Here is a 72089-nt window from a genome sequence, read left to right on the forward strand (position 1 = left end):
CAACCAGAAAGACTTGAACCAGACAGCTGAACAACCCGAGTTTGCCATCCAGTAATGCCATACGACCATTACGTTTCATAGAAATACATGTTTATCGGAAAGAAAACTAAGCTCGTATCGTAAAAAAGCGTTACACCTGGAGTGGAATCAGTGATACACAGTACCAACCAACAAAAAAATTGACGTAATGAAATCGAAGCTAGGCTGTACCGCTCGGATGTTGTCTTCGGTACATAGTTAAGAGTATAGCTACAAATCATGAGGAAGTAACAGAAATCGCTTTAACCATTTAGCGGAAAGATAACGAACTGAGTATCGTAAAAAGCTCTACAAGTGAAGTGGAGACAACGATACAACAAGATATATCACGTAAGAAATTTCTATCTTGAGTCATGTCTTCTGACTAGTTTAATGCCACCTGCCACGAATTCCCCGCCTGTGCCAACATTTTCATCGCAGAACAGCACTTGGAATCTATTGATGGATGTATTCCAATCGCTGTCTTCCTCTATAGTTTTTACCCTCTACAGCTCCCTCTTGTACCATGCAAGTTATTCTCTGATGATTTAACAGATGTTCTACCATCCTGTCCCTTCTTCTTTACAATATTTTCCACATATTCCTTTCCTCGAAGATTCTCCGAAGAACCTCCTCATTCTTTACATTATCATTTCACCTATTTTTCAAAATTCATCTGTAACACTACATCTAAGATGCTTCGATTCTCTTCCGCTCTGGTTTATCACAGCCCATATTCCACTACCATGCAATGCTTTGCTCCTAAAGTACATTCTCAGCAATTTCTCCCGCAAATGTGGGCCTATGTTCGATGCTAGTAGACATCTCTTGCCCAAGAATGTCCTTTTTGCCAGTGCTAATCTGCTTTTTGTGTCTTCCTTGCTCCGTCCGTCATGGGCTATTTTGCTGCCCTGGTAGCAGAATTCCTAAATTTCATCTATTTTGTGATCATCAGTCCCGATGTTCTCTATCTTCTCATTTCTGCTACTACTCATTACATTAATCTTTCTTCGATTTAGTCTCAGTCCATATTCTGTACTCATTAGACTGTTCATTCCATTCAATAGATCCAGTAATTCTTCACTTTCACTGAGGATAGCAATGTCATCAAATCTTATCATTGATATCCTTTCGCCTTGAACTTTAATTCCACCCTTGAACCTTTCTTTCATTTCCATGATATCTTTTTCGATCTATAGATTGAACAGGAGGGGCGAAAGACTACATTTCTGTCTTATGCAGTATTCTTGGTCGTCCTATTATTCTCTCTTGGTTCTTGTGCGTGTTGTTTATTACCTGTCTCTCCCTACAGCTTACACCTATTTCCCTCAGAATTTCAAACAGCTTGCATCATTTGATATCATCGAACTTTTTTCCAAGTTGATAAATCGTATGGAAGTGACCAGACTTTTTCTTTAGTCTTACTTCCATTATTAACCGCAAAGGCAGAACCACCCCTCTAATGGCTTTACCTTTCCTAAAGCCAAACTCGTCGTCATCGAACAGATCCTCAGTTTTCTTTTGCATTGTGGATGATATTTTTCCGAAATTCAGCTGGCATATCGCCAGACTCATACATTCTACACACCAACGTTAACAGTCGTTCTGTTGCCACTTCCCTTAATAATTCTGATGAAATGTTATCTACCCCTTCTGCCTTATTCGCTCTTAAATCTTCCCAAGTTCTTTTAAATTCTGATTCTAATACTGGATCCTCTATCTCTTCCCTATCGACTCTTGTTTCTTCTTCTATCACGTCAGACAAGTCTCTCTCACAGAGACCTTTACTGTACTCCTTCGACCAACCTGCTCTCTCTCTCTCTCTCCCTCCTTCCTCTGCATTTAACAGTGGAATTTCCATTGCACTCTTCATGTTACGAACTTTTCTTTTAATTTCACCGAAGGTTGGTTTGACTTTTCTGTATACTGAATCACTCTTTCAGACAATCATTCCTTCTTTGTTTTCTTCGCATTTTTGGTGCAGCCATTTCGTCTTAGTTTCCCTGCACTTCATATTTCCTTCATTCCTAAATGACTTTTATTTCTGTATTCCTGAATTCCCTTGAACATTTTTATACTTCCTTCTTTCATCGATCAACTGCATTTTTTCTTCTGTTATGCATAGTTTCCGCGTGGTTACATTCTTAGTAACTATATTTTTCTTTACAACTTCTGTGACTGCTCTTTTCAGAGATGTAAGAAATTACAACTCTCTAGAAATTCAAATCCAAATGTAGCAAACATTACCATTACGTCACTGACCAAAGCGGCAGCCAATATAGCAGTCACCCCTGAACCTATCAGGAGTATATTACTGTAAGCGCATGAAATCGAATCGAGGCCACTGATGCCATCTACTTTGTTTACTGTATTACCTGTATATGACCTAAGGAAATGGTTACCTCGACTTGTGCAAACTACACTGGACAGCGAAAGAAACTGGTACACCTGTCTAATATCGTGTAGGACTCCGCGCGTACGCAGAGGTGCCGCAGCACGACGTGGCATGGACTCGGCTAATGTCTGAAGTAGTGCTGGAGGGAAGTGACACCATGAATCCTGCAGGGCTGTCCATAAATCCGTAAAAGTACGAGTGGTGGAGATCTCTTCTGAACAGGACGTTGCAAAGGCATCACAGATATGCTCAATAATGTTCATGTCTGCGGAGTTTGGTGGCCAGCGGGAGTGTTTAAACTTAGAAGAGTGTTCCTTGAGCCACGCTGTACCAATTCTGGACGTGTGGGGTGTCGCATTGTCGTGCTGGAACTTCCCAAGTCCGTCGGAATGCTCAATGGACGTGAATGGATGCAGGTGATCAGACGGGATGCTTATGTACGTGTCACCTGTCAGAGTCGTTTCTAAAAGTATCAGGGGTCCCATATCACTCCAACTGCACACGCCCCACACCATTAGAGAGCCTCCACCAGCTTGAACAGTCCCATGCTGACATGCACGGTCCATGAATTCATGAGGTTGGCTCCATGCCCGTTCACATCCATCCGCTCGACACAATTTGAAACGACAATCGTCAGACCAGGCAACATGTTTCCAGTCATCAACAGTCCAATGTCGGTGCTGACGGGCCCAGGCGAGGCGTAAGGCTTTGTGTCGTGCAGTCATAAACGGTACAGGGGTGGGCTTTCGGCTCCGAAAGCCCATGTCGATGATGTTTCGTTGAATGGTTCGCACGCTGACACTTGTTGATGGGCCAGCATTGAAATCTGCAGCAGTGTCTAGGATGCCTTGCAACGTGAAGAGATCTCCACTCCCTCGTACTCTTACCGATTTATGCACTGCCCTGCGGGCTTCGTGGTGTCAATTCCCTCCAACACTACTTCAGACATCAGTAGAATCCATGCCACGTCATGTGTGGCATTTCTGCTCCCCTACACTTCATTGGGCACGTGTACCACTTTCTTTGGCTCTTCAGTGTATAATGAAGTGGAGACAGGCACGAGCCATCTTCCATATGCCGACAACGCAAATTTCCGCGGTATTCAGGGATCGAGTCTGAAAAAACTATTAAACATAGAACCTTGAAACTTGGTATGCATATTTTCAGTAATAATTGCTTTAATCTAGTGAAAATTCAGGCACATCGAATTTTTAGAGACGGTTTAACATTTTTCAAACATTTGGTTTCGTTTTTTTTTTAATGTATAATTGTTTGTGGCCTACCTCAAAAGAAATACACGCACAATGCCAAATGTGTATGTGTTTGTTCATTTGTTGTCTTGGAACAACTGCTCAGAATTTCAACGTTCTCTGACAAACCATTCAGGAAATAATGGTACCTACAGAATAAAAAACGTAGTTTTGATAAAACTTGGTATAAAGTTTTATTTGTATATTATTTACAAATTTTTGTTACAGTGCATTCAATTAATATTTTCCTGCACCATATTCAGCATCATCTGAATTGTAGGATCCTCCCTTCTTTTATTCTTGGCTCTTCTTCTTTTCTGTCTTCTTTTGTGCAACTGAGAGCAGCTATGTCCGCTTTACGAATTCTTGAAAAATCGATATTACGCAACGCCAGTCTAGTGTTTGCACCTGCATTTACTCCAAGTATCTCCAGTACCTCAATTTTTCTTGATGTTCCATCATTAAACACAAAACATCGTCTAATACCCCAAATTGTAAAGTTTCATAGTGTACGAAGACAGTTTTCGGTAGGCGATTCCAAATTACAGAGTTCAAACTTTCATTCAAATTTTTTCCATATAAGCGCTTATTGAGTAGACCAGTACTAGCCAAGTCCCTAAATATAGGTTTAATTGCACTAATAACTGCTAGAGGTAAAGAGTGTTTGTGTTTATAATTTTCACCAGGACATAAAGCCCCATTATATTTGCACCAAGTTCAGGACAGTTTGGGAAAAGGCTGTGTTGTGAGTCTTCATCACTTCATACTTTATGGAAAAATCTTGCCCAAACAGCTCTTCTCATATTTTCCAAATCATTACAGTTCCTTCTTGTGGATAACACATAGTAAACTTGCAGCTTGTCTATTTCACAGTTTGTAAGACGTCCTTTTCCTCCAAGTTTCTTTCCATGTTGTAATTTATTTGCTTTAGAAGCTTTCTCAGCCTTGAGCCAAGTCTCTTCTGAACATGTCCTATGCACTCTGGTTTTGTAATCTGAATTTCATGGCCATAAGGCTTCTCTTCAGAGATTTTTGAGAAGGCTTTACTGTCACCATCACCTAGATATTTCGTGTACACGACACCTTTTGTACTGACAGAGCGCAGAAATATTTTTCGTACTCTAGCCACTTCCATACTCCCACTTGGTCCACTATAATTTTTTTCACAGATGCGTTTTTCTCCTGGGTCATTTTGACAAACAAATCAAAATTTACTCTTTACTTCTACTTCCAAAACTATTCCAGTATCAAAAGATACGACAGAAACGATGCCATGAACCATAAAAACAAACTGTTATGTGTGTGGAATTATCTTCGGTGTTCCCATTTACCGCTTTCTGAGCTGCTTCTTTCATTGACAAGTTACACTCCTCACTGACAGCTGAATCAATGACTTTATTATAAACTGAAAATCGCGTGGGAGGCTGAGGAACATCTAAAAGTGCATAGAAAACCTTTCCTGCCTGCATACCTTTACCTATTGATCTAAGTCCTTATACAAGGTATATATTATTGTCAAATAACTTAGCTGGACCTAAGGTAGACGTCATTGTTGCCGCAGTATATTTGCACTTAGCACTTTCTAAAACTAGCTGACTCACAATACCGTTGCGAATATTTCTTTTCTCACCCAAAGATATAATACCAGCACACTCCTTACATCGTGTATGTGAACTGATAAATTCACTCAGTATCTTTAAGTCAATTGTAATATTTCCACTGTTTTCTCTATTTTGAAGGTTTATGTGACAGTCAAACACAGAATCAAGTTTTACTTTCAACTTCATTCTTGAGGCACTTATGGGTTGCTTGTTTGAAGTACGTGAAAGCAGACATTCTTCTTGTTTGCTGCTTTTATTACTTGTGTATTGATATCCTCAGAATCTTGTCTTTGGTGAAAACTTCTTTATTCTCGGCATTTCCTTTGCAGAAATGAATCACAACAGCAATTCACGAGTGTAAATAAACAAAACAAAGTGATCACCGTCTGTTGTCAAATGACGATCAGTTGTCACCCTATTTACAATCTGGAAAACCATTGAAATGTAAATCAAAGATACTCACATCACAAGGGCATACCACGAGGTCATTTGCACGAAATATTACAATAACACGAAAGTGTGTGTGGCACTTGACGGACAACGTACTGTAAAATAGACGATATCTCGGAAAATTGTCGTCGGATTTGCATGGAACAAAGCTCATTTTACAAGGGAAACTACAAAGTATTTGAAATGACCCTAAAAGAAATTTCGGCTTTTTGAGTCGATTTCACACAATTAATTTACAGGGCCAATAAAATAAATTTTCATAGGCACTGTGCATGATACTGCACACAGCGGAAATGCTGTTTTCACATTGACAAGAGTTACGAAGCACTTCAGAAGTCCATGATATGTGGCGAAAATGGCGTCCCAATCATTTTTAATGGGAATTTGATTCTTTAAAGAATCGGGCATGGGTGGTTTACTGGTGTGTTTCAGGACTGCCTACAGCACAGACAATGGTGGTGCTACCTTGAAAAAAATACAGTTCTATTCAAGATGGAGTTTACCGCTGTTTACTGTTTTGATCCATACCTGATTGATAAAGATGGAGCACTACTCATTACACTCGCTTGCAGATATCCATTTGTGTATGTTGCAGAAGTACGTAATGCCGGAAATGCGAGCTAAGATACAGTATGCAGAATGTTTCGCAACAGGCATCACTGGAAACAATTTATCGTCGAGTACAGAAAATTACAGATTGTTAGGCAACAGGGAGGCGCTCATGGTTCTCGAGAAAGAACTGATAGTAGACTAGAACTTCAGGAGCTAGTGGTGGATGATATGGGAGATGATAAATAACGATCTGTGAAGTCGTACGCGAAATGTACACTTGAATGAATACAGGGTGGACAATACTAATGGAGCACCATTTCCACAACTGTGGTAAACAACAGGTGCAAGAAATTGGGCCAAACGGTTTTGATTCCAGAGCTCAGTTCTGTCAATGGATTAAGTCGTAATGGGTGCATTAAAGCTGTCTGTCACTTTAGACAGCTGCTGAGAGCTTAAGTTATTGCAGTAAGGTGTATGTTGATTATGTCAAAAATAACTAAATACACATTTCCATCTATTAGCTCCTCGACTCGAAGTATCACTTTAGTATTCCCTGGCAAATCTATACACACTCTAAGACAAAAAATGACGCACAGCGAAGGAATAATACGAATGGAACGGAAACGGGTAGAAGCGATATTCATGTATAGATAAGCAAATGATCACAATTTCAGAAAAATTGGATGATTTATTCAAGAGAAAGAGCTTCACAAATCGAGCAAGTCAATAATGCGTTGGTCCACCTCTGGCCCTTGTGGAAGCAGTCACTCGGCTTGGCACTGATTGATAGAGTTGTTGGATGTCCCCCTGAGGGACGTGATGAAGTCTATCAAAATGAAGACAAGCAACGCAGACTCTCGTCGCGCGCGGACGGGTATTATTTTTCTGAATGTAAGCCCAAGATGGCCTGCAACAAGTGAAAGGCAACAAAACGGTGCGCAGAATGTCGTCAACGTACCACTGTGCTCTAAGAATGCTGCAGATGACAACCAAAGGAATCATGGTATAAAATGAAATGGCACCCCAGACCACATTCCCGGTTGTTGGGTGGTATGACGAGTGACAGTGAAGGTGGTATCCCATAACTGTCTGAGGCGTGTTCAGACTCATCAGTGGCCTGGAATCTCATTGACTGGAGTAGAATTGCTTTCAGTTACGAGTTCCGCTTCGAATTGAGGTCCGATGGCGAGAGGAGACGTTTCTGGAGACGCCCTGGACACCGATGGGGCATCAACCTCACTGTCACTCGCCATAGGGCCTGACAACCTGGAGTGGTGCTTGTCTTCGTGCCTGCCAAACTCTACCTTGGCCAGCAAGTTCGCCGGATCCTTCCCTAACTGAGAACGTTTGGAGCATTATGGGAAGGCCCTCCATCCAGCTCGGGATTTTGACGATCTGACGCGCCAATTGGACAGAATTTGGCACGATGTCCCTCAGGAGGACATCCAACAACTCTGTCGATCAGCGTCAATTTTAGTAACTCCTTGCATAAGAGACAGAGGTACACCATCGCGTTATTGACTTGATCAATTTCTGAAGCTCTTTCTCTTGAACAAATCATACATTTTTTCTGAAGTTGTAATCATTTGTTTGGCTGTACATTTAGATCAAATGGTTCAAATGGCTCTGAGCACTATGGGACTCAACTGCTGTGGTCATTAGTCCCCTAGAACTTAGAACTACTTAAACCTAACTAACCTAAGGACATCACAAACATCCATGCCCGAGGCAGGATTCGAACCTGCGACCGTAGCAGTTGCACGGTTCCGGACTGCGCGCCTAGAACCGCGAGACCACCGCGGCCGGCATTTAGATCACGTATACCGAGTTCTGTCCCACTGGTGTAATTCCTTCGTGGTGCGCCTTAAGTGTGTATTTCGCTCTACAGTTATGCACACAGGACAGAGTCCCTTCAGAGGAGCCCGTGGTCGCTTTGGAGTGCTGCAGATGGCGCATAACAAGAACAAGATTGTCATATGACCCTCCACCACTGACGTAATTTGAGGCTGCGTCACCCCTTGTCAGGAATACCCAACAGGTGCTGTCAGGTGCTGTCAATGAAATTAAGACGTGCCAAATTGGATGATTGTTTTTGATACATCGTGTTTATGGAAACATTGTATATGTTTTTGTTGTATTCACTGTGCCAGATTTGCACCTGGCGGCCAAAATTGGAACTATTTTTTTTTTTAAATGTGTAAATCGATTCCACACTAACGCTGTAACTTATCTACCAAATGTCGCTACCATACGATAGTTACAGCCCACACCAGACATCTGAGAGTAGCTGCACTTGAATTGTAACCACCTGTTATAAGAAATTACAAATATCCGATTGGCGCGTGGTCCTCTTGTTCAACGTTGTGCTGCTGCCGCTGACGCCTCTGCCGCTCTTCCACAGGCAGGATGGCCAGCAGCAGTAGCAGCAGCAACAGGGCGGCGCCGAAGTTGCGCCGGCGCAGCGCCAGCCAGTGTGCCTCCCTGCGCGCAGCCAGCTCCCGGGGCCCCGCTATCAGCTGCAGCCTCACCAGCCTGCAGCCCGCCCTAGTGCGAGCCGTCCCCGATCCCACGGGCAAAATTAGGACGTACGAAGAGCCGGCGGACACGAGGCAGCTGAGTTCCTGGCTGGAACGCAAACACCTCGACGAGCTCAAGAAGAAGAAAGAAGAGCTCGTCAAGAAACGTGCGGAGCAGGTGAAGCGCGAGCGCGAAGAGGCGGAGCGCCAGCACCGCCTGCAAGAGGCGCAGCAGCGCAGGAAGGCGCAGGAGGCGCGGCAGCAGCTGCAGCAGGAGGCGGCCAGGCGGCGCGCCGAGCTGGAGGAGCGGGCGCAGCGCGAGCTGCAGGCAGCGGAGCGCCAGCGGCACCTGCAGGAGCTGCAGCGGCGCAGGGAGGTGCAGGCGGCGCGCGCGCGCCGGGAGGAGGCCGCCAGGGCCAGCGCGCTGCGCGACGCGCAGGCCGAGCGCGACCGGCAGGTGGCGCAGCGGCGCGCGCGCCACGAGCAGTACCTGCGGCGCAAGGCCGAGCAGGAGGCGCGCGCCCGCGAGCAGGACAGGCTGCGCGCGCAGAAGGTTCGTCCCCCGCACAGAACAACAAAGTATCAGCGGTGCGAGGCCTGTGTCGAGTCCCCGGTAAACGATCAAACATTTTGTCAAACTTAACTACGCTTTGAGACCTGAGTTTCTACATCTACATTAATACTTCGCAAGCCACCCAACGGTGTGTGGCAGAGGGCACTTTACGTGCCACTGTCATTACCTCCATTTTCTATTCCTGCCGCGTATGGTTCGCAGGAAGAACGACTGTCTGAAAGCCTCAGCGCGCGCTCGAATCTCTCTAATTTTACATTCGTGATCTTCCTCGGGAGGTATAAGTACCTCATCCAGAAACGCACCCTCTCGAAACCTGGCGAGCAAGCTACATCGCGCTGCAGAGCGCCTCTCTTGCAGAGTCTGACACTTGAGTTTGCTAAACATCTCCGTAACGCTATCACGGTTACCAAATAACCCTGTGACGAAACACGCCGCTCTTCTTTGGATCTTCTCTATCTCCTCCGTCAACCCGATCTGATATGGATCCCACACTGATGAGCAATACTCAAGTATAGGTCGAACGAGTGTTTTGTGAACCACTTCCTTTGTTGATGGGCTATATTTTCTAAGGACTCTCCCAATGAATCTCAAGCTGGTACCGGCCTTACCAACAATTAATTTTATATGATCATTCCACTTCAAATCGTTCCGCACGCATACTCCCAGATATTTTACAGAAGTAACTGCTACCAGTGTTTGTTCCGCTATCATATAATCATACAACTTTCAAACAACTTCCGGGAACTCAGCCAGGTAACACTTTCACCCTGATGAATACAGGGTGATACAAAAAGCTACGGCCAAACTTTCAGGAAACATTCCTCACACGCAAAGAAAGAAAATATGTTACGTGGACATGTGTCCAGAAGCGCTTACTTTCCATGTTAGAGCCCATTTTATTACTTCTCTTCAAATCACATTAATCATGGAATGGAAACACGCAGCAACAGAACGTACCAGCGTGACTTCAAACACTTTGCTACAGGAAATGTTCAAAATGTCCTCCGTTAGCGAGGATACATGCATCCACCCTCCGTCGCATGGAATCCCTGATGCGCTGATGCAGCCCTGGAGAATGGTGTATTGTATCACAGCCGTCCACAAAACGAACACGAAGAGTCTCTAAATTTGGTACCGGGGTTGCGTAGACAAGAGCTTTCAAATGCCCCCATAAATGAAAGTCAAGTGGGTTGAGGTCAGTAGAGCGTGGAGGCCATGGAATTGGCCTCTACCAATCCATCGGTAACCGAATCTGTTGTTGAGAAGCGTACGAACACGTTGACTGAAATGTGCTGGAGCTCCATCGTGCATGAACCACATGTTGTGTCGTACTTGTAAAGGCACATGTTCTAGCAGTACAGGTAGAGTATCCCGTATGAAATAATGATAAAGTGCTCCATTGAGCGTAGGCGGAAGAACATGGGGCCCAATCAAGACATCACCAACAATGCCTGCCGAAACGTTCACAGAACATGTCAACACAAGCACCGCTGTCAACATTACCTTCCTTCAATTGGGCCAACTGGCGGTGAATCAAGGAAGTACAGTACATACTGACGAAACTAAAATGAGCTCTAACATGGAAATTAAGTGTTTCCAGACACATGTCCACATAACATCTTTTCTTTATTTCTGTGTGAGGAATGTTTCCTGAAAGTTTGGCCGTACCTTTTTGTAACACCCTGTATACCGTTTTCGCAGCGGAGCTCCACGCGATCCTGAAGGCACTGGAGCGGATGAATCGTGTTCGGGGCAATCGATTTCATCTGCTCCGATTCTCTTAGTGCCTTACAATCATTGCAGAATCTGTACCCAACTGAGGAGATGGTCAAGCTGATATATGACCAACTGTACTGGCTCCAACGGCGGGGTATGGAGGTGTCCTTCTACTGGGTGCAGGAATATGGGGCAATGAACAGGCCGATCGAGCTGCCGAGGAGGCCTGCAGAGAGCAGAATGTGGTCCAGTGTCCTATTCCCTTGCAGTCTGTCATTTCTGCACTCCACAATAAGTGCACGGAGTTGTGGGAGGAAGAATGACTGGCGGTGACGGCCAATAAACTGCAGTTGGTGAATTCAACAAGTCGGCCGTGGTGTACCTCCTGCCGGGTGCTCGGGCGGGAAGAAGTGACCCTCGCACGTCTTCGGATTGGGCACTGGCCTCTCAGACATAGCTTTCTATTACGGCGGGAGGATTCCCCGATTTGTGATGCTTGTGGTGTGCACATCTCTGTCCTGCTCATTTTAACAGACTGCATTTTTATACTGTGATGGAAGGGCAGAAGCACAAGTTGATGGGGGTCTGCCCTGTGTTCTAGCTAACGATGAGACGTGTGTGTCTAGGGTTTTAAAGTTTTGTGATGCGTCTGGACTCTGGCCTAAACTTTTAGGCTGAAGATTTTAGTATACTGCACAGTGGCTGGCTCCTCCCCTTCTCAGCCAGCCACTACCATCTGCTATATTGCCTTAGCCCCCTCTACCACTTTCTTCCTCAGTTGTCCATGTTTTACTGCTGGTGGCATGCTTCGTCCCACGCTTCCGTGTGGGTAGGCACATCGTTTTCCAAGCTTGTTTCCTGTGTCTTACGTTCTGTTTAATCTTATTGTTCTGAGTCGTTTCTTGACACCCGTCTCAATCTGTTACTGAGTGGGCGCTGAAGACCTTGCCGCTGTGCGCCCTTAAAACCCTCTCCAGCCATCCATCCTGATATATCGGCGGGAGTACGCCCCACCATCTTCAAGGCAAACTGCAATGGACAGGCGACCTACATGAAAAATTTAAAACCTCGGTTCTCCGACTGAAGCAGGAAAGATAACACACACTGAACACCAGTACCACCAAAGATGACCAAAGTCAGAGCTACCGATAGTGGGATTACGAATTCGCAGGTGAGGTACCTTTGACTCTGTCCCTTCTTTTTGACAAGGGAGAGAGCCGGATTCCAAACAGAGTTTAAACAAAAACCTCCATCCCTGTTAACGAGGTTGCTCGCTAATTTAATCTCAACTGCCTCCTTAATAACACTGTGCCATTAGCTGGTCGTGCATGCCAATATCTCGGTGTTATTATACTGTATAACATGGGTTACCGGTATCCAAGTAATGTTCGGCAATAGCAGATCTACTTGGCTGCTGTAATCGTGTGTGCTGTTTATGCTCAGTACATCGGTCCTCCACGGTCCTGATAGTTTGACCAATATAAGCCATGCCGCAGCTACGAGGAATACGATATACACCCGCCTTACGCAGACCAAGATCATCCTTAACGGAAGTCAAAAGCACTCTAATTTTAGATGGAGGTCGGAAAACACATTTCAGATCGTATTTCCGTAAAATAAAAACGATCTTTTGGAAGTGTTTCCTACGTAAGGCAAGAAGGCAGTAGACTTAAGTGTCTACTCAGAATTATCATCAGTCACCCGATGTACAGTTGGTCGATAGCGCAACGCACTTTCAATCTGTCTGTCACTATAACCATTTTGACGAAATGTAACTTCAAGATGGGACAGCTCAACTGGCAAAGTCTCAGCGTAAGAAACGACATGTGCCCTGTGTACCAAGGTACGAAGTACCCCTTCACGCTGAGCCGGACGTTGACAACTATTAGCCTGTAAGTACAAGTCGGTGTCAGCGTTTCCTGTAGACTGCATGTCCCAAAGATCCGTCATCCTTCCTCCTAACCAACACGTCAAGAAAGGGAAGGCAACCATCCTCTTCCACCTCCATCGTAAAACGAATGTTTGGATGGATCGAGTTCACATGTTCTAGAAAGACATTCAAATTCTCCCTACAATGAGGCCAAACAACAAAGGTATCGTCAACATATCTAAATAAACAGGCGGGTTTCAAAGGTGCCGACTCCAATGCACGTTCCTCGAAGTCTTCCATAAACAAATTTGCGACCACAGGAGTCAACGGCCTACTCATCGCAACACAATCTGTCTGCTTCTAATACAGGTCATTGAATAAAATGTAAGTGGATGTCAACACATGGCGAAAGAGATTAGTTAATTCAGCACCAAACCTAGCCTCAATTAACCGCATCGTATCAGACAGAGGAACGCGAGTGAAGAGAGAGACCAAGATTTCTCTGTGAGATTTATCACAGGACGTCGAGATATAACATCAGACTCCGCACGATGAAAACGTTCAAACTACACTTGCCAAATATATGACTACGGTGTTGTTTGACGTGTTTGTCAAACATAGGTCGTGTTTGCGAGAAATTATGATTGATGGAAAGTTTGACAAGCTGGCGGACGTTGTTACTGTTGGTGTTACGCCGCATATGTTTAGTGAAAAATTGTATTATTACAGTTTATCTCACTGTATGGTGAGTTTCTGCAACTACAGAAACTGCGATCAAGAATAAAAACAAATTAGCGCTGACAATTACAAGAATGGTAGAGATAGTACATCTTTCCCAAGCCATATATTACGCAGGAAGAGGTTACCCACAAAATCAGTGACATAAAGCGGAAGAGCAATGAAATAAAAGAAAATGATGTTCTCCGGTTGTTCTATGGACGATGTGGGCTGTATTTTCCCACATTGTGGTATTTTAATGAACTGTCATTAGGGGACCTAAAAGAAAAAAAGGAACTTTCGCATACTTGCGTCTTCTTTTTCAATGTGAAAGCGAAGTAGCTCTAAACAAGTTATTAAATATTTCACTGTCCATCCTCAGAAAGTTGAGGTGATCATCAGATTTTGATTGCAATGGTTCTGTTAACAGGTTTTCATGTATATTTTTCTCTCATTTTAAACAATTTCATGGCCAAGCATATTGCTTTCTTCGTCTTGTTCTTCTTTAAAAACAGTGCCATAGTCAGTGTTAGAAATACTTTATCTGCATTTGTAGACATTCTCACGAATGCCAAAATACATTATACACGATAAGCGCTTGCATCGAAAGTAAGGTTGACAAGCTTTCTTGGTACGTGTATGGCTTGTTTGATCCATCTGCAGCAAATCCGACAGACAAGTTTGCTCTTTTATGAAGAGTTAAGGAGTTTTTGTAATTTCATTGCCCATTCAAAGAACGTTGATGTAATCATCGGGTTCTGAGAGTAATATTTCCTTTAGCAGATTTTCGTCGGTAAATCATTGTTTTTAATCTGTTTTCTGGGCCAGCCTCTTGTTGTCTTCTTCTTCTTCCGTAAAGACAATGCCAGAGTTAATGCTAGGACTGCTTAGTCTGCATTTGTAGCCATTCTCACTACTGTCAAAATACTCATGTAGACGAACAGCGTCTGCTTCAAAGTTAGGTTAAATTGACAAACTTTGTACATGTACCGACTTGTTTGACAAATCCGCGGATAGATGAGGGCACGTTTGACATAAAAGTTTGATCATTTACAGAGATCTTTACAAGACTGAGAGAGAGAACAACACCAGCGCTCCAGGTGGCGTCACAGTGAACTTTGAATACGAGAAATATTGCGCGAAAATCCTATTAATGCTTCTCGAAATACTAGTACTATATGATAATATTTTTCACCTATACTTTATGGGTATGGGTGGGTCTGGTAGTCTGACAGTTAAATGTATTTATTTGTAAAACGCAATATCGCAATTTTCACCATGAGGCTTTTATCAAGTGGAAATTATGTTCCTGATTATGAGCATATTGTGCGTATTACATTCTCTGAATTGCAGCATAAATATGTTGCTCAAACTCAGCTTAATTTTTGATTTCATTTGTAATATTGGGTGTGGTTTCATCACATGGTATTCTGTGGACATATGTCTATTTGTTACTGCTTATGAATCCGTGTGTGAACTGCCTGATATAGATGCACTGTAAGTATATTATCGCTCGTACTGTACGCTGTTTTTGTTACCATCCATTTTTCGTACTCCTGCAGTTAATGGAGACCACCGCAATTTTCATTGATTTCCGCTAAAATTTACTGCTTGTTGTACCCTTTAACAGCGAGTGAAAACGTTTGCATCACTACTGTCGCATTTTTAATACTTGCAAGGAAGAGTGTTCTAGACAGCAAGACTATAAAGCCTAGTTTACACGACGACACAAGGTTGCAGGCAACTGCGCTACCGGCCAATGCGCATGCGCGCCACGCATTTGCGCAACTCGTTGGTGAAACTAAACACTTACGGCGTGTTCCAGCTTTTGCGACACTAGATGCATGAGTTTTGACGCTTTGTGTTTTCGTTGAGTGTAGACAAACTGAAATATGAAGTGGGGAACGGAAAATAATGTTCGCTTTTGGATATCTGTGCTCTGCATATGATGCTGATTACAAAAATAAGCAACATATTGCTGCTGCTGAGGCCATCATGTGCGATCATAACATCGATGGTTTGACAATATCTGAGCTGCAGGGCATAACTTATTGAATCAGGAGCACATATACAACTGAATTAAGAAAAATACAAGCAAGTGTAAACGACAACAGATATGGAAGACTAGAAATCAGCCAATATGAAAGTGGGATGATGGACTAATAAACTTGCAGCGTTCCAAGTGGTGTAGCTCTGAACCAAGGGCGAGTTACCAGTAGTGCCTAGTATGAGATTCACCCCGTGGTTCTCTGGCTAAACTTTAAGCACCTTTTACACGATCGATTCTTGTCTCATTCAGGCAAAAAAAGTCTACATGTGGGTGTCCGCCTGCACAAAGAACTCACACTTACATTCCCCCACCACCACTTGGGTAAGTCAGCTTAGATGTGGAAACACACAATTTGGTTACAGAAGTTAAAAGGCGTTTAATTTCCTTGCACAATGTCTCTTTCCCCCACAATCGTGTACGAGCTTCAGCAACTGCTGATAGGAAGATTTGCTCTTATTCTGCTTTCGTTCGTTCGATGGCACAGCTAGAAATCGTTTGTTTGTGTACATGAAAATTAGCATCATGCCAAAACAATAGGCCTAGTCTTGATTTAAATAAATAAACACTTTCTAAAGTTACAAAATATTCTGAAACTGTGTGACAGCAATTTCATTCTAGCATTCAGCTACTCCTAATAATCATTTATTTGTAAGAGAGTAACACACCACCGTTTGAAGTAAGGAAATGGATTAAAATCATTGTACTGAGAGGATGAACTACCTGAGGTTTATGTTACTGCACAACATTCAGTTTTGTAAACGAATTTTTTATTTAAGCATAATGATAACAATTTTTCGTTTTAGTCATTGAGATATAACGATGGAAATATAACGACGATAGGGAAATTTATTTGTGGTTTTAGAGATTTAAAACTACTCTTAACCCTCATTAAAGTTGTACATAAATATGAGTGTATACATTGGAGCATCACTAAGCAATGGCTGATTTGTACAGCAGTACAAAGCTTGGTTACAAAATTAAGTACCATACCCATAAGACCAAAGTATATTGACAGTACCGGTGACCTACCAGAACCTTGACCAACTTTGAAAATAAAAGCAAAGATGAAATGTTGAGACAAAAATCTTATGTTCCGATGTACAAGCAGTGTGTGGTAGATAACATTGTAGTGACTCCAGTAGTGAGATATTTCAATGTTAGGCTACTTGTAATTTAATGCATACTGGTAATGCATCTAGCATATATGTATTACAGGTCTGCACGGAGCTAGAAATAAGATTCAACATGATTTCGAAACTGATTTTACTATATCGAAAACGGTTTCAAATGAAACATCGTCCTCGCAGATAACTCGCTTATTAGTGTATTAGATGTTCCCAAACGATTCCTACGAGATACCCGTTTCCATGTCCAACATTTGTAGGTCACTTTTTTCTTCGTCAACGTTATTATAAGCCCTTCAGCTGAAAGCTGCAAAACTCCTACACGAATAATTGTAGTTATCGTCTGCTTGAAAGTCGTACACAACTCGTTGTCTCGCGGTAGCGTTCTCGCTTCCCGAGCATGGGGTCCCGGGTGCGATTCCCGGCGGCGTCAGGGATTTTTCGCCTGCCTCGAGATGGTATTGTGTCGTCTTCATCATCATCATTCATCCCCACTACGGTCGGAGGAAGGCAATGGCGAACCACCTCCACCAGGACCTTGCCCAATACGGTGCTGCGGGTCTCCCGCATCGTCCCTTACGCTCTGTTGCGGAGTATGGGACTTCATCATCATCTTGAAAGTCGCGTAAGCAGCGATTCCAACTATGGCGTGTGGAAACGCTAATTTGCTTGTAAAACTAATGGCGGTGAGAGAGGGAGGGGGGGGGGGGATGCACGAGTAAGAAATTCACGCCAGTAGAAACCCTGCTTACAGCGCCTTTTTACACGATTGACTTTCTTGTTTCAGTTGACTATTCGAGACAGGGGAGTCTACCACAGCACCGCGGCGTTTTATTCCTGCACTGAGTTCCGACTGTCTCGAGTATTCATTTTCGTGTACACGTTGGAGCCAAAATCGTGTGTGTCGCGAAAGCTGTGTGACGAACAGTTTGCACCTGGACGGCGAAATTGAGTTTATGAAGGAAACATTTTCAAAACGTTGGGAAAAGCAATGATATCAGTGTTTATTGATGACCTAAGCAAAATTCATAGTGAGCATTCCATCAAAGTCGTGTCCTAAATTTACATTTCAAATAACTGAAGGAATAGGAAAAGTGTCGTGCAAACATTTCAAAACATATGCATTTATTTGCTCGAGAAAATATATGCTTGCAAACACACAAAACAATATCTAGAACGTAGTAAATAGCGCCTTTTTACTTTATCTTTTGTATCTATTTTCTTGCTAAGTGCTAAATAACATCGAAAATTACTTTCCTTGTCAAAGAATTCTGATTTTTCATTGTTGAAGTAGTTTTAGTTAAAAATGTTTGTCTATTTACTTTCTCATTTATGCCTGGCGTGGGCTTTTTGTCTGTAAAACGTAAATAGCTTTTTGCTCGTAGACATTTCGCCTTTACTGTACGAGAACAGGGGGAAAAATACCAGGACCTCGTGAAACCTTTTCAGTGTGTCACGAAAACAAAGAAAACAACACATAAAGGTTAACAAGACAGGAAATCACAAAATCCATTTCTATAATAGCAGCGAGTTCGACCTGAAGGGGTTAACTTCCAGTGCTAGCAGACACCTCTAAACTGCTGCACCCTAGAGTTTATAAAGTCTAGTTTACACGACCACATTGGGTTGCGCCACACGTTCCGTGGAATGAGTTGCACGCAAGTGGTTTCATATATGACTGTAGATACGGAGACACCAAAATACACTTCAGTTTCGTCGTTTTGTCGGTCCCTGATCCGTGTCTGAAATGAAAGTTTTGGCAGCTGCACGTCGCACGAGTTGTGATGGAGTTAAAGCTTGTTGCATGGAATCGCTGCATAAGAAAAAACTAACAAACGTGTTTCGATTTGTGACTGTATGAAGAAAAGACGCCAGCTCGGATGCTCAGCATCCTTGCTGAAATAATTTATAACGGAAGCTCCAAGAAGTTCTTTTAATTATCTTATAATTCCACCAGAACTATTCACGTTTGTTCTAAATAGAGTTAATTATGCAATAAGGAATAAAGGTACTGCAATGCGTGAAGTACTGTCGCCAGAACAGAAATTACATATCATATTGGGTGCAATCCAATTGAGAAAACTCGGCATGCTATGAGATACGGTTTTAGTTGGTGATGACGCTATTTCATTAACACCAATACTTATTAACATTAACAGTAATAATTATTAACATTAGCAACAATAATTCTTCGAAGCAGGCCACATTAATGCAAACTACTCTCTTGTGGATAGATCTGTACATGACAATATTTCAAAATTCTAACATATGTGAATGGGGAGCACTGCAGTGACGATTTAAATAGATGAACATTGAATAAAGAATGCAGCTTCTTGAATCTGTATAGCCTTCACTCCTGTCAGCAATATTCCTTAGCAAAGAGTTAGCCAACTCAAACGATGGGATTTTAGTCTTGTAGACGAGAGCATTGCCACAGCTAGAATTACACTTGCTTGTATTTTTCTTAATTCAGTTGTACATGTACTCCTAACTCCATAAATTTTGCCCTGCAGCTCAGATATTGTCAAACCATCTATGACAGTCTCAGCGGCAGCAATATGTTGCTTATTTTTGTAATCAGTATCACTGATATCCCACAAACATCTCTGCAAAGAATAGATATCCAAAAATCGAACATTATTCTCAGTTCCCCACTTCATATTTCAGTTTGTCTACACTCTACGAACTACATAACCTCAAACTCATGCAGCTAGTGTCGCCAAAGTTGGAACACGCCGAAAGTGGTTAGTTTCACCAACGAGTTGCGCAAACGCACGGTGAGCATGCACAGTGGCTGGTAGCACAGTTGCCTGCAAACTAGTGTCGTCGTGTAAACTAGGCTTAAGTCTGACTCTGATTTAAAATTCATTTAGAAACTCAGTGTTTGCTGTACAACGATTACTCGATAGTAGAAGCTGGCTATAGCGCTGACAGCTGATGATATGCATAAGTGGTCGATAATACAGGCTGGAACTGTTGCTAGGCAAACTGATAAACTGCGACTGTGAACTGTTGAAATGAAACTGCGTGAACTGGAGCAGCAACTGCGTGAAATGGCTGAGTGTGTGCAGTGCATCAAAGTTTATCTGTGGGGCATGGAACGATCTTGTACATGCAATCTCTTTGGCGAAACCAGAAAGTAGTTCCAGGTATCAATGTCCTCTCTGCCAGCTAAAATGACTGTTGGCACATGCAGCGGACTACACTCCTGGAAACTAAAATAAGAACACCGTGAATTCATTGTCCCAGGAAGGGGAAACTTTATTGACACATTCCTGGGGTCATATACATCACATGATCACACTGACAGAACCACAGGCACATAGACACAGGCAACAGAGCATGCACAAGTACAGTGTATATCCACCTTTCGCAGCAATGCAGGCTGCTATTCTCCCATGGAGACGATCGTAGAGATGCTGGATGTAGTCCTGTGGAATGGCTTGCCATGCCATTTCCACCTGGCGCCTCAGTTGGAGCAGCGTTCGTGCTGGACGTGCAGACCGCGTGAGACGACGCTTCATCCAGTCCCAAACATGCTCAATGGGGGACAGATCCGGAGATCTTGCTGGCCAGGGTAGTTGACTTACACCTTCTAGAGCACGTTGGGTGGCACGGGATACATGCGGACGTGCATTGTCCTGTTGGAACAGCAAGTTCCCTTGCCGGTCTAGGAATGGTAGAACGATGGGTTCGATGACGGTTTGGATGTACCGTGCACTATTCAGTGTCCCCTCGACGATCACCAGAGGTGTACGGCCAGTGTAGGAGATCGCTCCCCACACCATGATGCCGGGTGTTGGCCCTGTGTGCCTCGGTCGTATGCAGTCCTGATTGTGGCGCTCACCTGCACGGAGCCAAACACGCATATGACCATAATTGGCACCAAGGCAGAAGCGACTCTCATCGCTGAAGACGACACGTCTCCATTCGTCCCTCCATTCACGCCTGTCACGACACCACTGGAGGCGGGCTGCACGATGTTGGGGCGTGAGCGGAAGACGGCCTAACGGTGTGCGGGACCGTAGCCCAGCTTCATGGAGACGGTTGCGAATGGTCCTCGTCGATACCCCAGGAGCAACAGTGTCCCTAATTTGCTGGGCAGTGGCGGTGCGGTCCCCTACGGCACTGCGTAGGATCCTACGGTCTTGGCGTGCATCCGTGCGTCGCTGCGGTCCGGTCCCAGGTCGACGGGCACGTGCACCTTCCGCCGACCACTGGCGACAACAGCGATGTACTGTGGAGACCTCACGCCCCACGTGTTGAGCAATTCGGCGGTACGTCCACCCGGCCTCCCGCATGCCCACTATACGCCCTCGCTCAAAGTCCGTAAACTGCACATACGGTTCACGTCCACGCTGTCGTGGCATGCTACCAGTGTTAAAGACTGCGATGGAGCTCCGTATGCCACGGCAAACTGGCTGACACTGACGGCGGCGGTGCACAAATGCTGCGCAGCTAGCGCCATTCGACGGCCAACACCGCGGTTCCTGGTGTTTCCGCTGTGCCGTGCGTGTGATCATTGCTTGTACAGCCCTCTCGCAGTGTCCAGAGCAAGTATGGTGGGTTTGACACACCGGTGTCAATGTGTTCTTTTTTCCATTTCCAGGAGTGTATTTAGATATCTCGTGCTGGAAGCTATAAAAGGTTGAGTTTATGAGTGCGACCTGGTGTGGCTGCTTGGAACTTTGAGAAAACCAGGCAAGAAGATTGTCTGCTTGGTGACACCCCTCTGGTGTTTTAGCTGTGCACCATATGACTGCAGACACAGCATATTTACACTAAAAATAAAGAAATAAAAATAAATAGACACCTCATGAAAATATTATCAGAATGAGATGGAAATCAGTGGATATGATGTACATGTACAGACAAATAAATGATTAGTGCTATAACTTCCTTGCATGCTTTGTGGTTCTTTAGCGAATACAGGAGCAAGGAACATATGCCGTTCATGAACAAAGAATCCAGATATTAATTGATTCTACATCTAACATTAAATAGTAAGAATAATTCATAACTTTGTTGCTGTAGACTGCAGCATCTGCTAACATGAGATTTGAATGTAGAGGTATACAGAGTGTGTTCCATAAGCAATGCGGCCAATTTTTTTTTTGATGCAACGGTACACCACAGCGTGTTGTGGTGGTGGTGGTTAGTGTTTAACGTCCCGTCGACAACGAGGTCATTAGAGACGGAGCGCAAGCTCGGGTTAGGGAAGGATTGGGAAGTAAATCGGCCGCGCCCTTTCAAAGGAACCATCCCGGCATTTGCCTGAAACGATTTAGGGAAATCACGGAAAACCTAAATCAGGATGGCTGGAGACGGGATTGAACCGTCGTCCTCCCGAATGCGAGTCCAGTGTGCTAACCACTGCGCCACCTCGCTCGGTCCAGCGTGTTGTAACCGGCTGGGCTAAGTGGATGGAGGTGTTAGCTTCAAAACGCTCTTTGTCTCATTCGGCTGCGAACTGCCGAAGAGTCAAGACGTGCGTTTTCGTCAACCCTGTTTTGAGTTATGTAACACAGCACAATGGATCATTCTGTAGAGCAACAGTACGCTATCAAATTTTGCGTTAAACTTGGGAAGTCCGCCACCAAAACGTTTACGTTACTTCAGCATGCCTTTGGGCCTGATTGCTTGTCCAAATCACAAGCTTTCCGATGGCACAAGTCGTTCATGGAGGGCCGGGAGGAGATCACCGACGAATCTCGCAATGGACGGGCATCAACCCCACGAGTCGACGAAAATGTGATGCATTCCCGTTTCTTTGCACTCTGACAGATGGCTGAGCCTTCAATTGATAGCACAAACGTTAAGCAAGTCAAAAACAACCGTTTTCTGCATTGTGACCAAAGATTTGAACATGAGAGAGGTGTGTGCCAAACTCGACCCAAAAGTGTTGACTGATGAACACAAGCACAGGTGAGTACTTCAGTGCCGAGAAATGTTGGAAATATGTGAAAATGATCCTCATTTGAGTCGTGGATTTTTGAGTACGACCCTGAGACAAAAAGGCAGAGTTTAGAGTGGCACACCCCATCGTTGCCCCGTTCCAAGAAGGCACGCATGAGCAAGTCCAGGATCAAAACCATGCGCATTGTCTTCTTTGACATCAGAGGCATTGTTCACCACGAATTCGTACCTACCAGGACTACAGTGAACTCAGCTGCCTACTTGGAAGTGCTCGAAAGTCGGAAAAGGAAGGTCTCGCGCTGTTGAAGCGACATCAAGGACACATGGAAAGTTCACCATGACAACACGCGGAGTCACAGTGTCTTCATTGTCAATGACTTCCTGCCCAGGACCAACACCCTACTGGTTCCCCAGTTTTTTTGTTTCCTCAGTTAAAAGGAGTCTCGAAAGGAAAACATTGGGACACAATTGAAAGCATCCAGGTGCATGTTATCAGCTACAAAGGACATTCCGGAAAGGGCATTCCAGGATGTCTTCCAGGCATGGAAACATCGCCTCCAGAAGTGTAGCAACACAGGAGGGTACTATTTTGAAACTTTTTTATTATTTGTACGAATATATTCAATAAATGATTTTTTATGAATTTGGTCGCGTTACATATGGAACAGACCTTGTATAGTGTTACAGAAGATTTATAAATCTGTCACTTTTCAATAAAATATCTGTTCAGCAGATGTCAAGCCCTGGACACTATGAAAGTCTGTAAATGTTATTCAACTAGCAAACATAAATTGGGGTCAGTATATGAATTTTCGAACTTAAGTACACCCACTGCTGGAACTCTGGAGAGTGGATGCTGGCATCTCATTGGCGGTGATGTAGTTGTTCGTGGCAGTGCTCTCATGCCCTGGTGGCGCCTGTACAAAACGAGGAGGCATAACTAGTGGCACATGTAATTTGAAAGTATAGCCGATTGGACTGCGGCCGATACTACAATTACAATTCAGAAAAATTGGATGATATATTCAAGAGAAAGAGCTTCACAAATTGGGTAAGTCTGGCCCTTACGTGTGGAGTTATTCGGCTTGCCATTGATTAGCACAATTGTTGGATGCCATCCTAAATGATAGGATCGTCCAAATCGTGAGATGGTTGGAGAGCCTCAACCATAATGGTCTAGATGTTTTCGATTGGAGAGAGATCTGGTGACTTTGCTGGCCAAGGTAGGATATGCAAGCATGAAAACAAGCAGTAGAAACTTTCGCCGTGTGCAGGCCAGCATTATCTTTTTGAAATGTACACCCAGGATGGGTTGTGATGAAGGGCAACCAAATGGGGCGTAGAATATCATCGACGTATTGCTGTGCCGTAAGGTCCCTGCGGATGACAAGCAAAGGGGTCCTGCTATCAAGTGAAATGGCACCCCAGACAATTACTCATGGCTGTTAGGCCATACGCTGGGCGACGTTCAGGCTGGCATTCCACTGCTGTGCAGAGCGTCTGCAGACATATCTCCACTGGTCATCAGGACTCAGTTCGAAGAAGGACTCATCACTGAAAACAATTCCACTTCAGTCAGTGACATTCTAAATGGTTCAAATGGTTCTGAGCACTATGGGACTTAACATCTCACTCATCAGTCCCCTAGAGCTTAGAACTACTTAAACCTAACTAACCTAAGGACATCATACACATCCATGCCCGAGGCAGGATTCGAACCTGCGACTGTAGCAGTCATGTGGTGCCGGACTGAAGTTCCTAGAACCGCTTGGCAACTGCGGCCGGCAATGACATTCCAAGCAGAAGACGTGTCTGGAAATGCACGCAACTGCGTTGAGATCCCAATCAGATTGTTGCTCGCCATACGGCCCGACAATCAAGTGTGAATGTCTGGGGCACCATTTATTTTCAAACGGGGACCCCTGTGGTTGTCTGTGGCGCCCTTATAGCATAGCTGTACGTCGACGATATTCTTCACCTTGTTTCGTTGCCCTTCATGGCAAACCATACTGGGCTTACATTTCAGCAAGATAACGTCCGCTCGCACAAGGCGGGGATTTCTACTGCTTGTATTTGTGCTCGCCAAAACCTACCTTGTCCAGCAAGGTCGCCAGCTCTTTCCACAACTGAGAAGGTTTGGAGCATTATGGGCTAGGGGCCTCCAAACAACACAGGATTTTGAAGATCTAACGCGCCAATTGGACAGAATTTGGCACGATATCCCTCAGGACATCGAACAACTCTGTTAATCTATACCAAGGCGAATAAGTGCTTCGTAAGGGCCATAGGTGGACCTGTATGTTTTATTGACTTGCTCAATTTGTGAAACTCTTTCTCTTGAATAAATCATCCAATTCTTCCGAATCTGCAATCATTTGTTTCTCTGTACATATACATCACGTCTACTGATTCCTGTCCTATTCAGATAATTCCGTTGTGGATCGTGTTTTTTTTTTTTTTTAATTTTATATTTTATTTTTCAGATTGCATTTGATCGAGGAAATGTACATACTTAAGAACACTTCAAATAATATTTATATGGTAATCAGTAAGCAGCACCGTTTTATTTCATCTTTCACACCTTGATTTCTTTTAAGTGGCAAATAACATCAACAATTATTTTTATCGCTAAACAGATTTGAATTTTTCACTGCTAAAACAATTTTCGTTAAATAACGTTCATATGTTTACGTTTTTATTTATACATAATGTCGATATACCATAAAACGCAAATAGCTTTTTGCTTACAGATCAGATATTTGGTGTCTCCTGTAGGAGAACACTGTTATGAAAAAACCACCCAAAAAGGCACAATATCCTTCACTATAACATGACCGACAAGGGCGAGAATCATTGATGTCATTGACGTGGCTAGTGGCTGTTTCACACGCAAGCACGTGACACACACTCACAGTGAGCAGCCGATTTTCACCACGATTTGCTAGTGTAAAACGGGCTTAACAAAGGCCCTACACTTTCTGCATTTGTCTGTAATGTAGTGCAAATGTTGGCATGTGTCTCCGTGTCAAGTCTGATGCAGCCAATGGGAGAGCAGAATGTGGTCGTCAAGGCCAATAGAAGAACGTTTCCCCATATCAACAACATAGCATTTGCGCCAAAACCTCCTGCAAACATTAGGTGCCCTCCTGGAACTCTGTGGTGCAATGTTTGAAAATAAATATAAATCTCGTGTTCACGAATTTTTTTTTCCTTGCAAGCTAAGTAGTAGGATAGACTGGGGCAATGCCGACACCTTAAGACATTTTAAATTTTTACTGATTTTGTTACGTTTTTTATTGAGGTACCTAAAGTTTAATTGGGGATCTCTGCTTTCATTAAAAATATAGTTTTGTTAAACTAATTACGTATATAACAGCGTCTACTGGATGTCAATATTTCCCCGGCCGCCGGGGCAATTTCGACACCACTTTGGGGTAATGCCGACATTAGTGACAAATAAAAACATGAATGTATATCAATAAAATGTATATTGTACAAAGTTATATATGATACTTACAATAGTATGTCATGACTATAGATAAAGAAATATGACAAATAAGTCTGAAAAGAAAACAAATGATTTTAAGAAGTGGAGCAAAAGTCACAAACGTAGTTTTCAGGAGAGTCATAGCCGCTACAGTCTGCGTGTGCCCACTTCCCACAAAATACACACCGATACTACAGTTCAGTTTTAATGCCATATTCCTCACAGACTAAACACATTTCACTGTCTTTGGAAAATAAATCTATTCCGTCATCCATTTCGTTATCGTCACATAATGTTGACTCATCTATTTCTTCTTTAGAAGATGTTTCTTCAAAAGAAATAACTCTGCTGCACATTTTCCTCTTTTTTTGTCTTTGGATGTGGCCTTGAATTTGGTAGTCCTTGATTTTATTTTGAGTTTACCCTCGACTTGACCTGACTTCTTCAAAAGCTTAAGTTTTGGAATAATCTTTGGGTCATCAATTACCTTTTCTAATCTATGTTTAGCTTTCATATCTTTAATGACTCTTTTCTTCTGTCCTCCCTCCAATATAGTTTTCATGGGCGTAGACGTGATAATAATGGAATGTTGCTTCCTGTCAACTTTTTGTTTGATACCATCGTGAGGTTGTTGTTGCTGTTGTTGCATAGGCGATAAAGCTTCTAAGGCTTCTCTGAAGTGAGTTGTATCCTGAGAGGTTTTTGGAGAAGGTGTTGTTCCAGGATCAGACCTCAAGGAGCAAGCTACTGAATTAGCATAAGGTCCAGTCAAATTCAAGTTGGTGTTTTTTTTTTCAGGAATGCTGTGAGTTTTCAGCTCTTGCCTGATTTCTGTTTGTAGGCTCATCAGTGACTGCATTATTCCCATCGTGAACACTATCGCCATTCATTGGTTCATCAACATTTTCTGGGTCAATGATGGCTGGAGTTTGGATTCTGTTCTCAGAGATAAAATCCAAATCACTGAACTTACCTGGTTTGTGCAGGAAGATCCCTGCTGCACCAAATCCTCATATGTCCTTCTCCATGGTTGCGATGATTTTGTAAGCTTCATTAAAGATCAAAGCAATATCGTAAACTGATATCTTCTCGAAGTGATTAGCCCTTAAGAACCTGTCACACTGAATGTTGTATGCTATCTTGAGAGGACCGTAAAAAGCCAAATCTAAAGGCTGCAATTTGTGTGACATATGTGGTGGTATAGAAACCTCGTGAATATAATTAGCTCTACAAAACTCATAGCTATCTATAGAGATATGACTTCCATGGTTGTCCATAATTAATAACCCAGGGTCTTCCTTGGTTGCTTTGGCGTTCTCTTTGAAGTGCTTAAGCCAATCATTGAAAAGATCTTCATTTGACCATCAGTTATGTGAACATCTATAAATGGCCCCAGCTTGCCCTCCTTTTTCCAACTGAGGAGACATCTGCTTCCGGGGATAGATGTAAGTGTTTCTGGGATGTAAATCCCAGAAGCACTGACAGTGCAGACTAACGTAATATTCCTCCCTCATTCCCAAGTCGTTGCAGAGCCTACCTGATATTGGCCTTTGGGGGCTAAAATCTTTCCTGGGTTTTGAACTGTTGATATCCAAGTTTCATCCATATTGAATACTCTTGTTGCCCTAAATTGATGTTTTTGATATACTTCATCCAAGTCTGAAAAGAATAAATCAACTTAAGATTTATTAAAAGCCAGAATTCGGTTAAGGCTTGTTGCAGAAGGCTGCCTTATGCTTAAGGTAGGGTTCCTTTTGTGGAAACCAGCCACCCAGTCCTCACCTGCCATTTTTGTTCCTTTGCTAAAGCTGTGCTTAATATTTAAGTTTTCTGCAAGGTCTTATGCAAGTAGGCGTAAGTCTGTTAATGTGATACCATAGAATTGGTTTGACAATTGTTTTATATGGTCAGCTAGAATAGCTTCCTGTTGGGGTGTAAAATTGGCTTTTCTTCCCAACGCCGGTTTGGCTGCTGATTTTGTTTTTAAACGATCATGTAGCGTAATTCTGAGCATTCTTAATTCAACGGCGATGCTCTTTACTGATCTACCACTTTCAACTACCTCAAATGCCCTTTTGAGAGTTTGTTCATCTCGATCTCACCATCTGGAATACAATAAAAACAAACTTTTAGGCATTAACAATCCCCTATAAAATATCAGAACAGATGGGGACATACCGACACCCTGTCGATATTGCCTGGGATGTTTCCCGGAGGGACAAGATGGCGGATACCAAATCCTACAGACTACTGCACACTTTGAAATGTTACAACTACTATACCAAAATGTTCGTTAAAATATGTAATATGTAGCTGTATATGCTGTATTTTAGTGACACAAATGATTGGAGTATTACCTTAACTTGTTCAGAAGTCATTTTTTACACCGAAAACTATAAATTTTTAAGATAAAATACCACAAAACTACTGGCATGTGTAGAAGATAGAAAGACACTGAGTGCTTGTTGTGGTGTCGCCCACAAGGGCGCAGAACTACGCAGCAGCGCTCTGCTATCAAAATGCAACTAAAACCTATCGTGTCGGCATTACTCCAGGTGTCGGCATTGCCCTGGTCTACCCTACATAGACATGTCTCTAACAGCAGAGCGAAGGCCCATTTTATGCGAGCGCTTTCTGGTGAGAATCGACCACTCGTTGTGGGTGATGACATGTGATTGTGTGTACACCAGCCGCCAACACATCATGAGCAAATCAGTGACGTCAATGACTGTGTCTTGCTGCAGACTGTGCATGCACAGAAATGGCCACTGTGGCTTCCTCTGGTAATACAAAAAGTTAATTCATTTCCAGCAAACTCACTTCTGACATAGTAATTGATGTTGTCTCTCCTCAGTCTTGCAAAAAGATATTTGCTCTTCACCATACCTGGACAGAGGAAAAGCATAAATAAGATCTTTTGAATTAGAGAAGTCTAATAAACAAGGCTTTAAACTGCATACCCTATGAGCTATGAGCACTTGTTCAGCAGAAGAGATGTGTTTCACAGTATCGAAGATGAAGAAATGCTCATAGTTCTTATGGCAAGCATGCTCATGTTAACTAGACCTTTTTGCTTTGAATGATTGTTTATATCAAATCCATCAATATTTACCATTCCTCCTGGTACACTCCATATAATTTGTTGCTCCCCTTTCTATTCTTCCACATAAGCTGCCTTCTATTCTTCCGTGTAAGCTCCCTCCCTCATACATTAGTGCCATTCCTTGAGCTCTGGTTATGATCTTTAAAAATGAATATAAATATTTGGATATGTTTGTTCTTGCTGTTAGTAGTGATACACCCTCCATACTAATTTTGTACTAGGGGTGTCCCAACTGACCAGTTGTCTCACTTAGACCTTAAACCAGCCCTGCTTGGCCACCAAGGTAACTTGGCCTCATTCTTCTACTTTTTAATGCCTGGGATCACCTCAGAAGTGAAGCATATACAATGGATCTTGATATACGGCAGTTGAAGAACTAGAAGAGAAAATTGCACAGACTTGTCAAGACTCCTGAGTTGTTCAAGAGCTGTTTGAAACAATTCTACCTCAATATTGCCTCTGAATGTGAGACTGACACATGGAACACCTCCTTTAATAGGTACATGTATACAGTAAACTGTAACATGTAACATGCTGAAGCAGTATTGCATTTCTTGTTAAGTTAGGCCTCAGATGAAATTTGAGCCCAATTAGATGGGCACTTAATCGAATACTTCATATACACTTATACTAACTAGGAGAATAATATAAACTGAAGTCAGGGGTGGTGTGTGACCACAATTTTGCAATAAACTCACAAACGGGTCATTACCAGAACCCTGTTTTCTGTATCTTTTTATGCGTCAATTATCTTATATTTTCACCTATGTTAGTTTTCTCTACTATGATACATCCTGTATACAATTTTGTACTTGGGCACCTATGGCATCCCTCTCATCTTGGCACCCCAACCAGTTGAATGTGATGTTTGGGCCTTAAGTCAGTGCTGGTGGTAGCTGATAAACAGCTGTTAACTCTTTATGGTGCTCTAAAATATAAATTAATTGCAGTCTTTCCTTCACATTCTGCTTTTGTCATTTATTGAGATTTCTACTACATCCTTATGTTGAAATTTTATTAATGAAGGTAAGACACTAGGTACTGGCAGAATTGGAGCTGTGAGGACAGATTATGAGTCATGCTTGGGTAGCTCAGTTAGTAGAGAACTTGCCCGTGAGAGGCAAAGGTTCCAAGTTTGAATCTCAGTCTGGCACACAGTCTTAATCTGCCAGGAAGTTTCTTATTAATAATTTTGTCTGTAACACAAATCTTGGTTGTGGTGATAAATTGACATAAGTTAATTGTGTTATGTGGACAGTACATTCTTCAATTTCAGCTTTTGACAATTGTAGGCATTTCCTTTATTGATGTACACATCATTTTTGCATTGTTTGTGCTGACAAATTATTAATTATTCCACATCAAATGTTGAATTTAGATTATTGTGACAGATTGGTCTGTAGCTTAGCCGGAAATCTGGGTTAGGGAGGAAGGTGACAATCTGGTTTTGAGTTGGTGTAGACAAAAAAATGTGAATAGTAAATTTGGGTTATGGTGATAGAGTGATCTGTAGTATAGCCTGATGTCTGGGCTAGGTTGGAATGTTAAAATTTCATGGTGAGTTTGTGAAGGCAATGAATTTAAACATTAAATGTTGGTTGTGATAACAGATTGATCTGTAACACAGGCCAACATCTGGTTAAGTTGATATGTAACACTTTGTTTGTGAGTTGAAAAATCCAATGAATGTGAATAGTAAATGTAGGTTGTGGTGCCAGTCTGTACAGTGCAGCTCAAGGTCTAGATTAGGTTGGAAGGTGACAATTTGGTTACAAGTTGGTGAAGTGAACAACTGTGAATGTTGAATCAAGGTTGTGGCGATGATGATAGGCTGATCAGTGCAGCCTTGCAGCCTAGACTATGCTAGAAGGTGAGAATCTGGTTGGGAGCACGCAAAACAAATGTAGATGAATGAAGGTGAATTGAAGGTTTAGTGACAGACAGATCTGTGGTGTATTTGGAGGTCTTTGGTAGTGTGGAAGCTCATAGTTCCTGTTTTCATTGTTTTCTCTTTACTTGCATCCAGAATCCTGCAGTGTATACATGGATTGCAGAAATGACAAGATGAATCAAAAGCAGAAAAATGAAAACTCAGAGTTAATTTATTTATTAGGTGTTTGTGTGTATTTGCCTCTACACACAAAGTGTTTCTCTCCATAAATTCAGTTTCATTTCACTCTAGCACATTTTATGTTAAGGAAGCTATTATGTCAAACATGCAATGTTTCTCCTGTGATGTAAATGGAAACATTGTTATATCAGTGGCCATACAAATCAGTTGTTCTGTCATCATTAACTTTATAAGACATCTCCCAACAGTTGTTACCAACACACAATTCAGTGGCAGAGTAAGGATGATCACACCTAAAGTTTTACCTTGTTCTCACGCCGAGGAACCTCCCCCTGGCTACTTGTATGATCCACCCACTATCAGAGGCCAAATACGAGTATATTTTCAGAAAGTGATGCCAGATGGCTGGTGAATATTTTAAGAACATTATATTACCCCACAACAGCTACTGATAAAATTTCTTTATTCAAAAACAGCTTTAGTCCAGGGCCCATCTTCAGTTTCATAAAAACATTTACAGCAGTGTACTAGGTGATACAGATTCAATGGCATCAGATAATAAAATCCATGAATTTGTGACTGTATAAATTACACCATCCATGATAAAATGTGCCAAATGGTGCACTTACTAAGGCTATATCAACAGTCAGCATTAATGCTATGGATGGAGGCATTCACTGTAGAATGCCTCCATTCACACTGTCAATGCTGATTGTTGATACAGAATGAATGAGTGCACTGTTTAGGACATTTTATGATTGACAACCTAATTTATGTTACTACATGACAACAATGATGAATTCATAGATTTTATAATCTGATGCATTACATTTTATATCACCTAGTATTATGTTGTAAATGTTTTTATGACCTGAAGATAGTCCATGGATCAAAAGTGATTATTCAACAAAGAAATTTTTTCAACAGTTCCTCCTGGTAATCATGACATTCACCTAATAGGTGCTACAAATTGACAGTTCACAATTTATTAATTTCATCAGCTTACTTGTGCAAACTATAAACACAAAATTATAACATTAAAAAATATACAATAATTTCAGTCTGTAACATGTTTTTATTGCCTAAGTCATTATTAGAAATACTTATTGGTTTTACAGGCCAAATATTATTCCCTCTCAACATGAATATACAGATAGGCTCACAATTTAGACACAAAAATATCCATTTCTACACGAGGAAATATTATTCATTAATTTCAGACTTCACATCAGATGTGAAATTATGAGTAGAATGTACTTAGTCACACAATACCAATTAAATATAATTTTATCAAGTAAATACAACACCCACATAAAGTGGATTCCATTTTCATTTAATTATGGTAATAGTTCTTACATAAGCACCTACTGTCACAATCACGCAGACAAATACTCCTCCAATGAATAAAAACAGTGGCCAATTAATCTGCTTAAGAGCTTTTCCAGACCATTCTTATTTTTTATTTCTCATAATAATAATTCCTCATTTCTTGTGAAAGTTTCCCTAATTTACTATAAGAGTACAAAAAATTTGCCTAAATTCGAAGTAATGTAATTTGGTCTGCAGGAAGCAGAGGAGAAACAGGAGCAGGAGAAGCTCCGTAATATGCTGCTGCAGGAATATAAGAAGAAGCAAGCAGAACGTCTTGAGCAACAGAAACAAGAACAACAGTTAAAGCAAAAACTGGAAGCTGCCCGTTTGAAAATGGAGGAGGACAACCGGAAGAAACTGCAGTCAGAGCGTGAGGCCCGATACAAAGGTGAGTGGTACCTGCATGTCATTTATGTTGCACTGACATCTGAAGAGGAAGGTCATTATTTATTTGTGATTGAGAACACTAGGATGAATGACATCGTACAAATACAAATGCTGATAGTGTACCTGGAGAAGTGTTAGCTTTTTTTCATAGTTCTACATAATTAGTCAACTGTTCAAAAAATGTCAGCAACACAAAGTTGATAGAAGAAGTTTTAAAACTCTCTGGAAGGGGAAGGCCATTGTAATTGCCCAAAATACAAATCAGTTTAAGTTAGGTTAGGTTTACACAACCACAACAGATTTTATGAAGATGGTATCTATTTCCGAAAGAACAGATACCATTGACAGCCATGCAGCTTCTCTTATACGAGTCATCAGATTAGTCTGGCGTGAGTAATGAGTGAATGGGCAATTTGTAAATAGGTAGGAATGAAGTAGGTAATAAAGGATATAAATAACTGTGAATTGAAGATCTTACTTTGTTTCTATCTGTGAAACAGAAGATATAATTTACAGGTATCTTCATTTAATGTTTTCAATACAATTACATTTTTCTACAGATTTAAAACATGTAGCTGAAGGCATTATGAGAAATGATTTACCTGTTCTGGCCCACATACAACAATCCATATCATTCTTTTAGAAACTACATATTATCTCTTAGCTTATCAGATCCTGACGCCAACTTTTTACTCTTAGTTTTCCTTTCTTGTTGTTGGTGTGATGTTAAATATTGCCCTCATCTTCTTAATTTGTTGCACTAAATCAAAAATTCCTGAATTATTTGTGTGTTATCTCATTCTTTCCTCTAAATTTTCATACTTATGTAATCCACACTTTCTTCCCCATTGCAACCTCCCTGTTAACATCGCTTTCCATTTACTTAAGTTTATTCATTTTTAACCAGTTTTCTTCAACTGTTCAATGCCATCTATTGTATCTATCAGTTTCCATTGTTTGAACACAGAGCTCATATAGTTTTTTCCCAATACATTTTTTTCTATAATGATATTTGTTGCTAATGACAAAAATCAGTTTCAATTAGGTTAGGTTTACACAACCACAAAAGATTTTATGAAGATGGTATCTATTTCCGAAAGAACAGATACCATTGACGACCATGCAGCTTCTCTTACTGGACTCATCAGATTAGTCTGGCGTGAGTAATGAGTGAATGGGCAAATATCTATTAGGAACACTATGAATGTAGGTTGTGGACAGTTGGGAATGTGGGTGCCACGGGAAGCATGCAAGGGATAAGTCCCTGCAGTCACACTATCTTTGTGCCCTTGGTGGCTCAGATGGATAGAGCGTCTGCGATGTAAGCAAGAGATCCCGGGTTCGAGTCCCAATTGGCGCACACATTTTCAGCTGTCCCCATTGATGTATATCAACAACGCCTGTCGGCAGCTAAGGGTTTTGATTTAATTATCATTTCACAACAGATGTTGATGTACATGTAGAAGCAGACAGAAAAATAATTATCATGTAGGTCTTGTAGGTCATTATGATGCAGAGGTTTTCAGTATGCTTCCATCATCTTACAGGGAAAAATCTGCATTTACTACAAATTGAAAATAAAAACAGTTGCAAACCCACAGAAGAAAATTGGTTTGAAATGCACAAGTTAACTTCAAATATTTCAAAAACTAATTGACATGGACCTCAGAATAAAAAATAAAGAAGTGGTCAATGTAGCTGTCACAAAATTGTTAGGTGTCTATAATGATTAAAAAAAATTGAAACTGGAAAGCTCCCATCCCTCATCTCACTAACAAGTAACATGTAATTAGTATTGTGTGTAGTAGACATTGTAGCAGAATTGTCTACTTTACTCACTGATATAAACTCACTTTCTGTGGCTCATAATGAGACAAACCTAAAAACCATTTTCACTCTATAAAAATGGGCTGTTAGAATAATTACCAACAGATCAAGGCTAACAACCTTCAAGCAGTTATTTCAACAGCTAAATATTCTACTCTTACCATGCCGCTACATGCAAAAAGCTGTAATTAATATAAAAAGGTACACTGAAAGTTTCAAAGCTAACTCAGCTCTTCATTCATACAGTAAAAGAATATGCAATTACATTCTTATCCATGGAGTAAACATATCTTTAACGCAAACACAAACAAACATTTGAGGTACTATACTTATAGCAAATTTCTGGCACAGATAAAAGAAATTAAAAAAAATTGTCTGCATTTAAGCAGGCAGTATTCAATTTTTTAATGACCAGCTGCTATTTCCGTGTAAACAAATACCTACCATAGCTTAGCAGTACAGTTCTATGTATCAATAGTATATTTAATCAAATGCTTGTTATGATCTGAAAGGACTATTAAATATTTGTGCATAAATGTCAACTACAAGGGTCTTCAATAAATAATGCAACACATTTTTTTATGAAAGCAGATTTTTTTCAGGATTCCAATAAATCATATTATTCCCCGCTGTTTTGTATACAAAACCCTACTTTTCAACATAATCTCTGTTCAACAGGCCATCTTACTGGGAGGGCTCTTATGCCCACGTGGTTTGATGTCTGAGCCAATGACTTATTGCATCAGTAACCTCACCATTATCCACATACTGCTTCTCAGAGTGCATTCTTCATTGAGCCATTGAGCCAAACAGGTAGAAGTCAGAAGTATAATAAAGTTTTATGAAGTCCTATTGGGTACACAGATGTGTGAGGCCTTGTCATGGGGAAGGAGAAATTCATCTGCATTTTTGTAGTAACGAACATGGTGAAGTAGTTTTTTTTTTTCAATTTCCTTAGGATAGCACAGTATGCTTCAGAGTTGATCTTTGCACCATGAGGGAGGAAATAAAAACAGAGTAACCCCATCAGAGTTCCAGAAGACCATCACCATAATTTTACTGTTTGGGGGTATGCCTCTGAAGAGGTGATGAGACACCACTCCATAGATTGTCATTTTCTTTCCAGTTTAAACTGATGAATCTGTGTTTCATCACCTGGGATGATGTTTGAATACAACTTCTCATGATCAGCCTTGTAACACTCAAGCAATTCTGCACTGATGGCTCTTTGTTGCTCTTTATAATCTTATGTTGGCCAATGAGGAACCCAGTGGACACACTTTTGAGTACCCCAACTGATGGATGAGTGTATCAGCACTACTAACAGAGACATCCATTTGAGCAGTGAGGTGTTTAATTGTGATACATTGATAACTTTGGATGAGTGTGTTCGCACATGTCAACATTGCAGGATTTACAGCTGTGCACAGCTGGCTGGTATGTGGAGTTCAAACAGGTTTGTGTGACGGTGGTGCTATGTTGACAGACTCCTTGGCCAGCAACTCACCATGCCTGTGTTCACTGCCAGGTCTTTGTAGACATTCTGCAAGTGCCTTTGAACATCTGTGATCCTCTACTTTTCCACCAAAAGAGAGTCAATGACAGTTCTCTCCTTTGAACACTCCTCCATTAAATACATCTTCAAGGCAACGTATAGCATTGCCACCTATTGGAACTTATCAAAAGTACAGGGGTTGGAGTGGAAAGATTACATGATATTCCACAACAAGTTCAACATTTTTTCTTCCAAAATTGGCCAAGAAAAAAATGTTTTGCTTTACTTATTGAATGTCCCTCATATTTCGTGTAAAATATCGTTTTCATTCTGTTATGAAGTTAATCAAAGTTGCATGTGCATTTTTGAATGTAAATGCAAATGTGCACACACACACACACACACACACACACACACACACACACACACACATACACACACACACACACACACACACATTTTTCTCATGGATAAATTGAAATCAACTGTTAAAAATGTTACACTATTTACCCACTGATAAGGAAAATCATGTAGTATGTTGTAGACTTTGTTAACATGCATCATGGGATATAAAACAGACAAAATAAATACTTAGAGATTATACCAAATTTAGTTACATTATATTGCAGGGATTTCTCTCAGTGGGAACTTACAGGCTAATGGATAATAATATTAGGGGATATTCAATGTATACAGAGCAGAGCAGCATAAATGATCACAGGTTTGCCTGACCTGTGGGAGGGTGTCACAGAGATGCTGAAAAAGCACAACAGGCAAACTCTTGAAGATAGTTGTAAACTATCCCAAGGAAGCCTTCTAACAAAGTTTCACGAATCAGTTTTAAATTATGACTCTAGAAATATACTACAACCCCCTACATATCACTCACATAGGGATTGCAAGGACAATGTTAGAATAATCACAGCACACACAGAGGCTTTCAGAGGAGCGTTCTTCCTGTACTCCATACATGAATGGAGTGGGAAGAAACCCTAACAACTGGTACAATAGAATGTATCCTTTGTCATGTATTGCATGGTGGTTTGTAGAGTATAGATGTAAATGTAGAAAACATAAAAATAAATCATAAAATGACTATAACTGCTTTTATCTCATACAAGCAGGCAGAACAGTAACATTGTTAAAACTAGATCAGAAGACTGGATTACATTCGAGCTTTGCAAATCACTGCAAAGATCCAAGAGGTCTTGTAATCTGGTGACTTCAGTCTGCACTCATTCCTTGACTGTATTCTGCAAGTTGTAAAAACTGTGCACACTGTTGTCTCCTCCGCACATTAATGTGCAGTGGAGACAACGTACATCAGGTGACAGTGTGCAGACCTTTTAGATCTGTACTTTATCTCAAAAGATACAGAATAACCAACACTGCCCTTGGTCTGCAACTGGGAAAAGATGTCTGTACTCTTCATCAGCCATGTAAATAAACAACTCATAACCTGAAGATGATGGTGAGGACCATTGAAATGGATAGTGGCAAAATAAACAAGTGACTGATGCTGAAACTGTTTTATTTGTATTGATTAACAGCCACAGCTCTTATAATGCTGTCTCTTATGGGCAAAATATTTCTTTGTATCTTTACTGTTTACATCCTGCAAGTAACTGCCAAGAATTTGGAATACAGTTCCTGACATTCTTTATCAGGCATCTGATATCCCAGTGCCTAGAAATCCAGAATATCTTCCTAAAATCTCAGTATTTAATGTCCTTTTAAGGTAAAAATATTGTTATATTTACATTACTGATCCAAATGACTCTTAGTGCCAACCCACAAACTATGCATCATTTTAGATGCCAACCGTGTAAATATACATTTCTCTTTACCATGAATACTAGATGGTCTTGCACATTTTAGTATCAGGTTATACTTAATGAGTAATTTTTAGGTCATCCATGATTTTTATCACTAATAGTGGCACATCTAAGCAAAAAATAGCATTGTTTAGGGCTCTTTATTTTATAAATGATGCAGTACCTAATTTAAGAGTTTTACTACATCTTGTGGTGTGGGTTTGCACAACAGCAGTAATTATAATTGAAGCAGAAGTGAGATGAAACAGAATCATTCATCATTTGGTTTTGCAGCTCTTGCAGTAGCTGTGTTTGCAGACAAAATTACTAGATATCAGTTCTGTCTATTATGCAGATTTCTTTTTTATATAAACCCAAACAATGTTTCAACAGATCTGGGCCATTATTAGTGGGCATTGCATCAATATAAATAATTATTACTTAAAATATGTTTACATTTTACAGAACTGAAGAAAGAATACCCACTGATAAATGGCACAAGTGTGCTGAACATGTTTAAGTTTATATAAAAAACATTTGTTTGCATAGCAGGTGGATCTGATAATCATATAGACATAATCAATTTTCTGATCAGCTTGTCCATGTTTGAATCATACTAGTTTTGGAATGATATAGCACAACTGTCATTACTTATTCACTGGCTTTGAAACAGTTTATTTCGTTCTTCTCTTGAAAATTGTTGTATTTTTAGTACTGTCCAATGTAATAGACTCATGAGGATGCAGAATCAGAAAGTATTTTCTTTTGTGCTCCAGTGACACTTTGTGACCACTATGCTAAATAGTAAGACAAGAAAAAAAGTACAAAAATTTTTTGGTCCCAATCCTCAAACAGCTGTTTACAACATCAAGTTTAGGTAGAGATCACTGGTATGTAGTCATGTAATGGAAATATCAGAGCTGGTACAAAAGTCTTTGGAAGATTACCAGCCAACTCATGTGACAGGTTCAGTAACGTGAAGTTTAAGTTCTTTGTGGAAGGTCTTGAAAAAGAAGAGCGTAGAAGGGGTGCATGAGACAGCTTACATCACAACATCAATTATACAATTGAGGATGGCATCAGGCACATTGCTGAGAATGCTCATCACATTAATCGTCTTAAGACTGTGTCATTCTTTGACCAATGCAATAAGCTCTTATCGAAATGTTGACATCCAACCATACTTCACTGTTTCCAATAGATAAACTTAAATTGTGTTCATTGGTTTTGTAAATTTACAGACCTGAGTAGTAGTACTGCTGCTTCTCTTCAGTGTTTGCCTTCTGCTATAATTTGATTGAGTGACAAGTTTTAATGAACACAACACTAGAAATTAAGCTTGCAATCTTTTCACATTTATTGACTTGAGTAATATAGCAGTGATCAGTTTGGGTTGAAGAATTTAGTCAGTTCATGTATTACAGGTCAGCATCTACACTGTGACTGTTTTGTTAGAGTGGAAACATTTTTACATTATGCTTTCACTGTTGAGTTTCGATTGACAGACAGCATGAAGTTGGTTTTAGTTACTTTGTCACTGTACATGGTGGTTGTTTGCTTTGTACATCTCAACAGAAACAACTTATTGAATGATGTTTACAATTTTATGTAAGGTACCTGCTGATTTTAATACCAATTAATTATTCAGGAGAATTGGCACCTGATTACAAGGAAGTCTACATTTCAGGAAGTAACCATCCACTGACTGCAAATATACCCCATAACTGCAAACTTACTACATAGTATTAACATAATGAATGTTATCCTCCTGAATCATTGTCCTGTCCAGTTCCTTATAGATGCATGTAAGAATAAAAATCAAATATGGTTATTATATTTTAATTATTAACATAAAAGAGAGCAAAGTCAGAGGACAAAAAATTATAATAAACAAAAGAGTTAAGCCTGTGTAACTATGGAGTGCATTACCAGAAACAGGAAAAATTGTATGTACCATACTATTTTATGGACAATATTTCTTCTTCTGTGGGAATTCAGAGAGCCTGTCAAGATGGGCTAAAAATGAAATTTTGCATGCTGAATAATTAGCAGTGGAAACAGGTGTTTTGGGAATCATAAAAATCTGAGCTACAAAACTGTCATACTGACTTTTGTAAATGACTTATTTAAGGTTTGAATCTTCTGGAATGTGAGCTGCTTGAATATGAACAACTTTTTAAATAAAGAAGTTTTTGTAAAAAATATAACAGAATAAAAATGTTGTTGAAAAGAGTAGAATGAGTGCTTTTAATTGAGCTTACCCACTTCAGAAGCAAACAGGTACATGGGTGAACAGTAATATGAAAATACAAAACACACAACACATTACCATGACTAATGTGATTCAAGAGCATTTTATATCATTCTTCCTGCAAAACAGTAGCAAGTTCATATACCAATGATGAAGATGGATGTCAATCATGTACCGTTCTCTCTAAAGTAGATCGTAAAGTCTCAATGATTTAGAAATCTGTAGATGCAACAATTCAGCATTGCACTCACAAAACCAGTGCTGGACAATGAGCTGTGAATAGGGGTCCTGTCATCTTGGAACACACCATCACCACTGGGGAACAAACACTTGCTATGGGATGGACTTGATCAGACAAAATTGTCATATAACCTCTTACAGCAATGCCACCTTGCAGGGTAACTAGGAATCCCATGGAATACCATGATATGGTTGACAGATCATCACTCAACCCCTGCCATGTTTCATTCTTGGATGTAAACTCAGCCAGAAATTGGAAAAACTGTGAAACAACACGTATCCGAACCACTGACTGTCTTCCATTGTACTATATTCCAGGCTTAGAATGTTTTCCTGTTACAGTCATTTGCATCACTGATGAATGGTCATTTGGAATTCCAGCTCAGCCTGGAATTATGTGGTTGGTTGATCTGGGAGAGGGGACCACACAGCAATGTCATTGACCCCATCAGCTTAGGGAAGGATGGGGAAGGAAGTCGACCATGCCCATGGAAAGGAACCATCTCAGCATTTACATGAAGTAATTTAGGGAAATTATGGAAAAACAAAATCAGGATGGCTGGATGTCAGTTTGAACCATCATGTGAGTTCAGTGTGCTAACCACTGTGTTATTTTTGTGCTGATGGGATTTATGAGTGTGACATTCAATTCTACAGTGCCTTTTGCATCTGTTTTTCTCCACAATCCTTTTCGCTCACTGACTGTCATGATAATTCAAAACACATTTTAATCTGAATTTTGATTAACTGGATGGAGCTTTTCCACTTTTTCTGTATGTGATATAAATAATTGAATATGATGCCCCTTGACTCACCAAACACATTGGATATGTTGGTTACGGTAGCGCCCACCATACAATACCAAAAATTAGCCAATGTCTGATTTCAGTTAGCTCCAATATAATGCACTCACATCTACACAGAACACTGTTCTGACCATGACTGACACTTTCAACATGTTGAGGACATTGCAAAAGTGCCACTCTTGGTCAAATACAACACTGCTGCCTGCAGGCTTGGCTAGGATCTGTATTTATGTTCAAGTGTTCATTTCTCATGGTGTTTCCATATTTTTGTCCAATCCCTGCATTTGATCACTGAAAAGTTCGTGATGTATTTTCTATGATTTTCAAATTATGGATATTTCTTCAGAAAAATATTTCCAGGTGCACTAACTATAATATTATTGTCAGTGTTTGAGAAACTATAAGCTAATAATCCAGCCTGATAAAACAAGACACAGAAAACAAATTGGTTATTTTATATAGCCCTCATATATGTGCTCTTCGCAAAATGTGGTCAGATAAAGGGAGGAAAAAGAAAAAAGAACTGATATAAAAATAGTATAAGGAGAAGTAGGATGGTTCCACGTGGATCTGGTACAGTTTATCAAAGGTTTCAAGCCCATGACTTTATTTTATGTTTGAGTTGCTTTTATAGTTGAGTAAGAAACCAAGACATCATGCCCCAATTAAATCTGGCATACTCAATATTGCCATACTATTTAATAAAATGAAATTATCAGAAACACTTGCACTACAAACTGAACACTCCAGAATTGTCCACATCTGCTCACCTCCAGCTGGGGTGACTTCTTTTGCTGTAGTGGCCTGTGAAGTCATTCCAGTAGCATCAGACAAAGCCCTGCATCATGATTATTAAGCATCTAATGAATATTTCTACAATTTCCAATGACACTAAAGACCAATTTTCCATGTGATTTAGCGGATAAAGGTAATTTTTAAGGACCCTCACAGATTGCCGCTTTCGTTTGTAGAGAAACTGCATGTAATATATTGACTGACGTAGGTTGACAAGGGATAGATGTGTTTCTGACTTCCAGTACATTCTAATAATGCCAGGGATATTTTCTAAAAGAGAAATTAAGTACAAAAATGTGAACCACAGAAAGTAAATATAAGTAATAAGAGCTCTATGCAAACAAAGAGAGAGAGGTAATTTCAAGCAATTTTATGCAGTTGCCAGAAGTGTCAGTTATGTTACATCAGAACCAATTTTTATTATGTGAGAATTTTGATTATGCCATTCAAAGAGCCTTCCTTCTGAAGCAATCTTTTAAGTGTATGTTGAGTGGTCACACTTGATCTCTAATTTGTAAAGAAAATATAGAAATCAACAAACTGATTATTTGTTTCTGTCTTGGGTTCTTCAGCCCATTTGTTTGATGATTTTTCTCATGTTTTGCCAGCTTGAGTGGCTGGCATTGTCAAAGCTTCATCCTCCATTGTGGATGATGTTCTGGACTTCAGCTCATGGCTGCAGACTATACATTCATGTTCAGGAAAAAAAAGCAGAACACCTTTAATGATTATAGATAGAACGTTCATATTCACAGGACTTGTACATCTTCTGCAAAAATGATTAACATTTGAAGCATGGTAACCCAAGAGTTCAATGTCAGCATTGATATCATGATGCAACACCACCTACCAGTAAAATGAACCTGCAGCTCTCATTGTTGCTATAAACTGAAGGCAATGGATCAGTGTGCAGGATTCCTCACAGATGTATGTGTGAGAGAATGTGATGCATCCCTCTGGGCAACTGCTGCTCGTGTGGCACAAAGTGTATCTGCAATGCAACAAGTATGTGCACAATGGTTCATGGAAGGCCATAAAACATGACAAGATGGGTCAGGTTGCACCTCATAGACCACACCATGAGAAGATCAATACCGCCTCTGAATGGCATTGCAGGATAGATTTGCAATCTCATCAGCTCTGGCACAACAGTGGATCAGTGTTACACATCGCACAATATCAGGGGTAACAGTGTGTCGCTGTCTATTACGGCATGGGTTACATTTGCACTGTCCACTTCTCTGCCTACCTTTGATGAATGTGCAGAAATATGCTAGATGGCACTGGTATATGGAACTACATGACTGGGGACAGGAATAGCACCAAACAGTATGATGAACCCGGGTTCTGTTTGTTTGAAACTGATGACCACGTTCTGGTCCGCAGACAGGGGAATTGGCATCACAGTGACTGCATTCACACAAGATATAAAGCATGAACTTGAGGCCTTATGGTGTGGGGTGCTACTGGGTACAACCCTAAATCACAGCTGGTGCATGTAACCTGCATGAATGTTATCCTGTGACCTGTAGCCATACTGTTTTTGCACAACATTCTAGATGCAATTTTTCAACAAGATAGTGCATGACCAAATGTTTCTGCACATATATGTGCCTTCTTGGTGTCACCAGTCTTGTCGCCATTCGAAAATGTGTGGGATATGTTGAAATAATGGGTGACCCAATGCCAACCACCACAGATGAACTTTGGAACCAGGTGAATGCAGCACGGATAGCTATACCACTAGACACCATTCATGCCTTAGACATGTCAATGGCGTTATGCATGGGTCAAGTGATCAAGGCCTGTGGTGGTCCCTGTGCCTTAGGCAACAGGACCCATACTGAAGCGAGACGACTGAAATGCTAATCATTTCTGCAGAACATACTAATGTACATATGTGAATATGAATGTCCTACCTCTGGTTGTTCAAGTTGCTCTGTTTTCTCTCGAGTATGAGTGTATATATGTACCTGGCACATCAATATACAAGGGCTTTTCTGTGATCATATCTACTGCAGTTCTCCCCTTGCTACCTGCAACATTTGTTTGCTGCAGCACAGGAGTCCAAGTTCTATTCACCTCGAGACTTTCTTTTTTCTTGCTGAAGCTATTGGCATGTTTGTGCATTTCTATAGCTTCTCTGAATGAGCTAGTGTGATAGCCCTTCTCTACAGCAAGAACTTCTGTGTTGGCAAATTTTACTATGTAGTTGTTCTCACACTGTGTGTGCTCTGCTATGGCCAATTTTTCCACCTGCCCTAACTTGCAGTGCCTCTTACATTCAGTGATCCTTGTGTTGATGAATCATCCAGTTATTCCAACATAGACTTTTCCACATGTATACAGTATGCTATATATTCCTGACATTGGAAACAGAGCCCCTTTTTCCTTTGCCAGTCTAAGACACTCTTTGATCTTTGCTGGTTTATAAATAGTCATTATGCTGATTCTGTCTGTCACTCTGGGAATGTACAGCACGAATGTCATACCCAAAATTTCTTTTTCTGATTTGTCACTTCACAGAGTGTTTGATTCTGTGAAACTTGTTGTGTAACTGGGAGCACCCATTGTTCCTCATAATGCTTTCCAGGAGTTGCATCTTGCATCTAAGGTGCTGTGGCTCACATATTCATCTTGCTTGAGTTATGAGCATATTAATCATGACCCTTTTCTGGCTTGGGTAGTCATTTGACAGTTTGTGCGGGTATTGATCTTGGTGCCTCGGTTTTTAATATATGCTGTGTCCCATGTTTTCATGATTCCTCATGGTCAGCACATCTAGGAAGGGTAGCTTTTGGTCCTTTTCTACCTTCATGGTAAATATTATGTTGGCATGAAGACAGAAACCAACACAATTATATCACAGCATTATGTGGAATATGTTAATGCATGGCTCAGAGAATATCTTGGGAGAGAGGATCATTCATACATGAATGGGATGGAGGCATTCCCCTCATTCACTTGCATCAAATATGAAATGGGATGAATTTGAAAGCTTCTGGTAGAGGATTCTTCTGTTTATAACTGCAAGAAGCATTCACTCTCAACAAAGCAGTATCATCCAGGCTCAGTGATTTTCATGTTCTCTGTCACACTTCTGTAGAATGAGTACGAATTTCCCAGAAATGTTGAAAGACATAGTTCAACTATCACAATAATATGTTTTACTTCCAACTACTATACATGATTTAGATTGATACTAAATGGTTTATCTGTCTGTGATGATCAAATGTCACAAGATATATTCATACAGGTTAGGTTCAAATAATAGAAGAATAGTAATGTATCGCAAAATTATAAATGACAACTCAGTCAAAATAGTATTTATCTAATCACGAGAAGAAAGCTAGCAAAAGATTTATAAAACCCAACAGTGTAAATAGGAAATTTAAATCTTTCTTATATTCCTAACCAGTTTGAAGCTTCTTTCTATCTGAAAAAAACATGAATAAAGTTAAGCAAAATTGGGTATCTAGGAGAAATAATGTAGGGGATCTTCTCATGGTCCTGGTAGTGAATCTTGCTAATGATCACTGGTGTGATCCTTCAAAATGTAAATGGATCTCTTCCAGCAAAAAAATCAAATGTTGAGTGGTAGTTGAACTTATATTTAGAGCATTGTGTTATTTTTGATTTTTGAAAGTTAAAACATAATTATTACCAATATTCCATAATCTGTAATTGATCATTATGCTTCATAGCTGAAAAATATCACTTTAACTTCTTGAAATTAATAGTGAACTGTTCAGCACTGGTCTCTATTTCCATTCTGCAGAGTTTATTTTTTGACGTAAATGAAATGGATTCAGGTGTTCAGCACAGAATGATTGCCATACATATGTTAATGCAGTGCTAAAGTATGCAGCAGTTAATCACTCCCAGATAGTTGTGCTCCCATATACAATGTGTAAACAAAAGAAATAAACAAAAGTGATCTGTGAATGTAGTTTGCCAGCTATACAATAGTGACATTACAAAGTGTGGACACGAGACATTGTTAGTTTTAACTTAGGATGGACAATTGCTATCTCTGAAACATGAATAAATTCTAGATTGTCGTTTGATGGCTAAGTTTAAAAATGATTATTCTTAATAACAATGCAGAGCAGTCTGCACATTGATACTGACTTTTTTTTCTCAATTGCATGAAGTGTGTCCTTTCAAAATATATTCATCACGCACCACACAGTAAATTAGTGTTGGTCATAAAGGTTGTTGGCTAACATTACACCATCATTAGGTGTGAATGAATTGATAATAAATTCTAATAAGTTTAATCTGATGTGGATAATTGAATGTATAGTCGCAGAAAAGTTATCTCTGTGGCAATATATGGTAGATCATTCTGTGAAAGAGTTTCCTTAAATTACAAGTATCATAAATTATAAATAATATAATATCTTCATTTCTCATTGCAGAGTTGAAAAGGAGAAATCAGAGAAAGACTGGAAAACCATTTCCTGCTATAAATCTTGCAGGTAAATAGCAATAGAGAAATGATTTTTAGGATATGACAGATGCCTGTCTACTGTTATAGTTGAATCAATAACTGTTAACTCATTTCTGTTTCAGAATCTTATCACTTTGATGGCTACATAAATCCCAACCCATGGCAAACATAATGAAATCAACAAAGAATGAATGATGGAAACCTGGATGAAAGCAGTGCAATCCAAAATAATGTGTATTGGTTTGATCAATAACATATAGTTAAATGACAAATTAACTGTGTGTTATTGTAAAATCTGTGACAAATAAAATTTTCTTCTGTCAGTAACCCATGTTTTGGCATAACTACAAAAGAAAAGTTTAGCATCACCTGCAATATCTGCAAACAAGTCTGGATTCACAAAAATTTTCTTTCATCAGTAAACCATGTTGTGATATAAACTACTAAGAAACAATTTAGCATCAACTGCATATCTGCAAACAAATCTAGGTTCACATTCTCTTTTGCAAACTTGAGATACAGTTGTAAACATCCAGAATGTATCTTTCATTCTGCAGCAGTATGTGCAGTTTTTGAACACTTTTTGAAAGATTAAACTAAGTGCTAGACCAACACCCAAACCCAGAACACTTTTTGAAAGATTAAACTAAGTGCTAGACCAACACCCAAACCCAGAAAGCTTCACTTTTGTGGGCAGTGTTTTTACTGAGATATCCAGACACAGCTCAGACTTGCATTCACTGCTTCACTTTTCCAGTATCTCTTTTCTATTTCCTAAACTTCACAGAAGTTCTCCTTACCTTGGTGTACTAGCTCTCCTGAAAAAAAATGCTATTGCAGAAAAATGGCTTTGGTACAGCATAGGGGATTGTTTTCAGAATATATCTACACTGTTCATAGGAGTGTGAAGTGTTTTGAAACATCTTGGAAATTTAAAACTACAGACTGCAAGCCATGGAGAACCCAAGAACATTATACAGTACACAAGGCAGAGAAAATTTCATCTCACAATGTGCACTTTGATAACTTTATTTTGATTATTGTTTTGTTTTTCTCTCACATTGAAGTAATAGTTTTAGTTTCCTGATGCTTATTCTTTAATTTTACTGCTTGTATTTAATCCATGGCCACACACAATTACAAAACTTTTTGAGCAATAAGAGTGCTTGACTTCTTTGTGACCTTGACATATGGATAAGTAACTCATGCCATCTGAAAAAATTGAAAATAAATGAGATAGTCAGCATAACAGGATGAAATTTATTCAGAAATTAACTGATGTTCTCATTTAGAAAATAGGGGGCAGGGGGACATTAAAAGCTATGACTATAGGTCTTTTAAGTGTGTTGTAAGTCCTGGCGGTATGAAAAGACATTATGAGACATTGGTACATCAGATGTGTGACACAAAACTAAAATGAAGAACACAATCTGAATTTACCAGAGTTGCTGATGACAGGGCTGACTGGAGGATGGAAATTGCTTGCGAAGAAAATATGAGTTGTGAATTTAATCTTCATTGGTATTCTACTGATGATATGGCACCTGATGATATGGTATTTCTGGTACCAATATCTAATCCCCCTTTGCCTTTTCTATTCACTAATAGCACATGGGAAGAATGGTTGCTGGTAAGCCTTTGTATTACTTCTAATTTATAGAAATTTCTCATTATGGTCATTTTGCGAGATGCATGTTGGGAGGAAGTAATACACTGAGGTGATAAAAGTCATGAGATAGTGATATGCACATATGCAGATAATGACAGTATCGCATACATAGGGAATAAAAGGGGAGTGCATTGGTGGAGCTATCATTTGTATTCAGGTGGCTCACGTGAAAATGTTTCCAATGTGATTACGGCCACTCAACAGGAATTAACTGACTTTTAATATGGAATGGTAGTTATAGCTAGATGCATGGAACATTCAGTTTCGGAAATCATTAGGGAATTCAATATTCTGAGATCCACAGCATCAAGGATATGACAAGAATACCAAATTTCAGACATTACCTCTCGCCATGGACAACCCAGTGTTCTACGGTGTTCACTTAATAACTATGAGCAGTGGCGTTTGCTTCAGGTTGTCAGTGCTGACAGGCAAGCAACAGTGCATGAAATAACCACAGAAATCAATTTGGTATGTATGACAAACATACACTGTGGTATTTTGTGTATTTCCTTCTGTTGCTGTTACCTTTATTTAAACATTATGAGATAACATGAAGTTCTTACAGATATAAACGCCCACTTTGTTTCACCCATGACACAAATAAAACCAACAGAAAATAACAGTAGATACAATAAGTTCGTCTGTGTCCAATGGGGTATAAAAACACGAAAGGTAAGCTGCACTAGATTGCACATTATTCTAACCACAGTAATTCCATTCTGAGAGAGTGAAAAAAATATAGTGTAGTCAGGTATTTTGCTTTCAAGAAAATGATTTAAAAATCGGTATTAAGCAAGTTTTTAACAGGATTGGAATTGTTACTACTTTTTTATGGCTACTTGCAAGTCACTGTTCCTCTTCCAAGACATTAAAAATACACTGTAACTGAGGACCTAGATCCTCCTCCTCTCTCTCTCTCTCTCCCCCCCCCCCCTCCAAATGCATACCCTTGTCACTGACATGCCCACAAACTGCACAAAGAGCCATCGTACATTATGACAGTAAATGAAGGAAATGTTTTGTGTGAGACTGTCTTTCTCGAGGTGGTAATGTGGATCTGGCATTCGATGCCGAATTTAAGCTTTTGCGTAACATGTACACACCAAAGAAATGATGACAGTAGGTGGACCTACAGAGACAAAGGAAACGGTAATGAGCCTGATTAGTAGCCAACCTCATCTGTTCACAGAAGTGGCTTGTCTTCGAAAAAACCTCCTGGACTACCTTAAGAGTCTGATGGTGGCAACAGTGGCGGTATCTATATTACTAAATGGCTAACGCTGTGCATGGCGCCGAATTGCAGCTTCCAGGAGAAACAAACATTTGATTATCAGTTTTTATATAATAAAAATTTTAAAATGCTGTCATAACCTCCTCAATAAGATGTATAATCTTATGTTAAAGGTTTAACACCGTATGGCAAGTACGAGGATGGTTTGAAAAGTTTTCGGAATCACCACGAGAGGTCAGTGCTAGCGCAACCAGTTGTTCACTTGGTATCCATTGGACTGTTTTCTGTAAACACGTGCCATGTCAGTGCTCTTGTAACAGAGCTGTGGCAGTGATGTGGCACTGTTGTTGTTCCTGCGTAGTGGTTTACGAAGATGGAAAAAAATGAGATTCGAGTAGTGATTAATTACTTCGTAAAGAAAAGTATGAAAGCAAAGAACATTCACCCCCATTTCCAGAATACAACGGGGGACTCTGCTCTTTCATATTCCACTGCTGACAAGTGGACAAACGAATTTAAATTTGGTCGGAAGAGCTTAGATGACGATCCTCACAGTGGTCGCCCAAGATGTGTCACTACTGCAGAAATCATGGAGGCTCGCCGATTGAAAGCGCATGAAATTGCTCATCCTTGCCAGATGTCATCTGAAAGGGTATATCACATTTTAACTGAAGTATTAGAAATGAAAAAATTATCTGTGGGACGGGTGCCGCGACTCTTGACGCTGGATCAAAAACGCATGAGAATGGACATTTCGGAACAATGTTTGGTCCATTTTAGGTGAAACGAACAAGACTTTTTTCTCCAAATTGTGACCACAGATGAAACTTGGGTGCACTGCTATACCCCAGAGCTAAAACAACAGTCAAAGCAGTGGATACATGCTGTTCCTCCGCAACCAAAGAAAGGAAAGACAATTCCTTCGACATGGAAGGTCATGGTATCAATGTTCTGGGATGTGAAGGGAATTCTGTTTGTAGATTATATCCCCAATGGGCAAACAATTACTAGAGAACACTTTGCTAACCTCCTGGACAAATTGCAACAAAAGACACATGAAAAAAGGCCAGGTGTAGCAAGGAAGAAAGTCATCTTCCATCAAGACAGTGCAAGCCCGCACACTTGTGCCATCACCGTTGCAAAATTACACGAACTAAGGTATGAATTGTTGCCGCACCTGCCTTATTCAGCTGATATGGCTCCATCAGACTTCCATCTCTCCCCAAAACTGAAAATTTTTCTTGGTGGACGAAGATTCACTTCAAACAAAGAAATAATAGCCGGAGTTGACAACTAATTCACAGGACCAAGTGCATTAATCTACAAGGAGACTACATTGAAAAATAGAAAAAGTTTCAATGATATAAGTACTTTTTTTCTATTCCATTCTGAGAACTTTTCAAACCACTCTCATTTTACAGTTAGAAACTGTGTATATGTCTCGAGACAGTGTAACTCGTGCCATGCAAATTATGCCTATTATATTCATCCAGTATTTCAGAATGAGAGCACATATCAACTTCCAACAAACTTCACAAATAATTTTCAACCATTACAAAACTTTTTGCCCCAACAACCCTCTACAATACGATAAACGGAGAAAAAAGAGTTTTTCACTTGCTACATTTTCTCTGTTCATCTAGTAGAAATTCAGCATCATACATGATGATTTAATTTATTACTTCTACTTTCATAGCTCTATTGGCAACACATTTTGCACACAGTATCCACTTAACTGATCAGACAAATCATTATGCCCACCTAACTAGTAGCTGGTGCGTCCGCCTTTGGCAAGAATAACAGCGGAGACACTTCATGGTGTGGAAGCAATGATGGGGTCTTGGGAGGTCGCTGGAGGGAGTTAGCACCACATCTGCACAAACAAGTCACTAATTCCTGGCCCGGGTTCGGTTCCCGGCGGGGTCAGGAATTTTCTCTGTCTCGTGATGGCTGGGTGTTGTGTGATGTCCTTAGGTTAGTTAGGTTTAAGTAGTTCTAAGTTCTAGGGGACTGATGACCATAGATGTTAAGTCCCATAGAGCTCAGAGCCATTTTTTGAACTAATTCCTGTAAATTCTGGGGAGGTTGGCGATGAGGTCTGATGCCACGTTCAATCACATCGCAGGTGTGTTCGATTGGGTTCGGATCTAGCTAGTTGGGACGCCAGTACATCAATTGGAACTGGCCACTGTGTTCCTCGCAATATTCCATCACACTACTGGCCTTGTGACACGGAGCATCATTTTGTTGCAAAATGATGCTGCCATCGGGAAAGGTGATCGTCGTGAAGGGGTGTACGTGGTGTGCAAGCAGTATACGATATGTATGTTGCTTGCACAAGCTCAACTGGACCCATGGATGCCAGTGTCAATGTTCCCCAGAGTATAATGGAGAAGCCTCCAGCTTGTCTCCATCCCACAGTACAAGTGTCAAAGAGCTGTTCCCCTGAGAAATGGCATATTCACTTCCTCCCGTTGGCTCGATGAATAAGATATTGGGATTGATCAGACCATGCAACACTCTCCTACTGCGCCAACGTCCAGTGCTGATGGTCACATGCCTATTTCAGTCGTAGTTGTCGATGTCGTGGTGTTAACATTGGCATGTGCACGGCTCGTCGGATGCGGAGACCCAACGTTAGGCGTGCTCGGTGCATTGTGTGTTCAGACACAGATGTACTCTGCCCAGCATTAACGTCTGATGTTAGTTCTGCCACAGTTCACAGCCCGTCCTGACTTACCAGTCTGCCGAGCCTATGACGTCCAACATCTATAATGGACATGGTTTCACCTTGGTTTCTCCATGGGTTCAAGGCACTTACCACAGCACTCCTCGAACACCCGACCAGTTGTGCAGTTTTCGAAATGCTCGAGCAGAGCCTTTAGGCCATCACAATCTGTCTTCGGCCAAACTCAGATCGCGCGCATTCCCTATTATACGCACAGACAACTCACTCACTGATACTACGTGCACTGTGCGTGTCTGACCAGCAGCCATTCGGTTGCCATGGTGGCCGAGCGGTTCTAAGAGCTTCAGTCCAGAACCACACGACTGCTACAGTCGCAGGTTTGAATCCTGCCTTCAGCATGGATGTATGTGATGTCCTTAGGTTAGTTAGGTTTAAGTAGTTCTAAGTTCTAGGGGACTGATGACCTCAGATGTTAAGTCCCATAGTGCTCAGAGCCATTTGAACATGTTTTTTGAGCAGTCATTCCTCCCTAGCCAACGCTCTTAACGCCTCGACAGGTGTATATCGATAGTGGTCATAATGTTCTGGCTAATCAGTTTATACCAGTAAACGTACCTGATAAGTTATGTCACTGTACGACACACATAGGTCAGGAGATGTGATCTCATAAACATTGAGATGCGTCAGAAATTAGTATTTCTTAAAACGAACCGCCCATTACCCAGACTGTATTCATCCAGTGTTACACATTAACTCATTTGTAAAGTAATCAGACGTTTGGAGCTGTTTTATGCGCGTGAGTTCGATTCTTATAGAAAGGGGGGGGGGGGTAGGGTTAACTGATCTCCTTACCAGCAACCTTTATCATGTGCTGCTTGTCTCAAGAGACGGTTTTGTCGCACTGAAAATAGCTGCCCAGAAAGGTAAGCTCTCAGACTACGAACTGCCACCAGTAGAATTATCAGCAGAGGACGATAGAATGTTGGTTACCTGTAGGGCGATAAATGATCACCTGGAAACTTGATGAAAACAGCTTCCACCGCTGGTGAACATATAGAATACTCTTCAGGCTTTCACGGCGATCTAATGACATCCTGGGGGTTTCATCTGCGGTCTGGGGTACCAAGCGCTCCCCCTGCGGTCCGCGCCCGCTCACCACGACCTGTTGGAGCGTTGCCGCTCCGTTTTTCGTCCGCTGCGGCTCTGGATGTTCCCTCTGCGGTCCGCGCCCACCAGTCCCACTTCTTGGTGTTCCATCTTCGTTCTGGTGTGCCTGTCAGTCCGTCAGGGGCTCGTTTTCCATCTCCATGTCTCTGGTTTTTCTGTTTGTGTAGTGTTGCAGCTGGCCCCGTTGCTCCTTTAACAATTCCAGAACCGGATCCCAGGCTCTGCTTAGCTGGTACCCTGTGTCACGGTTCATAAGATCGTCAGCCATTTTTATTTCTATCGATTCTCTTATAACACTGTCCCAAAATCTGGGTGTTTGCGCTAGAATCTTGGTATCCTCATACTTCATGGCATGATCTAGTTCTAGACAGTGTTCAGCAATGGCTGACTTAGTCTCCTGTCTTAATCTAGTGTGCCTCTGATGTTCTTTGCACCTGATCTCCACAGTTCTTGTCGTCTGGCCAATGTAGGACATGCCACATTGACAAGGTATATTGTAAATCCCTGGTTTTCGTAACCCCAGGTCGTCTTTGACACTCCCCAGCAGTGCCCCGATCTTGTTGGATGGACGGAAGACACACTTGATATTGTGTTTACGGAGGATCCCACTGATTTTGGCAGAAATAGAGCCAGCATAGGGCAGATATGCCACCTTTTTTTGCTCCATCTTGGTCTTCTTCAGGAACCTGTGGTATAGTGGCTGGTTGGAGTGCCCTCTCAATTTGTCTGTCCGTGTATCCATTCTTGGAGAAAACAGTTTTGAGACGTTCTATCTCTATAGGTAGATTCTCTTGGTCTGACAGGGCACGTGCTGTGTGGACCAAAGTCTTCAGAACCCCATTCTTCTGTGCAGGGTGGTGACAGCTGCTGGCCTGCAGATATAAATCAGTGTGTGTTGGTTTTCGGTACACACTGTGGCCAATTGATCCATCTGCTTTCCTCTGGACTAGTACATCCAGAAATGGCAGCTGACCATTCTTCTCCAGTTCCATGGTGACCTTGATATTAGGGTGGCATGAGTTAAGATGTTCAAGAAACTCACTGAGCCTGTCCATCCCGTGTGGCCAGATCACGAAGGTGTCATCCACATACCTAAAGAAGCATGTGGGTTTAAATGTGGCTGTCTCCAATGCCCTCTCCTCAAAACTCTCCATAAACATGTTGGCAACCACAGGGGGCAGTGGGCTGCCCATAGCTACACCTTCAGTTTGCTCGTAATATTGGTTTCTGTACAGGAAATACGTGGATGTCAGTGGATGTCCGTGGGGTCACACTCCAGAATTCTGTATGCAGGATCCTCCAGAAGTTGGCATACTTTCTCATCATAATCCACCTGCTGCAAGATGACAGTGGAGTTCCCTTTGTCTGCTGGCAATACCACAATGCTGTTGTCTTCCCGGAGTTTCTTGAGCGCAAGCCTCTCCTCGGTTGTGATGTTCGATTTCGGCGGCCTGGCCTTGGTGAGGGCCCTGCAGGTCTCTCGGCGGACTTCCTCTGCCACATTAGGTGGAAGTGTGGCTGCAGCTTGCTCTACTGCACTGACGAAACCTGAAATGGGTACGTTTCTAGGGGTCATAGCAAAGTTGAGACCCTTGCTGAGTACCTTTAAGGTTGTATGCCACTTAGATTCGTCACAGTGCGTGTCTCTTCCATCTCCTGTGCTTTCTTACTCATGCGGTCAAACTTTGCAGATTGGCAAGATGAGGCATTCCTTCTAGTACACTAAGCTAAAGACCAGGAGGCACGATCTACCCAATCCCAATCTTCTCTTGTTAAGGAGGCTGCCATGTACAGATGAATGTGTAACAGCTCCCTGGCCACAAATCTAACCTGTGACGCATATCTCGAATCCTCTCTCTCACCAGTGCCATGCTGGCTCTGCGTTTTATCTTGTTCGCCGCTTTGGAGTTGATATGATGTTTAATTCTGGCAAATACTGGTACCACTTCTCCATCTCGACACCTCAGCAAAAAACTGAGAGAACTCAGCATCTTCCCTTTCTTCTGCCGAAGCTTGTCCAGCTTCTTGATATTCTGATACGAGCTACGTGACCGAAATATCGTGCAAGTACGACGCTAATATCCGGCAGAACACCCGAAAACCCAAGATGAGAACATGGACTGAAACGCTGTATCCTGGAAAGGCGAGAAAGATGCGAAACTAAAGAAATAGAATTTCGTTTCAGTTCAGGTACAGTGAAAACTGTGGGGCCGAAAAAATATTTGGCGTTAAACGATGCATTGTAAAGAAGCAAAATTGTATTTTTGATCCTGTCAAATTTTATTGCAGTACTGAAATTTGTTTTCATGATACAATTTATTCTTGACGTCTGTAGACAGTACATGATCGTTTTCTGGGAAAAAATCTTTTATTCGTTAGCCAATTGAAAATACAATCTGTGCTCATCGTAGACACCATTCACACTTTTTTGTTCGCCATATGTTCGACTCGTAATGTTACTATAACTTTTAAAACATCGAGGTTTTAAGCTTTTACCATTGATAAAAGAAGGTACATAACTTTTCAGGTGCATCTGAATTGCATCCTACCAACACTGTAACTCTTCCCGTTAAGGTTTTTCCTCGGGACAGTATTCTTCCTTAAAAGAAAACTGTTTATATACAGTATTCTTCCTTAAAAGAAAACTGTTTTTTTGCAGGGTGACCGGGCCAAATATCTCACGAAATGAGCACCAAACGAAAAAACTCGTCTAGCTTGAAGGGGGAATCCAGATGACGCTATGGTTGGCCCGCTAGATGGCGCTGCCATAGGTCAATCGGATATCAACTGCGTTTTTTTTTTTAAATAGGAACCCCCTTTTTTATTACATATTCGTGTAGTACACAAAGAAATATGAATGTTTTAGTTGGACAACTTTTTTCGCTTTGTGATAGATGGCGCTGTAATAGTCCCAAACGTATAAGTACGTGGTATCACGTAACATTCTGCCAGTACGGACGGTATTTGCTTCGTGATGCATTACCCGTGTTAAAATGGACCGTTTACCAATTGCGGTAAAGGTCGATATCGTGTTGATGTATGGCTGTTGTGATCAAAATGCCCAACGGGCGTGTGCTATGTATGCTGCTCGGTATCCTGGACCGGTCGCCGGATGGTTACGTTATTTAAGGAAACAGGAAGAGTTCAGCCACATATGAAACGTCAACCACGACCTGCAACAAATGATGATGCCCAAGTAGGTGTTTTAGCTGCTGTCGTGGCTAATCCGCACGTCAATAGCAGACAAATTGCGCGAGAATCGGGAATCTCAAAAACGTCGGTGTTGAGAATGCTACATCAACATCGATTGCACAGGTACCATATTTCTATGCACCAGGAATTGCATGGCGACGACTTTGAAGGTCGTGTACAGTTCTGCCACTGGGCACAAGAGAAATTGCGGGACGATGACAGTTTTTTTGCACGCGTTCTATCTAGCGACGAAGCGTCATTCACCAACAGCGGTAATATGCACTATTGGGCAACGGAAAATCCACGAAGACTGCTACAAGTGGAACATCAGCGACCTTGGCGGGTTAATGTGTGGTGTAGCATTATGGGATGATGGATAATTGGCTCCCATTTTATCAATGGCAATGTAAATAGTGCAATGTATACTGATTTCCTACGTACTGTTCTACCGATGTTACTACAAGATTTTTCACTGCATAACAGAATGGCGATGTACTTCCAACGTGATAGATCTCCGGCACATAGCTCGCGCGGTTGAAGCGGTATTGAATAACATCTTTCATGATACGTGGATTGGTCGTCGAAGCACCATACCATGGCCCGCACGTTCACCGGATCTGACGTTCTCGGATTTCTTTTTGTGGGGAAAGTGGAAGAATATTTGCTATCGTGATCCACCGACAACGCCTGACAACATGCGTCAGCGCTTTGTCAATGCATGTGCGAACATTACGGAAAGCGAACTACTCGCTGTTGAGAGGAGTGTCGTTTCACGTATTGCCAAATGCACTGAGGTTGACAGACATCATTTTGAGCATTTATTGGTATTACAGGTATTCAGGCTGTAACAGCATGCTTTCTCAGAAATGATAAGTTCACAAAGGTGCATGTATCACATTGGAACAACCGAAATAAAATGTTCAAACGTACCTACGTTCTGTATTTTAATTTAAAAAACCTACCTGTTACCAACTGTTCGTCTAAAATTGTGAGCCATATCTTTGTGACTATTACAGCTCCTCTATCACGAAGCGAAAAAAGTGGTCCAAGTAAAACACTCGTATTTCTTTATGTACAACACGAATATGTAATAAAAATGGGGGTTTCTATTTTTAAAAAAGGCAGTTGATATCCGTTTGACCTATGGCACCGCCATTTAGCGGGCCAACCATAGTGTCATCTGGTTTCCCCCTTCAAGTTAGACAAGTTTCGTCCTTTGTAGTTTTTTTCGGTTGACGCTTATTTCGTGAGATATTTGGCCCGGTCACGATCAATGGACCACAAAGTATACAAGTTTCGTGGGGCCTGAAGAAGCCTTTCTCGTCAAAAAATGGCTCTAAGCACTATGGGACTTAACATCTATGGTCATCAGTCCCCTAGAACTTAGAACTACTTAAACCTAACTAACCTAACGCCATCACACACATCCTTGCCCGAGGTAGGATTTGAACCTGTGCCTAGAACCGCTCGTCCACGGCGGCCGGCTCCTTTCTCGTCACATTGTTCAACTGTTGAAGGCAAAGTAGACTACAACCAATCTGTCAGTCTGTAGCCATTGTCGGCAAAACATGGTTATCTTCACTGCAAATATTTGTTGAAGGGGAACTGAACGTGTCAGCTGATGCGATCTTGCACATTAGAAACTATTTCTGAACTTATTGATTAGAAGCTCTCGCGGCAGTCCAACAATCGGACGACGCATTACATGATTTGTCCTGCATACAACTCCGCCGCATTGTGCTACGACCGTCAGCTGTCCAGTTACACTGTGACGTTGCCAATAACAGACCACAGTCACTCGTGACTACCATGTTCCGTCAACAGGCAATCGCCTCCGCGTTGGACAGGATGCTGCTGCCAAGGGTTAGGGGAGGAAAAAAAAAAAAAAAAAAAAAAAAAAAAAAAAAAAAAAAAAAAAAAAAAAAAAAAACCACCTTGGTGAAGCGATTGTCCGCCTGGCCGCATATGGACAAGTTTTGTAAGCAGTTTGTACAATGCGTGACTTCTGAAGGCAATAAAATTAGCAGACATGTCAGGTGTCAAAGCTGTAGTGATGAAAATTTCTCCGGACGCTGTCGAAAAGCGTATTTTAGTGGCTTCTGATCCGTTACCAAAACAAACTGCTGTCTCTCCAACATGTGCGGAACTTTGTGATGGATGCATATGAGGCATACAATTCACGGTCGTATGTTGGCCAGTTTTGCTGTGAAGATGACAAATTTTGACACTGAAAAAGGCTAGCGATTGCCACTTCCCATCCACGCGTTGTTGGAGTGCAGCACCGACTGCGGAGGTAGCCGCGTCAACCTGCAGTGCAAGTTGCGCCTGCGGTACTGGCCGCACCGAGAGTGCTGCTTCAGCGATGACAGTCTTTAAATCAGGAAATGCCATTTCAACTTCTGGATTCCACTGAAATTTATCCTTTGGTCTTGGTTTGTCTTTTATAAGTTTGTTCAGTGGTGCAGCCAGGAGGGCGTAGGTACGGACTAAACGATGATAAAGCATCGTAGTTACTTCATTGTTTAGGTCGTGGAAAATCAAGTACTGCATCTACCTAGTCTTTTGATGGCCCCAAAGAGCATTTGAACGGATTAATACTGAGGCCATACGTAGATGGGCGAGGAGTTTTCGTCGGTGTGACACATGCTCAGTTTCTGAGTGCGACATGACCAAAACATCATCTATATATAAACGTAACTCCGTCCAAACAAGCCTTGATGGCCCAACGGTAGTGACCGACCGCCGTGTCATCCTCAGGCCAGGGACCTCACTGGATGAGGGTATGGGGGGGGGGGCATGTAGTCAGTGTACTGCTCTCCCGGCCGTTGCCAGGTTTCGTGACCAGAGCCGCTACTTCCCCATCAAATAGCTCCTCAATTGGCCTCACAAGGGCTGAGCGCAGCCCGTTTGCCAACAGCGCTTGGCAGACCAGACGCTCACCCATCCAAGTACTAGCTAGGCCTGGCAGTTCTTAGCTTCGGTGATCTGACGGAAACCAGTGTTACCATTGCAGCAAGGCCGTTGGCATCATCTATATATACATAGCAACAACTGAAGCCGAGTTTAGTCTCGTCCATAAGTCTTTGGAACGTCTGAGCAGCGTCACATAGCCCGCAAGCCCTGCAGGTGAACTTTAACAACCTGAAAGGCATGCATACAGCTGTCTTGGGGATGTCGTCTGGTGCTACGTGTGTCTGGTAAAAGATTCTTCTGAGGTCCAGCATAGAGAATATGCTTTTACCGTAGACACTGGACGTGAAATCTGCATTGTGTGGTATAGGATACCGGTCTGGAACAGTTCTTGCATTTAGCCGCCGATAGTCTCCACAAGGACGCAATCCGTCGTACTTTTTGGGTACCACATGGAGGGAAGATGCCCAACTACTACTTAATGGACGGCAGGAACTCTGTTCGAGCATGGAAGCGGATTCCTTTTTAACTACTTTCAGTTTTTGTGGCGTTAAACGACGTTGTCGAGCGTGGAGAGGTCGCCCAGGTGTGGTCAAATGTAGTGCGCTGTGGAGTGCTTCACGGTTCTGACGTGGCAGCTTGACACAAGGTCTCGGGGAACTGTTTCAAAAGTTCGATTGATGGAGAATCCGCAGTTATCACCCAGATGCCAGCATGCCCCGCGTGATGTACTATGCGCTGCTAGCTAAGTTAGTGCTAGTGTCCAGTAGGCGTCGATGCCGTAGGTCGGACACAAGTCCACAAGATGATAGAAAATATGCTCCCAGTGTAGGATGTGTGATGTTTGCCACTCAAGCCTGCGTCATAGGCCTAGGTTTAACACTAACTTGGTACGACCGTATAGAGCCATTGGCTGCAAAGCGGTGGTAACTAACCGCTTGCGAGGTGGCAGATGGGTGGACGGGTAGACTGATGTATCTGCATCCGTCTCTACGAAGAACTAAATTTCGTATCTTGGTCTGTGATAAACAATCGACGGTTGCCGTTCGAAGCGTCAGTGGCCGTTACCACTGAGCTCCTATTGTGTTCCCCTGCTCACAAAGTGGACTAAACTTCCGTGCCTCGGACCCAAGACGACGGTGGTACCAACATGTTAGGTTCGTGCATAAGTTCATAGCGTTTTTGTTTTACGTGTTGGTATTCCCGTTGCTACGTGTTTATTTATCGATTGTCGTTTTTTATTTGAGTTCACTGCAGCTATTTGAGTTTACATATAGTCATTTTTTCATCTTGAGACAATGAGTAGAGTCGTGGGCGCTAGAAAATGGAGCGCCAAATAGAAAATCGGAACTTTCCCTACACATTCTTCTGTTTCAGCTAAAACAGAGGGATGACAGTAGCGGAGGCAGCCAGAAACATTCGGACCGTGAATGGGGAGAACACCATTGGACAGAACAAGGCAAGAAAATGTTTTTTTTTTCGTTTTAAGGAAAATCGTTTTGATATTGATGACTCCAGTTTTAGGAAGACCTCCGTAATTTAACGAAGACCGTTTAAACACATTAATCCACAATGACTCACGTCAGTCTACTAGAGAACTGGCAGATGTGATGAACTGTACACCCTTCCACCATCGTACGACCTTTCCATGCAATGGGAAGGGTTAAAAAATCGGGTGTTTGGGCACCACATGCTCTAGGACAAAATCACAAAAATCAGCGGGTGGATATGTGTGCGTTTCTGCTTGCTCGTCAACAATTGGCTTGTGAGCAATACTCGACCATTCCTATCCTGTATCGTCACCGGTGACGAGCAATACTGTCTTGATGCTAACATACGGAAAAAAGGGAACGATTGAGGCCAAATAAAGCAGCTATTCCCCTTACACAGACCTGCGCGCATCCACAAAAGGTAATGTTACGCATCTGATGGAACATCGTCGGTGTGGTGTATTACGAATTGCTTCCACGGGTGTAACCACCACTGCTGACATATATAGCCAATAACTGAGACGTCTTGTAGATGTAGACCGAGAATAACGGCCAGGAAGACTGCGTTAATTGGTACTACTGCATAACAAAGCCCACCTCCATTCTGTTACACTAATTAAAGAAAACGATGTACGGGAGTTCGGTTGGGAAGTCATTCCGCACCCACCTTATTCACCTGATCTTGCGCCCTCAGATTTTCACCTTTCCCACTCTCTGTCAAACAACATTCAGGGAACTGCCTTTGCAAATGAAAATGCACTCCGAACATGGCTACACGAGTTCCTCCCCTCAAAACCATGTGATTTCTACAGTCGCGGAATCGAGAAGTTGCCCCAGCGTTGGCAGAGTGTTGAAAATAGTGAAGAAGGATACATTATTGATGACTAAAGTCTCTGTTACGTGTATCTCTTGTGTTTATTAAACTTATGGAGAAGCACAAAGAACTTAAGCACCAATTAGTACTTTCTTAGCCGAACGTGAGCAGCCGTGTTTTCCAGGGGAGCGATAGCGACGAGATCTGCGACTGCTGTTCTGAGTTCGCAGTGCAGCTACTTGTGTGGTAATTTTTGTGATCTGAGCTTGTAGAGCAGCGAAGTTGCTCTCTCTCTGCGGTTGTGGGCTAACTGCTGCAACACACATAGTTGAATAGTTTCCAAATGTTCTATCGGCAGTTTGCGCTACTGCATGCGGTAGGCGTGATAACCAAATCCTTCGTACATTGGTCGTCGCCATCCCAGCTGCTGCGCTGATTATGTACGTTGGCAAGCAGCGCAGCAGCTGGGATGGCGTGCAGTCGCTCAACTCTTCGGTACGAAGTAGCTTTCCCAGTTCCTTCGTCTCAGACTGCGACAGCCGTGTGACTAGTGCATTCTTAATCACCGGATAGTGGTCCATGTTCAGCGGTGACGATAGGATATCATGCACTTCCAGGGCCATTCCTTTGCTGAATGCTGTCACAACATAAATGTATTTTGTATGGTCCGCGGTGACTTGCTCTAGGACGAACTGGCTTCCCAACTACGCAAATCATAGGATAGGATATTGCTGCCAGAATGGTGTGGTTTTACTGCGACGTCGGTTGTTATCGCACCAGCATATATGTTACACGTGACAAAAACCTGATCTACTATTGCAGTAATACTGCAGAATACTTTTGAGCCACGCGGCACGGCACGGAGCGCAAACATGCGTCGGATGTAACGCCTGTGGCCGTCGTGTATCTCGTCGTGGTTACCAACTGTTGGGCGGTAGCAAAACTGCATTAATAGCTTTAAAATAACTCGTAACACAGAATGACATTCAAGTAACAGAGCGAGCAAAACGACAGAATAATATATCAGGAAAAACAAAGAGTAAACATACACTGATCAGCAAGAACATGACCATCTATGTAACAGCCGGTATTTCCACTTTTGGCATGGATAACAACGGCCACGCATCGTGGCATGGAAGCAATGATGCCTGGTAGGTCGGTGGAGGAGTTGGCACCACATCTGCACACACAAGCCACCGTAAATTCCGCGAAGCGACGCGATGAGCCCTGACACCACGTCCAACCACATCGCAGATGTGTTCTATCAGTTTCAGATTTGGTGAGTTGGGGGAAGGGGGTGGGGCAGCTCATCAATTGGAACTCGCCACTGTGTTCCTCATACCACCCATTACACTCCTGGCCTTGTGACTTGGCGCATTATCTTGCTGAAAAATGCCACTGCTGTCAGAAAACATGAGCATCGTGAAGGGATGTGCGTGGTTTGCAACGAGTGTACGATACTCCTTGGCCGTCGCAGTACCTTGCACGAGCTCCACTGGATCCATGGACGCTAATGTGAATGTTCCGCAGAATATAAGCGAGCCGTCGCCAGCTTGTCTCCGTCCCGTAATACAAGTATCAAGGAGCTGTTCCCTGGACGACGACTGACTCGCGCCCTCCCATGGGCATGATGAAGAAGATATCGGGATTCATCAGACCATGCAACGTTCTGCCACTGCGCCAACGTCCAGTGCCGATGGTGCTCATTTCAGTCGTAGTTGCCGACAGTGTGGTATTAACACTGGCATGTCAGCTGTGGAGGCCCATCGTTAGGAGTATTCAGATACACTCGTACTCTACCCAGCCTTAAAGCCTGACGCTAGTTCCGCTGCAGTTCACTGCCTGTTCTGTTTGACCAGTCTGCCCACCCTACGACGTCAGACATTTATAATGAGAAATGGCCGCTCAAACTCAAGACGTCTGGTCGTGGTTTCACCTCGGTTTCGCCACGTCTCGAAGACAATCTGCCCTCGGTCAAACTCGGATAGATCGCGTGCCTTCCCGATTCTACATACGGACAGTACGCTCACTGAAATTACATGCACCGAGCATGTGTCTGACTAGCAGTCATTCCTTACCAGGTGACGCTGCCATCGCCTGGATAGGGTTATATCGATAGTAGGTCGGCGGTTATAATATTCTGGCTCATCAGTGTAGATCATTGGCTGAGCCAGAGACGATCTTGCCCTGCAGCACACACACACACACACACACACATACACACACACACACGCGTGCGCGCGCGCGCGCTTGCACACACGTTGTATGCTAGCTCAATAACTTGCAACCAACCTAGTTTTGCAGGAAATTCAATGCGTGCCCCCTATTTTTGCAAGTTTATTAGCGCTTTCCTGCAATTAAGGTCATTTGATATGGGTGCATTCTGAGACCTGTCTTGTTTGATCCAAAAGCAGTCGGTATATTTTCGTATTTACACGTTAACACATGTTTCCTATCTGCTCTCGTAAACACTGCTCAAATACTGGCGTATTTTGATTCTTCTGTTTAATTATTATCGACAGTGTAAAGTTAAGCCATGGAATTATGAATTGACGTAAATTTCATGATTTCCTGTAAGTTCCTTAACGATGCAATTATTTTGTTCATCGTGGCATGACTTAGTGACACATTTGTGCGATCCATTAAAGATGAACCGAGAACAGACTTTTCCCAAAATATGTAAAGTATGTTTTTTCTATCATTCTCTTTTTTATAATATAACACTGTAAGATGTAAGACAAAAAATATATTCACATCAAACACATCGTTTGTTTTCAAAAATTTCTGTCTGGGAAGCAACCGCAGCAGAAGTATCCCGACTGTTACTTCAAAGCCTGTTATACTAACTGAGAACTGTACAAATAGATTAGTTTTAGTCGTCGGCTTTAAAAAGCTGTACAGTACACTAACTGTCCTAAATGGTTTAACAGTATTACGGAAGAAAAATGACTGAAACAGCCTATTGAAAACTTTAAAAAAATGATCGTGGGCTCACGAAACAGAAACACGAAGCATCTCCTATTCATGAGAGGCAAGTTTGTAAAGAAACGACAACAATGGAGGCTGTAATGATTGTCTGAGTCAAACTTTAATTTTTGTTTTATTTGACGTTCGGAAGGAAAATTTTAAATGGCATTAGTTGACATGATAAACGTCGGTGTAGTCACATGTATTATCTGTCTCTGTACTTATAGCCGGGTATTCTAGACTTAAGCAAGTAAATAAAAAAACAGGTTGCTTCTTATTAAATTTATAGCCGTACCTAAACTTCCAGGACTGTAAAAGAGAATATTAATTTAATATGGGATATCCTTGGGAACAGCTTTACTGTTCACGAACTTTCAACTTTCCAGAAGTTGACGCAGCCATAAACAGTTAATTGCGTGTTCTAGAGTCAGGACGGCCGCAATAAAAAAGTAAACAGTGTTGCATCTAAAAGTCAGGCTGTGAGCACGTCTGACTCAGAAGGTAGCGAGTGGGTGGTTCTCATTAGAGGGGGAAAAATCTTCCAAAAATCTACTTGATTCCTGGCGGATTTCTATAACTTGTATTCTGTAGTTTCATCTGTCCAGTTACTTCGTGGTTGCAGCTGATTTCTTTACTAACAACAGACGTAGAAAATACTTTTACGCTACAACATTTTTTTAGAAAGATAAAACGCATTCTCTGGTAAGATCTCTGACACAGTAAAGCTCCTGTCGTCACTTACGGTGTTTCATGTGTTGTGAAATTAATGACGATGTAAAAAGATCTTTACCGTCATCTTCTCAGAAGTCCGCCCCGGTAGCTGAGTGGTCAGCGCGGCAGACTATTAATCCAAAGGGCTCGGGTTCGATTCCCGGCTGGGTCGGAGATTTTCTCCACTCAGGGGCTGGGTGTGGTGTTGTCCTAATCTTCATCATTTCATCCCCATCGACGCCGTAATCGCCGAAGTTGCGTCAAATCGAAAAACTTGCACCAGACCAACGGTCTACCCGACGGGAGGCCCTCGTCACACGACATTTCATTTTTCATCTTCTCAGAAACAGAGCGCCCATATTTACTTTTTAACAGTATATATTCTATGGTGTTCCAGAACGTTTGAGTAATAGAAACGAAGCAGGTTTAGAATTTAAAATCCCGTCGATGTCTAGGTCATTAGTGACGACGCACCTTCGTACGTGAGACAACTCTGCCAGAAGCTATTTCATTTATTTAAATGTATTAGTGTGACAATCGATTTCTAACTTATTCTCTATGCTCATAAGTGTGACTAGAAGGCGAATAATTTAGTACCTGAAACACAGAAAAATCCTTACGTCTTCTTTAATTACAGTTCTTAACGCAGGCGCTGGACAACTGAATACATTTTTCCCAAACACTGAATTACTCTTAGCTGTCCTGTGAAGCCGTCGCGGCAGAGCTCTCTCTAACTTCCGTTCACCATATTATGACATTTCATTCGATCTTTCGTGACAAAAGCTAATGATGAAATAGAGTAGAAGGCCATGCTTCAGATTAAGAAGAAGATAAAGAACATGAGAGGGTCGTCTTGTTAGTTTATATAAACGCCATTGAGACGTGAAATTACCATTGTTTTAAAATTTTATCGTTGTTAGAACAGTGCCAGCTCAGAAACTGAGCATTCCGGAGGACGACGGTTCAAATTAGCGTCCCGCCATCCTGATTTGGATTTTCCGTGATTTCCCTAAACCGCTTCAGGCAAATGCTGGGATGATTCCTCTGAAAGGGTCTTCTTTCCCTGTCTTTCCCTAATCCGATGGGACCGATGACCTCCGAAACTTAAGGGGTAGCTCATTCAGAGCGAGTGTTTAAGAGAACCAGGAAGTGAAAAATCTGTCATAATAACGAATTTGTTCCTATTGTTCTGAGTTATACCCCAGTCCTTCCCGAACAAGATCATGAAAGGTTTTTGTATATTTGGTGTGTATTGACAGGAAAGCAACAGCATTTTCTAAACAATGACACGTCCCATTTTTTCAATTCACCTGTGTTCCTCGCAGCTGCAGCAGACTGCCTCTGCCTTTGTTTATTCTTTCACCACTGCTTTTCAAGTTGGTCACATCAGTGCTAAACGAAAGTAACAGCTGAGTATCAATTCAGCATTCTGTTTATGTTTTATTCCTCGTCGTGATTTGAAGGACATGCTTGATTTCAAGAAGTAATCTTATTTTTTGGATACTTATCTTCTGTATGTGTGGATCATAAGGATGGGCAGAAAAAATATGGAGAAATACTGATAATTTAGAAGCAATCAGAAAATCTGTGTGGGCCATCCTCTTTGACAGGATTACTAAAGACTAGGGCCCCTATGATTATCTCTGTCCAAAGGTGCCCCAGTCATGGTGTAAATATCATAGAGCTATTGTAATTGGTGACACATATATACACAACCACCCCCTATCGATGTCAACAGCAGACGTGTTATAAAACCCATTTACAGAGACTTTGCTAGAAAAACTCGCTTGCTAAATGTATCCACGAGAGAAATCAGAATCGTAACGAAAGTTTCAGTAACTGTGTGTCTGTGAATACTTGCCTAAAGTAGTGTTTGTGGGCCTCAAAACCCTAAAAACCGGTGTGATAGAGGCAATATTGTGACTCAATGATGGGTCAGCCAGTTTCAGTGGTAAGGAAATAACACCTGCGGTGAGCATGAAGACTGCTCTTCTGTCCGTTGACGAGCTGAGGAGCGGGTAGCTGAGAAAAGGAACCTGTAAATGAAAAAGAGGCTAGAATTCAAATGCAGACTTACAAACGTAAGATGTAAGATAGAGAAATCCGCTACGATGACAGCTATAGACCCGCTGAGGTTTAACTCTGAATGTAGATTGACCTCTTCGTGCCAAAAACTTTTAGAGCATTTTCCCGACAGTATGAAATTTTTATGTTTAGGTACAATTTTCTATGAAACTAATACACCTGTGTCAATGAAACTTGGTACCGAAATTTATTATATCACTTTCATTAAAATTTTCTAAAATTCTGGCAGTCGAATAAATGGTGTGACAAATATTTAGATATTAATTTTTTTTAGGTTACTTACTTTTCTATGAATTTCTACTGTGTTACCAATGTTACTGCCATATAAGTAATTCTCTCTGAAGAAGATATGACAACTTATGTACGTTCCAAATTTGGTTTAATTTCAACAAATAAGTTTTAAGAAGTGAGTACAAACGTTAGTAGAGTCAACCATATGAAACCTACTCACGACTGGGTCCCCTCAAAGAAACAGTGCCGTAAATAATGGAAATTTCACCTAAACATCATCACTAAATGAGTTGTTTATGAGTTTCTTGATTTTTGGTAGTCATTCATTTTCCGTGTGGACAGTTTACGATATACAGGCAAAATTTCGCCGTGGTAATGTTCGTGAAAGTCGACAGATATCCGTTATTGTTCCAGAAAAGATCGATTGGGTGCGCAAAAATTTAACGTTTTATAGTACACTGAAGCGCCAAAGAACCTTGTATAGGCATACTTATTCAAATACAGACATATAAAACAGGCAGAAAACGGCGCTGCGGTCGGCAGCACTTATGTAAGACAGCAAGTGTCTGGCGCAGTTGTTAGATCGGTTACTGCTGTTACAATGGCAGGTTATTAACATTTAAGTGAGTTTGAACTTGGTATCATAGTCGGCGCACGAGCGATGGGGACACAGCATCTGCGAGGTACCGATGAACAGGGGATTTCCCCGTACGACCATACTACGAGTGTATAGTGAATATCAGGAATCCGGTAAAACATCAAATCTCCGACATCGTTGAGGCCGGAAAAAGATCCTGCGAGAATGGGACCAACGAGACTGAAGAGAATCGTTATACGTGAAAGAACTGCAGTCCTTCCCAAAATTGCTGCAGATTTCAATTCCGGGCCCTCAGCAAGTGTCAGCGTGCGAACCATGCAGCGAAACATCATCAACACCCTACGCCTGCCTTGGGTCCGTCAACACCGACATTGGACTGTTGGTGACTGGAATCATGTTGCCTTGTCGGAGGAGTCTCGTTTCAAATTGTATCGAGCAGATGGACGTGTACGCGTATGGAGACAACCTCATGAATCCATCGACCCTGGCCGGCCGCAGTGGTCTCGCGGTTCTAGGCGCGTAGTCCGGAACTGTGCGACTGCTACGGTCACAGGTTCGAATCCTGCCTCGGGCATGGATGTGTGTGTTGTCCTTAGGTTAGTTAGGTTTAAGTAGTTCTAAGTTCTAGGGGACTGATGACCACAGCAGTTGAGTCCCATAGTGCTCAGAGCCATTTGAACCATGGACCCTGCGTGTCAGCAGGAGACCGTTCAAACTGGTGGAGGCTCTGTAATGACGTAGGGCGTGTGCATCTGGAGTGATAGGAGACCCCTTACAGGTGACATATACCTAAGCATTCTGTTTGTTCACATGCATCCGTTCATGTCCCTTGTGCATTCCGACGGACTTGGGCAATTCCAGCAGGACAATGCGACCCCCACACGTCTATAATTTATACAGACTGCCTCCAGGAACGCTCTTCTCAGTTTAAACGCTTCCGCTGTCCACCAAATTCCCCAGAAATTTTTGGTAATTTGTGCTAAGCTTCTATGGGACCAAAGTGCTGAGGTCATCGGTACCTAGACTTAATACACTATTTAATGTAACTTAAACTAACTTACGCTAAAATCCACAAACTCACCCATGCCCGAGAGAAAACTCGAACCTCCGACGGAGGGAGCCGCTGAACCGTGGCTCTGAGCACTATGGTACTTAACTTCTAAGGTCATCAGCCCCCTAGAACTTAGAACTACTTAAACATAACTAACCTAAGGACATCACACACAACCATGCCTGAGGCAGGATTCGAAACTGCGACCGTAGCGGTCACGCGGTTCCAGACTGTAGCGCCTAGAACCGAACGGCCACCGCTGAACCGTGAAAAGACGCCTAAGACCGCGCGGCTACCCCACGCAGCTCAAACTCCCCAGACATGAACATTATTGAGCATATCTGGAATGTCCTGCAACGTGCTGTTCAGAAGAGATCTCCACCCCCTCGTACTTTCACGGATTTATGGACAGCTCTGCAGAATTTATGGGGTCAAGTCCCTCCAGCACTACTTCAGACGTTAATAGAGTCCATCGTATTGCGGCACTTTTGCGTGCTGCGGGGTCCCTACACGATATTAGGCAGGTGTACCAGTTTCTTTGGCTCTTCATGATATATCTTAAGGAGTTACAGAATTTGACTGTCAAGAGTAGAGACCCACAGCTGCGCAGTCGCCAGAGGTGGGGAGGGAACAATGGGTGGTGGTCAAGCAGTGACCAAGCTCCAGGCAGGAGTTCGCAAATGGTCATATGAGTCGACAGTTTCTCACAACGTCAGTGCAAAGGAAGTAGCTGCATAAACAGGGGACTGACCAAAGCAAACAAAGTCCAACCACGTGCTCCCTGAAGGAAATCTCATAAAATAACGGGCGGACAACGTAGCTTACAATGATACTGACTATAGCCCGATTAAAATTACCTGATACTTCACACTTTATGTGTTGAAGCTAGTTTTCTCCAATAAGAACACTCAACGTCACTAGGCCGGTTGTCGTTGTCAAACTGCCACAAAGGCTGGTCAGTTCACTTACGGTTCCTTGTCCAACATTCTTTTTTAATGTGTTTGGAATCCGAATCATGGGTCTGGAACTTTTATTTCGTGTTTCATCACGTATGATAACCATACCAAAAACAACACACGCACACACACAACGATGCTAATGAGTGACACACGTTCCGCACCAAAGACTAACCAAATCACACTACTGGATACTTCCGCACAACAAGCGATTCAATGGCACATATATGCTATCGTATTCACAGAAATCCGCTTGTATTAGAAAAGCTTTGCATGACATTGCGTGAAGCTGAATTTTTTAAGGCAGCAATTCATCGTTGATACTGGGCAACCTCAGTCATAAATATCACCACTTATCCTGATGTTGTCGCATAGCTCAGTGGGTAGTATATAAAAATGACATGTCAGAGGTTGTAGATCTGAACCTCGTCAATTGCAGCGAATTTTGTTTTTTATTTCGAAAGCTAACCAAAAGATTATGATTACTATTTTTACTCAGTTAATGGGTTTAAATTTATTTAATTTTTGATTTCTAATTCTTTGTCATGTCCTTTTCGTCATAATTTTAACATTTTTGTTTTCAATTATTTTTCATCCTGTCATTCGTTTTCAGTTTGGAATCTACCAAACGAGGTGGTGCCTTTGTTAGCACAGTGGACTCATATGCAGGAGGACGACGGTTCAGACCCGCGTCCTGCGGGATTTCCCTAAATCGCTCCAGGCAAATGCCGGGATAGTTCCTCTGAGAGGGCATGGCCGATTTCCTTCCCCATCCCAGACACACTCCAAGCTTGTGCTCCGTCTCTAACGACCTCGACGTCCATGGGACGTTAAACCCAGTCTTCATTCCTTCCCTCATTTGGAATCTGCCTCTGTCACCTACAATCTGCAACCAAGAGCCAACGAGGACTGCTCATCGGTTGCTAACATGGCCGCTCGTGTTGACAGTTTTAGTATACTTTCAGGTAACCAATGATAGCAGGAATCTGCAGTTCGCTTTTAGCGATGAAACTGAATTTTTTTCGGTCTTGAGTTTGCTCGCAGAGGTAAGCTTTAATCGCCATGAACAAAGCGATAATGACTTTACTTCTGCTGCAGTTTGTAGACTGCCATTTTCTCACATACGCTGCACGTCACGAGGTTGTGGTTAGCTTAGGACATAAGTTTAAATTCAGGGCTAAAAACGCGTTGTCTACCGCAGTTCACTCATTGGTACTTAAAATGAGCTATCGTCAGAGCATCTCGCATTCCGGACATATCTTGCGGCAGGCACTTCCTACATTGCTCCGTGTTACACATTAACAGCATTTGTACTCTGATAACCCAAAACAGGACCATTAAAGACACCTTTGGAGAAAAGAGAACCACTTGCATGAATATCAAGAGCTCAGATGGAAACCCAGTTCTAAGCAAAAAGAAGGGAAGCAGAAAGGTGGAAGGAGTGTATAGAGGGTCTATACGAGGGCGATGTTCTTG

General features: G+C 41.8%; 1 protein-coding gene across 1 annotated transcript; it reads left to right on the forward strand.

Moving 5' to 3' along the window:
* The first annotated feature begins 8672 nt into the window (after positions 1-8672).
* Positions 8673-47176, forward strand: LOC126355374 (uncharacterized). Its single transcript, XM_050005669.1, has 4 exons — positions 8673-9335; positions 32977-33169; positions 46818-46877; positions 46972-47176. The coding sequence occupies exons 1-4, from the start codon at positions 8673-8675 to the stop codon at positions 47019-47021; spliced, it is 966 nt and encodes a 321-aa protein (XP_049861626.1). The 3' UTR covers positions 47022-47176.
* The last annotated feature ends 24913 nt before the right edge of the window (positions 47177-72089 follow it).

The sequence above is a fragment of the Schistocerca gregaria genome, chromosome 3 (genome assembly GCF_023897955.1).
Source record: "Schistocerca gregaria isolate iqSchGreg1 chromosome 3, iqSchGreg1.2, whole genome shotgun sequence".
NCBI lineage: Eukaryota > Metazoa > Arthropoda > Insecta > Orthoptera > Acrididae > Schistocerca > Schistocerca gregaria.

What these genes read in the sequence shown, in the direction of transcription:
- LOC126355374 (XM_050005669.1), top strand. Translation starts at nt 8,673, where the DNA reads ATGGCCAGCAGCAGTAGCAGCAGCAACAGGGCGGCGCCGAAGTTGCGC. An exon ending in ACAGGCTGCGCGCGCAGAAG is followed by an intron (nt 9,336 to 32,976) that starts GTTCGTCCCCCG and finishes TTTGGTCTGCAG; the next exon opens with GAAGCAGAGGAGAAACAGGA. An exon ending in TCCTGCTATAAATCTTGCAG is followed by an intron (nt 46,878 to 46,971) that starts GTAAATAGCAAT and finishes TTTCTGTTTCAG; the next exon opens with AATCTTATCACTTTGATGGC.